Source organism: Populus alba, chromosome 3 (assembly GCF_005239225.2).
Source record: "Populus alba chromosome 3, ASM523922v2, whole genome shotgun sequence".
In the NCBI taxonomy this organism is placed as follows: domain Eukaryota; kingdom Viridiplantae; phylum Streptophyta; class Magnoliopsida; order Malpighiales; family Salicaceae; genus Populus; species Populus alba.
The window spans coordinates 17,435,817-17,507,471 of NC_133286.1; the positions used below are offsets into that span (position 1 = coordinate 17,435,817).

The 71,655-nt window shown below is 33.7% G+C and overlaps 6 protein-coding genes and 1 long non-coding RNA gene across 9 annotated transcripts in view; 3 read left to right on the forward strand and 4 right to left on the reverse strand.

The window, feature by feature from the left end:
- Positions 1–284: 284 nt before the first annotated feature.
- On the forward strand, positions 285–5,483 carry LOC118049122 (uncharacterized). Its single transcript, XM_035059018.2, has 7 exons — positions 285–587; positions 890–1,103; positions 1,186–1,352; positions 1,841–1,965; positions 2,887–2,947; positions 4,295–4,343; positions 5,042–5,483. The coding sequence occupies exons 1-7, from the start codon at positions 402–404 to the stop codon at positions 5,113–5,115; spliced, it is 876 nt and encodes a 291-aa protein (XP_034914909.1). The 5' UTR covers positions 285–401; the 3' UTR covers positions 5,116–5,483.
- A 3,381-nt stretch (positions 5,484–8,864) lies between these two features.
- Positions 8,865–13,162, forward strand: LOC118049123 (endoglucanase 25). The gene is made up of 6 exons (XM_035059019.2): positions 8,865–9,508; positions 9,963–10,273; positions 10,710–11,171; positions 11,919–12,054; positions 12,136–12,308; positions 12,403–13,162. Exons 1-6 carry the CDS (start codon positions 9,133–9,135, stop codon positions 12,802–12,804), a joined length of 1,860 nt encoding a protein of 619 aa, XP_034914910.1. The 5' UTR covers positions 8,865–9,132; the 3' UTR covers positions 12,805–13,162.
- A 3,125-nt stretch (positions 13,163–16,287) lies between these two features.
- On the reverse strand, positions 16,288–18,712 carry LOC118049124 (uncharacterized). Of its 2 annotated transcripts, XM_035059021.2 has the most exons (5): positions 18,368–18,712; positions 17,757–18,008; positions 17,244–17,480; positions 16,928–17,145; positions 16,288–16,802 (listed from the first exon to the last, which is right to left on the reverse strand). In XM_035059021.2, the coding sequence occupies exons 2-5, from the start codon at positions 18,006–18,008 to the stop codon at positions 16,538–16,540; spliced, it is 972 nt and encodes a 323-aa protein (XP_034914912.1). In that variant the 5' UTR covers positions 18,368–18,712; the 3' UTR covers positions 16,288–16,537. The 2 variants fall into 2 exon arrangements, with proteins under 2 accessions (XP_034914912.1, XP_034914911.1); XM_035059020.2 differs by lacking the exon at positions 18,368–18,712 and having other exon boundaries at positions 17,757–18,245.
- Positions 18,713–25,418: 6,706 nt separating this feature from the next.
- On the reverse strand, positions 25,419–26,488 carry LOC118049126 (uncharacterized). Its single transcript, XM_035059023.2, has 3 exons — positions 26,331–26,488; positions 25,904–26,187; positions 25,419–25,730 (listed from the first exon to the last, which is right to left on the reverse strand). The coding sequence occupies exons 1-3, from the start codon at positions 26,409–26,411 to the stop codon at positions 25,664–25,666; spliced, it is 432 nt and encodes a 143-aa protein (XP_034914914.1). The 5' UTR covers positions 26,412–26,488; the 3' UTR covers positions 25,419–25,663.
- A 17,048-nt stretch (positions 26,489–43,536) lies between these two features.
- On the reverse strand, positions 43,537–44,844 carry LOC118049128 (uncharacterized). Its single transcript, XR_004687615.2, has 3 exons — positions 44,529–44,844; positions 44,293–44,437; positions 43,537–43,586 (listed from the first exon to the last, which is right to left on the reverse strand). It is a non-coding gene; the product is annotated as an uncharacterized lncRNA (long non-coding RNA).
- Positions 44,845–55,713: 10,869 nt separating this feature from the next.
- LOC118049130 (uncharacterized) lies at positions 55,714–56,738 on the reverse strand. Of its 2 annotated transcripts, none has more exons than XM_035059026.2 (3): positions 56,604–56,738; positions 56,127–56,413; positions 55,714–55,939 (listed from the first exon to the last, which is right to left on the reverse strand). In XM_035059026.2, exons 1-3 carry the CDS (start codon positions 56,661–56,663, stop codon positions 55,870–55,872), a joined length of 417 nt encoding a protein of 138 aa, XP_034914917.1. In that variant the 5' UTR covers positions 56,664–56,738; the 3' UTR covers positions 55,714–55,869. The 2 variants fall into 2 exon arrangements, with proteins under 2 accessions (XP_034914917.1, XP_034914918.1); XM_035059027.2 differs by having other exon boundaries at positions 56,127–56,410; positions 56,604–56,733.
- An 11,183-nt stretch (positions 56,739–67,921) lies between these two features.
- Positions 67,922–71,655, forward strand: part of LOC118049136 (uncharacterized) — a 4,815-nt gene continuing 1,081 nt past the window's right edge. The window contains exons 1-3 of the mRNA XM_035059034.2: positions 67,922–68,289; positions 69,379–70,419; positions 70,747–71,655. The exon at positions 70,747–71,655 is cut by the window's right edge and continues 1,081 nt beyond it. Coding sequence (XP_034914925.2) covers positions 67,922–68,289; positions 69,379–70,419; positions 70,747–71,655 — 2,318 coding nt within the window. The remainder of the gene's footprint in view (positions 68,290–69,378; positions 70,420–70,746) is intronic.

Sequence of the window (71,655 nt, forward strand, 5' to 3'; positions counted from 1 at the left end):
TAAAGCGAGCAATAGTATAGTTTAACTCAAATGAGTTATAAACCGGTTTGACATAAAAAAAATTCTTTCATGCAATATCATTTTAATAAAACTAATAAAAAAAAACTTAAAATGATACCGTTTAGCCAGCGTTTCTTACTACTTCACGGACCGGATTAGTATAGTAAACTTTGCTTGTGACGGGGAAAATACCCATTTACAGCCCAAATACAACACGCTGCCGTTTACAACCATGGTAGCGTTGGGTCCACCTTTGATCGCTTATCTTGGAAGGGTTTTTGAATGAATTAGGCCGTTTAGTAACAGCGCTGAAGTCTGAACAAAAAGAAAAAAACAGATACTTGGAAAATTAACAAAAGAAAGAAAGTTAATTGGTTCATACAGAGGAAAGGAGCTAAAAAATGTTAGCAAGATGCAGCAGAGCAGCTTCTTCTCATTTCTTTCATCAACTCAGAAACAACAACAACAGTAAAGATGCTGCCTTTAAATTTATTTCACACCAAAGCTATTTCAAGGCTGCCACAGCGGCAGCAATGGCAGCTTCTCCAATTCTTTCGTCACAGAAGGTTTTTCCCAGCAATTCAGTGGTATGTATGAGATTCTAATGCTAACCCATTTTTGGGTTTCCTTTAATTTGTTGACCGTCTTAAGCTTTTTATGATTTTGTGATCATGGGTTTTTGTGTATTGTATTTGATTTGGGTGTGCGTTTCACTTGGTAAAATTTGCATCTTTGCTAATGTCAAGAAAATTTTTGATTTTGTTCACGATTGATTTCTATCCAGTTCAAATGATACAAGAATGAAAATGGGGCTGCGGGATTGAAGTTATTGTGAATGATAACAAGTTAGCGTATTGATGGGATTGATGTGCTTGTTTTTCTTTAACAGGTGAATTTGGATAAAATTTTTCGGTCTAAGCCTTGTTCTTTGGCTTTGGCTCCGGACTCTCCACTCAGAATCGAAGAGCCAGAGTATGAGGGAATTAGGCGTCTTGTGCTCAAGTTATTGCTGTTTTATAGTAAACAAAGTAAGTCTATTCGAGGAGCTAATGTGGTGTACCGACGAATTGTGTCACAAGTAGATAGACCTGCCATTTATGAAGGTGAGAAAATTCTCATGCTCTTGTTTACTGTAAGACATTTAGAATTCGGGCTATACATTTACTATCCTCTTTTTTCATGCAGTATTCAACTTGGAGAAGACATTTAAAATGACATTCTCATTGCTTGTGCTCCACATGTGGCTTTGCTTACGTCGATTGAAACAAGAGGGAAAAGAAGGTGTTGAATTCGGGCAATACATATACGAGATTTACAATCATGATGTGGAGTTGAGAGTATCTAAAGCAGGGGTACAGTGTCTATTTAATTTGCATTTCATATCATTGCATTGTTAATGTTATCCTGTTGCCTGGAAAGATTATCTTTTTACCTGGCTATCTTATGAAACTTTCAGAAATTTCATGTCGAAAACATGAGTAAATAAGCCTTTTGCTTTCTGTCATCTGATGGTTAAAGTAACCATCAGTCATCATATGCTGCTATATCCCTGATGTCATCTTCTCCTATGCAGTGAAAACCACACAAAATTGTTCTGAATTGTGCATGCTCTTGAAAGTGGAGACCATGTCACTACGTGTCCCATTGTTAGAATGCCACTCCAGTTCCTAAGTAAAACCCAAAGTTATTTACTGCTTTTCATTCATTGCCCTTCAACGTATAGGATGGGGAGCTCTGCCTATGGTTGTGGTTTTTGGGTTATGGGTGACTGTTAATGCGAATAACTCATGGAGTAATCAAAACCTTTCTGCTCGTTGTTTATGCCCATTTGTAATGGCAGGTTAACTTGCTTCTGACCAAATGGATGAAAGAATTGGAGAAAATATTATATGGAAATATTGTTGCTTATGATGCTGCCATGCTTCCCGAGGCTAAACCGGATGAGCTTCCAAAGGTGATATGGAGGTAAGACTGTCATCAGAACTTGGTGAAGGCTTTTCATTGAAAATTATCAGTAGTATTGTAGAATGAGACTTGATGCTCCTTGGGTATGTTCTGTGCTAGAATCCTTATGTTTCTATCTTCCAATGAAAATCTTGTAAATGGCCATTCGAGAGATCCTCAAATCACCTCAATATTATGCATTCCATTTGTTTATGATACTGCTTATGTTTGAGTCTAGACTGGGTTGATCTTTGGCCAGGGTGCTGTAACTTGTGCTGAGCTCAAGCTGTACTAAACAATGTCCCGACTACCTCCTTGTCCTTTGTGTTTGGTACTTGCACCTTCTGTTAATCAGCTTCATGGCCTTAGTTTTTTCTCACAAGTTTGATACTGGTGGTGATTGATGATAATTTGGGGAAAAGTATTCTTTATTTTGAAGTACTACTATCTGGTTAGGATACTGCTTATGTTTGAGGTCAGACTGGGACTAATTTTAATGGTAATTTGTGGAAAAGTATCCCTATATTTTGGAAGTTTTGTTTTCTTCTTCCTGTCAACAAATAATGACTTGTAGTGGTCAATAGTTTCAAAAATGAACTGGTCGCTTGGAAAAGATGTTACCTAAAGACGAGGAGCACTTTGTTATTATATTTTCATATTTGGGTCTTTAATTTTTGTAGTGCTTTGGTTAATTGTTATCAACTTTCCAAGATGGATAAGGTTTAACTCTTTTATAAAGAAGAGTAACGTCTAGTAATGCCACACACAAGATGACCTCTTTCGTCCCTCATGTGAGCAGAAAGCATCCATTCCTGCTTTTCAAGTTCAGAAAACTATTTGGCTTTATGTTTGAATATTTTCCTATATATATATGAAAGCATAAAAAAGACTCAAGATGAAGAAAGGTGATGATAATTAATGCATTTGAGCTGTGTCTTGCAGGAATGTCTTTTCAGATGATGGTACAACTGAGCCAGATGATACTGCATCACAGGCTATCCAGGCATATTCTCATCTCTGCTCTTTCATTGTGATAAGACTAGATGAATTGTGTGATTTTCTTGCCCTGGGTTTATCACTATGAGAATAGAAGTAATAATAAGAAATATAATTCAAAGTAATAATAAAAATAGAAGGCTACCATCAAAAGCATAAGTATTCCTTGAGAATAGAAGCCACCAAACCACCATAAGTAGTGATTTTCCATATTTGTGAGTGTCAAAGTTGTTTATCACTATGGGAATGAAGTATGGTGAAATAGAAGTAATAATAAGAAATAGAAGGCTACCATCAAAAGCATGGGAGCATGAGAAGAGATTACTTATTCTTTCTCTTTTCATCAAAACACCTTAGGGTAGCATAAACAAAGCCATAATATCTTGGTAGCTTTATCATAAATATTATTCTAAAACCATCTAAAGGCATCAATCAATAGTATAATTATGAGTTTTTCTCATTGTAAAATAGTTAATGTATTGAAGGCATATATTTAAATTTATTTTTTTTCTACGCAATACAATTTACACGCAATTTAACATTTATCTCCTTTTAAAAGTTTAGTATTAAACAGAGTGTTACTGTACTAATATTAAATGCTATTGATTTGTTTAAAAAAATAATCAAAGCATAAATCATCAATTATTTTTAATAAATAATTCTTCTTCACATGTGTAATTTACTCTTTATTATTAACAAATTTTTTAATAAAAATTAGCTTACTACGCATGATCATGTAATTTGAGAGCTAAATAATGGCATGCTAAGCAATGGATCGAAGTACTGTCATTCTTTTTAAAAATATATATATTTATGTCTTATTTTTATAAAAAATTTATTGAAAAGAAAGTATACTTTCAGATTTGAATTGCTAGAAATTACCAGATAAATTTAGAAAGAACTGAACATTGGTAAAATCAATACGAAATTTAAAGTACAAAAATTATATTTAGTAATTTACTAACAATATCAGTGTCTTTATACTCTTATTCTCCATGCATTAAGGTGTAATAAATTCTATTTTTTTCCTATTCCATCAAATAAAATTATCAAGATATTTTCCCCTCTTCACATTATTCATATATTGATTTGAACAACAATTTTATGCAATGCCTGGGTTAAAATCCAGTTTTTTCAGTTTATTGAATGATTTGTTGTCATCTATCCTGGACCATACTTTGCCCAGCATTTTGGAACACGTCCATCAGTATAAAATGATGGTTATGAAAGAGTTCATTTGTATGAGAAGCTCTATTTGTACAACAATTTCTTTTTAAAATCTTTATCTGAAGGTTTTTTTTTTTTTTTTTCAATGAATGCAAAGAGAAACTAATTAATTTGTTGATAACTGCAGGCAATGGCCAGGTATGTGCGCCATGAAGCTAGCTGTCTTTCCTTAACTGGTACTTTCGCTGATATGATTTGATTACTTATGTCATTTTGTTGGGGCGTATTATTGATCATAAAGTTAATTTATGTGCTTTGCTCTGTGGAAGAACATGTGTTGGCCAAATTAGATATTTGGTGAGAAACACACCTGGGAAGATGGGAAATTTTTCAGGAAAGAGGGATGGATTTCCATGCTAACTCTAGATTGCCAAAAAAGTTTACTTTTGTTTGCAAGTATCTTGTAACTGCTGATATACTCAGTGGTTCACTAAGTTGAGCATCAGCTTGGCATAGTTTGAACTCTTAAGAACCTCCAAATAATTTTGGTATCATAAGCATGCTCAACACACACACACACACTCACAGCTCTCATCAATCCATTTAGATACATTGGATTGGCGCTTTGTTCAAAAGCTGTGTTATCTTTATTGTCATACACCAGGTAACTAGCTTTGACTACAGAACCATAGGCCCCCCAACTTGCATGTTGTTTCAGCATTGTAGTTTGTGAACATTTGATTTATTTTAATTCTAATATAAATATAAATGCAAATGCATTTTCTTGTCACATCTTTTGTGGGGGGCTTGTACTTCCCAGTTTTTGAATGTGATCCTATTAAGATTCGTGGTAAACTAGTGGAATGGGTGTTTGTATTTGTAACATATTTTTCTTTCTATGCCTATTGACTAAGTTGTTAAATTGACTGCGCAGACAAAGAAGCAATGTTTTCTGGGAATTTCATGTTCACCTCCTTGGAGAACCTGTCATCTCATGCAAGAAGATAAAATGGAAGAGGTCAGGGAAGTCCTGTTGGAGATTCTGGTGTTACAAGATGTTTTTGTGGAAAGAAACAAAGGATATTTCTCGCGCATCTCAAGCATTACATGGTAGAAGCTATGAAGCCATGTTGAAGTTGATTATTTCATCGCCTTTATCACTAATTTTTGATACTTGTGATAAATTTTAGAACGAATGCATTTCATACATAAGATGGGATCTTAATCCTGCGTAGAAGCCACCAATTAGCTAAATATTCATGATGAAGTCTCTGTATTTCGATTTCTTTGAAATAAAAAGAACTAGAAGTGTGAGGTTACTAATGATGTGGAACGTGGATAGCAAAAGAAAAGAAGAATTTCTTTCCTTTTTTTTCTTTTTTCTTTTAATCTTTTTCACGTAAGATAGGAAAATAAATCTTTGGAGAGTTTTCTGAAAATAGCAGGTACCAAAAAAAAAAGTGCTGGAAAAACTTTTGGTAACAGTGCAGCTCAATAGATGGCGCTGTTGGTGGCGCACGCTCCAATTTTTTTAAAATTATTGAAATTGCCACTGAGTTTCATTCTATTATTTATTATTATTATTATTATTATTATTTACGGTGGATTACAAATTGAAAGAGGAACTTGAATTTTGCCTTTTCAGTTGAATATTTATGAGGTCTCTTGGCATAGCCTTACTGTCTGTTTTTATATTTTAAAAGTATTTTAAAAAAAATTTAATTTTTTTTTATTTTTTATTTTTTATTAGCTTCAAATTAATATAATTTTAGTATTTTAAAATTTAATGTGATAATGTTAAAAATAATTTTTAAAAAATAAAAAAATTATTAGCATGTATTTTGACATGAAAAGTTATTTGAAAAGCAACCACAACCATATTATCAAATAAACAGAGGTATCATATAAATTTTTTATCTTTTTATGGCCAAATTAAATCCCAATTACTTCAAATTTATTGACAAAAGGCAAGATTGAAAAATAATGATCAAGATGAGAAGAAAAATAGAGAAAATAGATGGTAATTTTAGAATTAGATAAAAAAATTTAACTCAGTCCTTTTATTTCTCAGATTATAAACTTTTAATTTTATAATATTTTAAAAATTTAATTTTAATCTAAAAATATATTTTTTTTATTTGTTAGTTTATAGTTTGAAAGATAAAAGGGAAAGGATCATAAATAATTTTCCAATGACCAAGGATTATAAAAAATTAGAATAATAAACGACGCGTCATGAACATATATATATAAAGGCTGGACAGTGCGTTGTTTTCACTTTAATTAAAGAAAACTAAATTTTATTAAGCTGTAATATGACTACAAATGAAAATGGTTTAAAGACATTAATACATTATTGTTTTTAAATAAAAAGAAATTTAAAAAATATTTAGGGATTAAGAATAGATTTTTTATTTTAGAATAGAAATTGAATAAATATGTTTTACAACTCTTCGTGTAACGTTTTTATTTTATTTTCTCCTTGGATAGTGTATATTGGCCAGGATTTATTTTATTTCATTCCTTTTTTTTTTTTCTTAAAAAGTTAATGTCATCGATGGAGTTAATATGTTAAACGATGCAAATAGATTGAATATGAAGATTCAGTGGTTGTGTGGACAGTACACAAAGTAGTAGCTGACAAGATTTTATTCTATTTTAAAAATCCCATATTTTATAAAAGAAAAACAAACAATCATTAACGAGTATGAGTGAACAATCAGCAGCCCAAGCATCTCCTCTGCTTGCCAAAAATTGTTCCTTTTTTAAAAGATATGTCTTTGTTCCAAAAACAATATCGTAGTATATTAATAATTAACCAAAATAATTAACGTTATATTCTCTCGGTGGGCCCCGGATTGGTTGTGAAACACGATGATTAGTGGGCCTATTCTCTTGACAGGATAACAATGATTTAGGATACCATGTGAGTAACAGTTATTTTTTATTTAAAAATAATTTAAAAATATATATATATATATTTTTTAAAATATTTTTAAAATATAAAAATAAATTTAATGTAAAAATGACACAATACAAAATTTTGTAAGTTTAATTATATAATCTAGTTTAATTTAAGTAAAATACTAAAATATAATATATATTATTTTATAATATATCTTTTTAAGTTGAAAGTATTCTAGACTTGAAACTTGTACAAGCAAATATTATTTTATATTTAATTTTTATCAAATAAATAAAAATAATAAAACTTAAAATTATGATCACTTAATTATTAAGATTCGATAATATAAAAAAAATTTATTTAATCTAATAATTTAAATTATTATAATAAAATTTTAAAATATAATTTATATTATTGTTTAATACACAACAAATTTTTTTTATTAATTTTATGGACGGAAGTCCAAATCAGTCAGTAATGCATACACTTTGTACGCCAGCAAAGCAACCAAACTACTAGAGAGAGGAAAGGAGGAGAGGGAAGTAGCGTGAAAAGGGGGGGAAGCATAGCTTAAAGTGTCGGCAAACGTTCTGGTTGAAACTTCTCGAAGAGAAAAGGAGAGGGTAACTGGTGGTTAGATAGACGAAGACGAGGATGCCCCCATCTAAAACTATACTCTCTCTCTTGCAGATTGCTCCTCCAAGAATTAAAACATGCTCAAAATCACCACCAGTTCTGTATACGTGTAGTTAATTATGCATCTTCTTGCACTTTATCAACAATTTACACAGCTTCAGGGGACAAAATTAACTTGTTGATGTGCATAATCGATAGTTTCTTCTGATCCATGTAAATCAAACGGGTTACAGTGATCCATGTACATTATTGTATGTACTAATGTACACAAGTATGGTTTCTTTGCTGTGAAGTATAGCTCAATTAATTAGGTTTTAGTTTTAATTTTTAAAAATTATTAATTTAAATATTATAAATCTCATAACCACTAAAAATTTACTTAATTATTAATTTTATAATATTAAAAAATTAATTAAAATACACAAAAATTAATCCAAATACTTGCAATTAAACATAAAAAAAATAATTTGTCCGCTTTGGGAAGGAAAAGGGATGAGGTTCCTTACCATCGTTAGTTGGGTGGCACCTTTTCATTCACCAACACTAAAAAATTATGATCAAAAACCAATCCCCACTTCACAAACAATTATGATGTCTCCTCTCTTCCCAATATTGGAGGTGATATAGACAATGGACAAATAATGATGGTGAAATATTTTTTAAAATGTTTTTAATATTGAAATTATATTAAAATAATATTTTTTTTTATTTTAATATTAATATATTAAAATAATAAAATTATTAATTTAAAAAATAAAAATTTAAAATCTTTTAAAATTAGGAGAATTCTAATCTCAATTAATGAGCCGGTTTGTTGTTATATTTAAAAAACATTTTTAAAAAATTATTATTTTTATTTTAAATTATTTTAACAGGTTAATGTTAAATTTTTTTACAATTAAAATATATAATTTTAATATTTTAAAAAATAATCAGATTAATAAACACCATGTGAACTGGTTGAAGTTCTTGGAAAGCAAATTCCATTACCAAACTCTACTTTTCTTCTTTTTTTTGTTTTTTTTGGGCCCACTGTCTAGAGTGAGAAAGAAAGAAATACACCGCAGATTTAGCTGTTAGAAACACAGCGTTGGACAGACAGGCTGTCCTTGTCTAGTAGCGGACTGGTCACCTTCACAACCACATTTAATAAATTCAATAAATATAATTCCGTACTTAAAAATGTTAGCAAAAACGTGGAATAAAAATAAAAATAAAACCCCAACCCAACCCAACTTTCTCACATGATATGATACTGCTTGACTCTCCACCGTCACCAGTCTCCGCTGTCCACCATTCATAATACCCTCCTCACACCTGAAAAGAGAGAGAGTAACACAGCCCGCATTTTCTTTTTGTCAATACAGTGTCGGTGGGGCTTCGAGTTCTCTGCCTCTTGTTTTTGTTTTCTTGAATTGAGGGAGAATCAAAAGTAAGGTAATTTACTAAATAAACACAAGAAGAAAGGGTGAAATCTTAAGAATATGTACGGAAGAGATCCATGGGGAGGACCCCTGGAGATAAATGCAGCAGATTCAGCAACAGATGATGACAGGAGCAGGAACTTGAATGACTTAGACAGGGCAGCTCTGTCAAGGCCATTGGACGAGACTCAGCAGAGTTGGTTGCTGGGTCCAGCTGAGCAAAAGAAGAAGAAGAAATATGTGGATCTGGGCTGTATCATTGTTAGTCGCAAGATCTTTGTGTGGACTGTTGGGAGTATCGTAGCTGCTGGTCTATTGGTTGGTCTTATTACTCTTATTGTTAAAACTGTGCCTCGCCATCATCACTCTCATGCTCCAGCTGATAACTACACTCTTGCTCTGCATAAGGCACTCATGTTCTTCAATGGTCAAAGATGTATGTTTCTTTTTCTTTTCCTTTTTTTCTTTATCCTGATCTGATCTGATTTCGGTTAGTTCATGTCTGCATGCCTCTTGAATTCATTTATTTGTTAAATCTGGAAGATAACATCATTTTGTAGCTAGGAGGAGAGGCTTTTTCAATGAGTCTAGGATTATACCTGCTTAAGGAACATTCATCATCAGTCTTAACAAACCCAGATCATGAATTTACTTAAATTTAACTATATTCAGATCATCCATATTCAGGAAAGTAGAGAATCTTTCTTTCTTTTTAGTTAGTTTGAATGTGATCCCGTAGATCATGAATTATTCAAGAAGGTCGTTAAGTTGCACGGATTCAGATCATTAATTTCGGTTACTGTTGCTGCTGTTATTGATAATGATCATAAATTCAAAGAAATAAAGAATCTTGATTTTGTTTATGTTTGTGTTTTGATGGAAAATTCCAGCGGGAAAGCTTCCAAAGCATAATAACGTGTCATGGAGGGGAAGCTCGTGTTTGAGCGATGGGAAAGGTAAACAAGGTAGTTTTTACAAAGATCTGGTGGGTGGATATTATGATGCTGGGGATGCGATAAAGTTCCACTTCCCTGCTTCTTTTTCCATGACAATGTTGAGCTGGAGTGTTATTGAATATAGTGCGAAATATGAAGCTGCTGGGGAGCTTAACCATGTCAAAGAACTTATAAAGTGGGGAGCTGACTACTTTCTTAAGACATTTAATAGTTCTGCTGATACCATCGACAGGATAGTTGCACAGGTGAATTGACTTCATTTATTTTATCTAAACATAGATATAATGTATCTGGACTGAATTTATTTCATGACTCCCATTCACTTTAATGTCGATGACGCTTGATTTTGCAAAGAAAACATTATCTTGCTTGGTGCACTTCATGGAGGGCAGGGCTTTTCTCAATCTTTCTAACTTACTGAGCAAGTTCTTGTCTGATGGTTTCTCCTTGAAAAATCAACTTCTGCTCATGCATAGAAAATTTCCCGCTTATCCTTGAATACTAAAGTGGAGATTGTTTAGAGCTACTGCATTAGCCATCATTGCATTATAATCTTGTTAGTTAGTTAGTTTAAGATGCTTAAAACAATGCGTGCCAGTCATCAAATTATTGTTGTTATCTTTGTTTGTGGATCTTCTGTAGGGTATATGGTCTGACATTTTGATTTCCACTCCCTTACAGGTTGGCTCGGGGGATACTTCTGGTGGGAGTACCACTCCAAACGATCATTATTGCTGGATGCGTCCTGAGGACATTGATTACGACAGACCTGTAACTGAATGCAGCACCTGCTCTGATCTTGCTGCAGAAATGGCTGCTGCCTTAGCTTCTGCATCTATTGTTTTCAAAGATAACAAGGCCTACTCTCAGAAACTTGTTCATGGTGCCAAAACTCTCTTTAAATTTGCAAGGGACCAGCGGGGTAGATACAGTGCAGGTGGTTCAGAAGCCGCCATTTTCTATAATTCAACTAGTTACTGGGATGAATTTATTTGGGGTGGAGCTTGGCTATATTATGCAACTGGAAATAATTCCTATCTTCAGCTTGCTACAATGCCTGGCTTAGCCAAGCATGCTGGTGCATTTTGGGGAGGGCCAGACTATGGTGTGCTTAGCTGGGACAACAAGCTTGCTGGTGCTCAGGTTAGTGAAGCTTCTTATCTATATTCTATCATGCTTTACCTAGCCATGCAATTAACTTTCCTTCAGAATGTTATTAATTTCACCATGCCTCTATTCTTGCTTTGAATTTATTAAAAGATCTTATATTGTTTCAGTATAATATACACACATGTTGAGTTTCTTTAGGAGTTGATGTATTCTAGATTTTGAAGGCTACTGAAATTTAAGGTAGCTATGCATATATATGGATTTTATTTGATACTTGTTAGAGAGTAATTTAAAACTATTTGTGGGGCCTTACTCAAAAGCTTATTCTCAAGATATAATTTATATTATTTTCAAACACCCTCTCAAGTGAGATCTTTTTGGACTTGAAACTTGCAAAGGTTCATGTTCCCATGTGCTATTAATAGAGGAAAGAATGGGGTCCTACGATTCGAACTTAGGATCTTTTGATCAGTTAGGCTGAACTATCTCAATCAAAAAGCTTATTTCATTGTACTTGTAAATTTATCTCTTGCCTTTTCTTAATTGTACTCTTTTCTACTTTCTTGATTATTTCATGATTCATTTGTTTGAAACCTAATGAATTGCCATTGACATTTTGCCCAAATGTTGAATTGTCAACAATGATCCCCCATTAGGGTCTTGTTGACATCTTTGTGCTTCTACTTTTACTGTTAAATCATATTGTGGCTAGCTCGCTATTAGTTAACTTTGAAATTTATGGTATCTTTCCCGATGATTAAATTTTGTTATGTGTGATAGCTACTTTTGAGCCGCCTAAGATTGTTCTTGAGCCCTGGTTATCCATATGAAGAAATTCTGAGGACATTTCACAACCAGACCAGTATAATCATGTGCTCATATCTGCCAATTTTCACAAAGTTTAATAGAACAAAAGGTAAACCATCTCTTGTATGACTAGCCTGATAGTGGATTAATTTTGGGATCCCAGTTTAACTTTGTTGATGATGTACTACAGGAGGCTTGATCGAGTTAAACCATGGAAGGCCTCAGCCCCTTCAGTATGTCGTCAATGCTGCCTTCCTAGCAACCCTATTTAGTGATTATCTTGAAGCTGCTGATACACCTGGATGGTATTGTGGACCAAATTTCTACTCTACTGATGTGTTGCGTGATTTCGCCAAGACTCAAGTATGTCAAGCCCTATTTAATTAGATGTTCTATAGTAGATATTTTCATAACTTTGGTGGTTTATAACTTCATTTTTGTTTTGTTATTGTGATAGATTGATTACATCCTGGGCAAAAATCCTCGTAAAATGAGCTATATTGTGGGTTTTGGTAATCATTACCCAAAACATCTCCACCATAGAGGTGCATCTATCCCTAAGAACAAGATCAGGTATAACTGTAAAGGAGGATGGAAATGGAGGGACACCTCGAAGCCAAACCCAAATACACTTGTTGGAGCCATGGTTGCTGGCCCTGACAGGCATGATGGTTTCCATGATGTTCGCACCAACTATAATTATACAGAGCCAACGATTGCTGGAAATGCAGGATTAGTTGCAGCACTTGTGGCCTTGTCTGGTGACAAAACTACTGGGATTGACAAGAACACCATATTCTCTGCAGTTCCCCCAATGTTTCCAACTCCTCCACCACCACCAGCACCTTGGAAACCATGAGATGCCACAGTTGACAGTTTTTAAGAGTTTATCTGTGTGGCTTTTGGTAAGATGATTTTGCTGCAATAGAGTTTGGACTTGGAACATCTTGGGAGGTAAAGATGATGCTACTTAAGGAAGGAGGATGGTCATAGGAAAGACTACAATGCATAAGTTTGTGAAGATGACTGGGGTATACGAGCTTGGGAACTTGGACGATCATTAAGAAATTGATATTTTGTACCCTAAGATGTCTGTCTGATTTTGTGATATACCTAGTATATGTGTATGATATGTAACGTTGTATTCTTTGGAAAAAAAATGTCAATTCAACAGTTCAAAGACCGATTAACAATAAATTCCATTTAATGTTGAAACAGATCTCATCTCATTACTGGATTTGCAATTCCCATATCTAATTGTTATCCGTGCATATGTGGATTCAGTTTTGTACATTCTGTGCATATTTTGGTTGGAACATTCACCACCAAGTGTTGCACACGTCATTTTGGTGATTTCCATTACCAATGCCCTGTGAATTTGTCTCTTATCCCCCCGTGTTTGCAACCAAATTTATGCCTCGAAGGAGACTATTTCATTAGATATGCGGCATCTGCCGGATGTAGCTTCTACTAAAAACGAGGTAATCAGGAGTTCATAGACATTGATCTGCTATTGAGTTAAAGAATCCTTTTGTAGTGTGCTCCAGCAAAATTGGAACCTTATTCGCGTGACAAACGTGAGAGGTGGACTCCAAGAGAATCCTTTTAGAACTTCTGTGGTTCTAATTAGTCCTTAGCCAATCTCAGAATGTACTTCTACTTTCCCATTCTCACAATCTTTTCATGTTCCAGGAAACTTTCAAATTCTTTTACCAGACTCTCAGGAAATACGGACTATGAAGGATGAGCCCAAATCTCCGCAGTACACACGGACATGGGTGGTTGCTGCTGTCTGCTTTGTTATTGCTCTCGCCACCATTTTTGCTGAGCGCGTTCTTCATAAACTGGGAAAGGTTTGTTACATTCGTATGTATCTTTTACACTTGAGCTAGGTAAATATTTTGGTTCAATATTTAATTTTTTTGGTTCCCAGATTGAACATCCTCAGCTATCTATATTTAAGCTATTCTTTTAAAAACTTCATATTTGGACCCAAAGCGAAACTGAAGTGAAGATAAATTTAAAGTTATGCACCGCCACTGATTGCAGAAATGAATGTGCGAGATGATGCAGGTATCGTACACTGCTCATAAAAAATGTTATTGCTTCTGAACCTGTCTTTTCTTCCTCTCCACTAAACATTCTCAGCTTTTTATATTTATATTTATGTTATTTAAATGTTGTTTCTGCATCAACTGAATTTTTAAGCAAATAGAAAGCGCTTTTAGACGAGTGCTTGGTAATGAAAAGACACTAAATTAATGTTTTCTTGAGTTTTTTCTTTTTTAAAGACAAAAAACTTTAAAAGGCACCTTAATCGCAACGTCAAATAGTCCCTTAAAGCTGAGAGGTGTTGTTTTTCACCATGTAAGAGGTTTTCTGATGCATATAGAAATCTCGAAGATCCCAAGGGTTTGGGTGGTTGACTTTTGTTTGGAAATTCAGTTCTTGAAGAGACAAGGTGAATTGTTTGAAGCCTTACAAAAATTAAAAGAAAGTTAGTCAATCTTTCTCTCCCCAATCTCTCCTGTACAATTGCACTTATAAATATTTCCAGAAAATATAGATACAGTGCGCAGGGTTGCAGTGGATTACTTTGAAACAACTCTATCACTGCTTGTGAGACATAATTGAGGGAGTTGCAGTACAACACAAAAACATGCTCTTTTCTAAATCAAGCATGTTACTATTCTTAGATTATCTAAAAAGTGTCCCCAAGAACAATGTTTTTTGGATGTTATTTCCTGAAAACAAATTTCTCATGAAGTCTGAGGTCGCAATAGGAGTCGTAAAGTTTCGTCTAGATCATACATCATGGAAAGAGCGGGCTACACCGTGCCAAGGCTTATTACGGAGTAATTCCAAAAGGGAGATCACTACATATTTGAGAATTTTCTATGATTCTATTTTTTCTGTTTCTTCCCTAATTATCCAAGAAAACGAGCCTTCTCATTGCTTTATTTGGTGGATGCAGTTTGATTTTTCAAGTTCTATGCAGTTACCCACCTTGCCTTTGGACGCTGTAGCATCCCAGGTTGGTGAACGTACACACCAAGTTTCACGTTGAGCTCTTTAATGATTGAAATGTTTCAGAAACTCATCTTCTTCCTTTTTGCTGATGGTATCTGAGTGAGTGGCGATGGGCACCAGGTTCAAGAAAAAATGCATGTTTGTTGACGGAGTGCAGTTAGCATTTGGTTGGGAAGCTCAGGATGGACCGCGAGGGACCCCAAACGTCCATCACGGAGCATATAGCCATAGAACCGGCTCACAGGGCGGGGCATGCTTTCTTCTGCAACCCAAGCGCCTGCATCTTGAAATTTGGTTGCTTGGCAAAAGAAAAGAAGGGACGCCCACTTACATCTCCTAAAGCCTTAAATATGAGCATATTCATCATTCAACCAAACCACTGTTCATAACTTCACCTTTTCTGTGAATATTATTCACTTTGTTTCAGGTGATTTGCCATTCATTGCTGCTCTTTTCATACCACCTAAAATCCCCCGCAACCTACTGAACCGAATGCATTTGTGGTAAATAAAAGAAAACCAAAGCCTCAATCAGATGCAGGTGATTTTGCAGCCTTATTTCTTCTTTCTTGTAACATATGTGAGACATTTAGTGGATACATCTATAGATCAGATCGCCAAAGTCAAGCTAAACAAGAAATCTTGACACATCAAACAAGCTTTATGACAAAACAAAAACATGTGTAACTTTTGATCTGATCATTAGATCGGACTGAAATTAATCTAATTCCGTATAGGATTGACCCACTAGCCCCAGGCTAGGAACAACTCCACATTAAACTCAGAAGATGTTTTAGATTTTACTTTATTTTCTTAGTTATTTTCATATTCCTTTCCTAGTTAAGTTTTAAAATTTTAATTTAATTTAGTTTTAATAGCTAGGTCGATTTGGCACTTATTTAAACAAATCAATATAACAATTATTGAATTTCAAAATATATCAAACAAAATTTTCTCGATAGTATAGGATTGTAATCTTAAAGCTTGAGCGACCCTATTTTTTGTTATACTCTGAATCACATACGGTACATAATGTCTATGTTTGCTTTCATGATCATTGTTGTTATTCTTTTTATTGTCACATAAATTTGCCAGTAGAAAACTGAATCTAATCTCTCACGCTACCGAATGGCAAGCTTTCTTAATAGTTTTGCAAGTATGCTCAAGCATCATTGAAGAATGACTCTAGAAGGTTAAAGCTCATAATCTCAACAATTTGAGGAAGAGAAGCTAATGGTTGCCTTATTCCATACCCAGGAGATGTTTATTTCCCTGTATTTACTAAAAATATAAGATTACTATCATTCAGAAGATAATAAACAAAAAAGTTGTTTCTTGAATGGTAAGAAAGAAAACAAGCACGGCAAAATATGCTAAGAAATTTCACCTTTAACGTCCCCTAATTTTCCTTCTGAATTCTATTTTATGTAGTTACAAACATAAACCCCCTCAAAAAAAAAAAAAAAAATTGAACAAGGAAGTTACAATGATCACCTAGCCTACAAATGCCATCTAACATATCAATTTCAACAGGTACATATATTTTCCTCCTACGTGTTCAGGCTACAATGAAAGAGATGACAAACCTGCACGCTTAGGTCTTTCAAGTGGAAGCTTTCCCATCTCATGACTTTCTTGGTGGGAGGGCGGAACTTCTTCAGTAGCCTCTGCCCTTTCAAGCTCCTTCAGAGCTCGTTTCGCATAAATAGTAAAGGCAACAGTAGTAACAATTGCAATGATGAAGGAGATGATGTTGTATGTTATTTCCACAGTAGTCAAGTGATAGTTCCCATACTTCACATCAGCAAATGTCCTTATTAACCTACCACTGCACCGAAGCACAAACATGAGGTTGAGATGGGCCAAAAATATTCCCAGATATCTATTTTCCTTGTATATTTCATTGGAATAAGAACCAATAGTGGCCAAAAATAGTATAACCAAGGAACAGACCTGTATATGTAGATAAAAGCTTCTGGTACCATTCCGGAAATTGAACCCCATAAGTAGGGCCAAAATCTCATACTTGTTACCACTATTGCATAGTTGAAAATTGTGTAAGGAAACGGTGAAACCCTAAAGATGGCAACCACTTTAAATTGATGGAACCAGCTTCCCTCCCCAGCAAGTCTAATCATAGAAGCTTTCTGGGGCCATCTCTTCAACCATTGCTACACATTCAACAGGAGATAATTCACACAGATGGAGATGCAGAAGTAAGTTCCAATATAAACACCAAGTTATATTAGTGAAAAATCATTTGCCTTACATGGATGCGATCACGGAAAACTAGCCCGATCAAATAGGGCAGGACCATCCCGATAGTGGTTCCAACCATGATTATCACGAAACCAATACCATATCCAAAGATCATTCCAGCCAACCACATGGAAGGACCGGAAGGAATTAGGAACACTGGGAACAAGGCAAGAGAAGCAGTAAGCACAAGGGAGAGGACCGGACGGCCAAAGGCAGTTGCTTCCCATTCCATCATTGGCAAGAGAACCTACAACAAAATTGATTAACCTTTGGCATAACCAAACTAAAATACCAAGTTGATCCTTAAGTTAGCCAAACTCGATCAAGCTTATCAGCCAGAATGCTGTATTCATTAATCTAATTTGATACCAAAGAAGAACCATCTCGAACAAATCAGCCGAAAAACAAAAAGTAACAGGACGCGGTTGATGCAATAGTTGTTGATTAAAGGTGCAGAGAAAGCACCAATGCAGGGAAGGCAAAGGGGTAAAAACAAGCGGAGAGGAGAGAAATGAGGAAGTACCTTGTCAAAAAGAAATGAAACACCCCATTTCAAGAAAACAAGAGCTAGTATGGCAATAACAAGGCACCAAATTAAAGCTTTGATCCACCGTATGAAAGCTTTAATCCTCGCTCTCGATTGAACTTGTGAAATGTCGAAGTCACCGACTCTGGGTTCGTCAGATATAACAAGCCTAACATATTCGCTATCTTCCCTAACATTGTGCTCCAATTTTCCACTGTCTTTTCGCGACTCCACCGCTGTATCTGCCATCTTCATTCATAATTTTGAAAAAACAAAACAAAAACCCATCAAATGTAAGGAGAGGTAAAAGGATTAAGCCGAGTTAGATTGTTTCTAGATTTAAGAATTCATCCATGGAATTGTTCAAGGGATGATAATAAGCTGCGCTGAAAATGGAATCGGAAGAATCTTCTTCTCTTCTTATTTTGATCAAGAGAAGAAAGTAAACAGATTTCCTTTTTTGCTAACAATGATATATATATATATATATAAAATATATATATATATATATATATATAGAGAGAGAGAGAGAGAGAGAGAGAGAGAGAGAGAAACAGAGCATAAATTCCTCCTGAGCTATGGAAAACAGTCATAAATGGATCACGCACCACCACCACAGGGACCAACGCCACCCTTTCTTAAAGTGACCACCACCTCGACGGCTCGACCCTCCCCTGCCCTGCCCCCCACCACGTCTGTGTCAAAACACACTAATTTTGCAAGAATTATTTGTGCGTACAGAATATGCTTCCCACTTACGCCAAAAAAGCACGCACCTAATCTTCTTTTTATCCCCTCGTTCTAACGTTTCAGGATCTTCCTTTCCAATTGGACAAACGGACTGGAGCTTTCAATTTCCATGATTGCCCACAACTAACAAATCTTAGTTAGAGCCACTGCCCTTCCGTTTGTCCTAAACAACAAAATTAAGCGGATTATTTGGGCAACTAAGTGCGCGCGCGTTTATATATTACCACAAAAAAAACCCTTCAAGCGAATGGAGAATTCATCGTGTATTTGGATATAAATTATAAGCCACCATAATAATTTAATTATCATTTTATTCTTTAAAAAAATCAATAATCTTAGTGGTGGGTTAGAATATTTGCACGTTTTCCTTCCTAGGTGAAGTTTGAGCACATTTATATTAGATTATTTTCTTTTTTTCCCTTTGCTATATATAAGGACTCTGAGTTTTATGAAAATATTCGTAAAAGAAGCAAAACAGGGAGTCCGCTCGCAGAACAACTGTTGATTTTGAGAATCATACAATCTTATCATCGTCGCTTGTTCTTAACACTGGAAAGAGGTCTCTGTTATGGCGAGCGACCATGCGCTCGTCATTCTCACTCAATGGTGGCATCATATTAGTCTACTCATTCAAATTATTACAATGGCGAGAGCTCTTGGAGATTTTTATACAGTCTTGATGTCCAAACCTGCATGTGGAAGTTCAAAAGGACACACATGCTAGATTCTCCCAAACTCCCAAAAATCATATACCTTCCAAGTGCCAACCCCGATACTAAATTTATGATTACACCACTTATAAAGATTATATATTACCTTTGAAAGAAAAAAAAGTATTAAACTTGTATAATAGAGTTTTTTTTAACTTGTTTTTTTTTTTATGATTACACATATGGTGTCGTTTCGGTTCTAAACATCGTCTTTTGAGATGGTGTTTGAAGTACGCTTAAAATAAAATATTAAACAAGGTCTGCTTGCGTGTTTTAGAAACATAAGTTTCATCCTTTCTTTTTTTCACCACACCAAACCGAACAGAACGAACTTAACCTTTTCCCTTCCCTTTTCCTTTTTATTTTTGTTTTCGTTTTTGTTTTCGTGCGTAGAGAGAAAGAGAGCATCAATTCCTCCTGAGCAATGGAAAACAGTCATCAATGGATGACGCACCACACCACACCACACCACCACAGGGACCAACGTCACCCTTTATTAAACTGACCACCACCTCGACCCTCCGCTGCCCTGCCACCACCACGTCTGTGTCAAAACACACTAATTTTGCAAGAATTATTTGTGCGTACAGAATATGCTTCCCACTGACGCCAAAAAAGAACGCACCGAATCTTCTTCTTATCCCCTCGTTCTAACGTTTCAGGATCTTCCTTTCCAATTGGACAAACGGACTGGAGCTTGCGATTTCGATGATTGCCCACAATTAACAAATCTAAGTAACATATACACTCACGAGAAGAAAGTAAATTGATTTCCTATTTTGCTAACAAAAGGACACACATGCTACATTCTCCCAAACTCCCAAAAATCATATACCTTCCCGACACCCCTGATAAAGATTACATATTACCATTAAAAGTAAAAAATATATTAAACTTGTATAACAGATTTTTTTTATCTTCTCATATTAATTTTTTTAATAGAGAAATAGATCTTTTGATTAATATAAATATTATTAAAAAAACATTATTAGTGATACTCGTACCCTTTAAGAAGAGACGCATACGGTATCATTATCATTCCACACAGAGAAGAAACTTACAAGTTCTAGCCCACGAAATCAATTTTTTCAAAAAAAAGTTATTGAGATCAATAAGGTAAACTTACAATTTTATTTTTTTTGGAACCTCATGATTTTTACAGTCCCCACGAATAAAAGCAGAAAAATATATACAACCATCAAGAAAAGAAAAATGGCAGGAAAAACAAAATCCTGGAACCTGTTCCAGTTTACATGTACCAATAACTGATTGAATTCAATTTAACATAGAAGCAAAACCGGAGTTGCAAATCACAACATAATGGAAAAGACAAATCCCAAAATACCCCACAAAGTGTCAAGGCTCTGACAAGTGGTGTGTGTATGCATGGGCAGATAAAAGCATCCATCTCTTCCCCAAACACAATCCAGCCAGTGGGCAAGCAAATCGATAAATATATTGTGCTCAGAATTTCGGGTTTACCGGTACATGCCATGATTTTACTACTGATTATGCAGCTCATAATCTGTTCAAAGATCCTTACGTTTCCAATGCTCTATTGACCATTACTTCAACCGTTCCAAAAGCTTCTTAACAGGTAGCAGCGGATAATGAATCTTCAGAGCCAATCTTCACCTGGACACAACATAAATTGATTGAATACCAATGCAGTTCACACAAAACAGCGGTTACAAAATCATATCCTAAACAGTAAGGAGTTTCTGCTAAATTTGGTTCTCTTTCTTTGATGATCAAAAGATTCACAAGTTTCTTTTTTACGAGGCAGTGCTCTGATATATGCCTGCACTTCTCTATCCGTATAAGGTTTTATTTGCCATCTTTGTCCTTGTTTAGGTAGCAACCATTTCACACCTCTCTGCTACCTTGACTTTCTACTAATAAGTAAATCATTTATTTAAAAGAGAAAAAGAAAGAAAGAAAGAAATATTGATTACCTGCTTGAGGTGGTTCTGCAAAGCTCCACGCAATATGGAAACCATGCTATATTGATCAACCATGTGATCCAAATTAATCAATTCCTCAAGCTGGCACCATACCGTTGCGTATGGAAACCATGCTGCAAATGGCTTTTTCTAAGTCGGATGGTCTCTGCACAATGCTGATGAAATTAGCATCTCAAGTGGACAGCCAGCCAGCAGATATCATTGGTAGACAGTTTTAACAACGACCATGGTGGCCAGTCTAGAAAGAAAAGAAAAAAATGGCAGCTAAACAATAGTGATGCCTTCAAACATCTTGCGGAAGTTGTATCATCCAACTCCCTCCCATGCAGACAATTTGAGGTCATGCCCACCATTAAGGAAGGTCACAGAATAGGACCATGAGAAACAAAACACATCAATGGTGTTATCGGGGGTTTGGGACATTTTAATAACAGTTACAGTTCCTAATATTAAGGCTGTGCACTGATTGGTTCGAACTGGAAAACCAAACTGAAACTCCATGATTCGTTTGCTGTTTGGTTCAATAATTCGATTTTCATTTTGGTACTAGTTCAAAAAAAGAAAGTGGCAGAGCGGATTCAATCACAGCTGAAGCTCAGATATTTCACCAGAGCATGAAGTGCTTAGAAAACACATTTCATAGGGTTGCCGGACCCTAGAAAGAGTGAGAAAATCAGTTGATTCCAATGAAGAAAGTGATCAACGGAGACTAGCACCTCATTTCCTTTCTTAAACCAAGCACCCGGGGCTGGTGGGCGTGGCTCTGTAGTTCCTCGGGCCTTTCTTCATGTCGTAGTCTTAGCTTATCGATGGGTCTTGCATTAGATAGAATCTTGATTGACTGACACTAGGAACCGATTCGGAGAAAGAGATTCCACAGAAAAAGATTCTCTAGAATCTTAAGATAAATCTATCGCAGCGTTGTCGAGATACCGAAGGAGAGCCCACTTCTCACGTGAGATGACGATGTCAAAAGATGGGGAGCTCCAACCACAGACCAGAAAACCTCCTTCCCAATTCATATGACTAAACAAAACACATGTTTCGGCTGGCCAACGAGAGTTTAAATTTAGGAGGAATCGATGAAAGACATTAATTCAAATCCTGAATTTTCGAATTGAGAGATCAAGAATTCTCACTATTTCACATATTCATGGACCCGGGTCCTTTAATTTAAAGAAAGAATCCTGGAAAGAAGCTCTTTTTCTACAGGGGAAATTCTCTCTAAGTCGAATCGATGGAATGCCCTGCTTCCGGCTGTGATGCGTCGGGCAATCACTTTTCCCTCTTAAGTGAGAGTTCAATCGTGCCAGTCACGCCTTTTCTCCGAGCGATTGCCTTCGCGGATCCAAACGCGCTCACCCTTTCTTTTCTGCAGCAGAGTGTGATGATTTTTAGGTCTTCTGAGTTTTCTATTCCTGTGGCCCCAGCATCTTTTTACTGTTGTCAACTAATCTCTTCAATCTTCGATTCTTTTTATCTTCATTTTGCTTTTTCTGACTAGTTTATGTTCCCTCTTTCGCTTTTTCATCTTGGACTGGATTGTCGCCGGTCTGACAACAGCCTTATCCACTTTTATCCGGCCGAAAAATCTCGCTCCTGCACTCTCCGGATCAATTATCCCATAGCCTGACATTTGAGGTTTTGGCCAGCAGTTGAAGGGATTTATTCTCTTTTTCTGTATCCTGGGTTCAAACCTCACCGTGCATGTCTGTCATCCCCGCGGTGCCTTACATGCTCACTGAGTTTGCAGGATATTCAGTGAGCCGTGGGATTAGTCGTGGTGCGCGCAAGCTGGCCCGGACACCCACATAAATAAATAAAAAAAATTATCCCAGAACCTGATTCCTATGTGCAAGGAGGAGCGGCTGGGACTGTATATAGAAAGATCATAAGCAGTTCTTTCTTTTCCAGAAGCTGGCTAGCAAGGTTGTCAAAAACGCTTTTTTGACACGACACGGAACATACAATAATAACTCGACTCGTAAACTCGAATCGTAAAATTGAAAGTAAAATTTTTTAACTTAAAATCGTAAAATCGCAAGTAAAATATTTTAACTAAAATCGTAAAATCGCAAAATAAACAGTCATTGGTTACTCTGCAAGAATACCACAAGCTCATTGGCTATCTAGCTATAAGCTCTCTTCACCCAAAACTGTTTCAAAGGAAACGAGTATCTTTCAATGTTTTACCTTCCTCACAAACGAAACGTAAATTATTATTAGATGATGACATAACAAGCAAAATGTTGTACCCTAACGAAACAATTTTATAGTTAATGCGCAACAAAACTAATTAACCAAGGTTATATTTCGACTGAACAGGGGTAGTTCCCTGTATTCTGCGAAGTGGAACTGTGGAAGATGGTATGTAACGATCTGAAACTGTGGAGTGCTTGAACAATTTACAGAGCAAAACAAAAAGGATGAGCAGTGGGAGAGGAGCATAATATATGAAAAATCTCTGATAAACTCTCCAACAATTTACACTGGTATGTAACGGGTGTTTCGAAAAGGAAAAACCACAACCTTCATTTGCATATCTAGAAACACTCCGTATTTTTTTTCACCGACTTGATATCTAAAAACTAAAACAACAGAGAGCTTCGCTGCTTCAGGATACCAAGTCGATGCTGATACTACTAATACGATCCACAGGCACAACCTAATTAAACTCTAAGCAAATAAATATTAAGTTCAGGACCTCCAGACCCATCAGGATTCATCATGTAAAATGCCTTCGTCGTCGGCGATTCTGGTTATTTCTGGAGTTGGAGTTGAGATTATAGATTACTGTATCAGTGGAAAGGGGCACGCTCCGGATTGGGGGAGTGCTTGGCGAGACAGGGGCGAGACAGCCTAATTAAAATTTTGGTTATCAATTCTTACCTTTGTCCTTGGCAAGACAGGGGAAAGGGGCACGCTCCGGATAGGGGAGTGCTTTTTTAATTTGCTGGGGAAAGCCGGAAAGGGGAAAGGGAAAGGGGATTAGGGGAGAAAGGAAGTCTAGGACTGGGAGAGTGTGAGATAGTGACAGTTAGACTCTAACTCACGGTGTGAAACAGTGGTGATTCGGTGAATGAAAATGAAAAAATTGGCTAACTCGTTAACACGATCCATTTTTTATGTTTTTTCCGAGTCAACCAGATTTTATGCGAGTTTGACCGAGTCAACTCGATTTTGCTGGTTTTCAAGTTTTAACCCCGATTCGAAACGTTTTTGGTGTTTTAACTCGTAAAATCAGACGATTTTACGAGTTAAAACGTATTTTTAACAACCATGCTGGCTAGTCTCCCCAACCTAAACTAAAAGAGTGAAGGGAGTACGAACCCATCAGCCCATCCTAAAAGGATGGATTATCTTATATCCACACAAGTCCTAAACTTTATAGCGACTTGAGCACTAACCTCACGAGTCTAACTTCCACTCTTGCTATGAAGAGAATGAGAAAGTCCTTTTTTGGGGATAGACAAGATATCTTAGTTTGATCTATCATATCTTCTAATTATTCCAGAGTAATTAAAAATAGATTTTTTAACTAGAAAAAATTCAGTTAAGATATAGGATATCTATCCAATTTCATCTAGACATAGCTAAACTTCAATTCCTTGGCCACTTAGATAGAACTATTTTTTTATTTATTTAAATAAGGACATAGATGCCATGCAGTAACAAGAAAAGAATCCAATTCCTCAGCCCATACTGGGAGTCAGAAAAGAGAGAGAGGATTAGATACTATACCCGTGAAGAAGGGAAAAGATCAATATCATCTAAATCAATAACTTTTTTTTGCTGAGTACATTTCATTTTTTTTTTTGCACTTAACCTCTACCTTGTCAATGAAGAAAACTTCGATGACATCATTGCTTACATTATTGTCATTGTTTATGTCATGATTAACATCATAATCATCCTTAAAATAAATATCATACATAATTATCCTCAAAATAAATATCGATGATTAATTCCAAAAACAAAAAAACTAAAATCATCAAAAATATCAATTTTAATAACATATTCATCTCTATTAAAGGTTACCTCATTTGCTCACACCTTTGAAACATATTCTTCAATCTGGCTAAACTAAATAATAGTTAATCAATCCTATTTATATTAATAAGCCTAAACTAAATAAGAAAAAAATAAATTTTCTACTAAATAGAAGAAATAAAATTATCAAGATTAAATAAGGAAAAAAAGCTATAAAGGAGATTTAAAAAAAAACTAAATAAAAATAAGTAAAGAAACAAATAATAATAAAATCCATAATCGTTTTTCATCAATTATACGGATCAACTGAGACATAAGAGAGATTTTATCTAAAAACTCCTTGCATGGTCGGCGACAAAAAATATAACTTATACATCACTCTAATCACAATAAAGTATAGAGTGCTTGAAAACAAAGCTATGATGATACCACGTACGTTCTAGAAAAACAAAACATAAGTGCAAGCGGCAGGAGCCAGGAAACAGGGTTGTTAAGGTGCTGAATCTTGTTCTTTTTTCTCGACGTCGGGGAGCTTGCTTTTGCTTGCCATTAGATCCCTGAAACATAATATTTAACAAACGAAGACGTTAGTAAATCAAATCATTCTGGAAAAAGAAGAAGAAGAAGAAGAAGCATAATACTACAGCTCAGGTCTTAGAAGTGATCACATCGTGATAACAGATTCTAAAAACTAAACGGAGGAGGGTGCAAAGATTTGGAGAATCACAACCGCAAAGTTTGCGTCAGCACGGCGTCCATGGCAGTATCGTTCTCCGATCTTGCTTTGACAATCTGAAACATAAGATCAAGCCTGACTTGATTCGCAGCGCTCTGCTTGGAGATTAGATTAGTTTCCTCCTTCAGCTTGGCAGCCTCTTTGCTTATTTCTTCAAATCTTTCCCTCACTTCCTCTTGCCCCTCTTTAATACGTTTATGCCCCTTGCTAATCTCCACCATGTCAGCTCTTATCCTTTTGATGCTCCTGGATAGTTTTCTGTCCCTTGATTTTCTTTCCTGCCGACAATAAAGTTGAGGAACAATACATATGTTAGAAATGCATTGATTATAACAGCACTGACAGCTAATTAATATAAGCCAATTACTATACAGTATCCATTTATCAAACAAGCACAGAAAACTTAGAACTGAAGAATGACCTTTCTTTGAGATGCACCGGCGCCATTCCCCATCGCAACCATCTTTGTTTCCGTCAGCTTTTGCTTGTCGCAGCTGTGCATGTAGCTTGCTTAGCTACCAATTCAGAATATATATATGTATCAAAAAGACGCCGACTTTAGAACAGTACCGACAATTGTTTTCGTTTTTTCTTGAGGATTTCAAATTGAAAATGTTATTATTATATTGTAGTGGTGGTAAAATTATAATTTTTAGTTTTCTTTATTTATATTTTATAAATACTAAAAGGAAATGGTGGTTTCATGTGGACATGATGTACTTGTAATTTTTTTATTTGTTATTTTTATTATTTTATATTTGGTTTATTTACCGCCATTTATTTCTTATCTTCATTTTTTAGTTTTTCTTTTTTTTCTTTACATATTTTTTTTGAAAAAAAAATTATTTCTTATTTTTTTACACTTTGAATATTTATCACTCTAGCGTTTGGTCTATTTATAGCATTTTTTGTTCTTATCTTTATTCTTTTGTAGTTTGTTTTTTTTAATTTTTTTTATTAATGCATACATACGCTCTTTACTATATTTTATTATATATATAAGTATCAATTTTTTTTATTCATGGTTATATTTTTTACTTGATGTAAAAAAACACGCTAATAACACCTATATATTAATTCTTTTGCGTTATAAAAAAATTATTCGACTTGCAATAAACAAGTTGAATAGATGTATTAACATTTTGTTTTTTATATTTATTGGCATAGATAGTTCTTGATGTATTTAATTAAATGTATGCATATGCTTTTAGAATTTTTTTAAAAACAAAACACACATTTATAAAGCTTGTGTAGTTATTTATTTTTTGCCAAAAAAATATATCTAATACATAGCCAAATGCATCAAATAAATAGTTTTAAACTGAAAAGGAAAACTAACAACTAGCTTGTTTGTGCACAATATAGTTATGGTTGCTCTTCAAATAACTTTTCGTGTCAAATTGAATGCCAATGATTTTTTTTATTTTTTAAAAATTATTTTTGACATTAGCACATCAAAATAATTTGAAAACACTGAAAACATATTAATTTGAAGTTAAAAAAATAAAATAAAATTTAAATTTTTTTAAAGCGCTTTTTAAAAACAGAAACAAAGAAGATCACTTCGGTGTCAATATATATTTCTTTGTTCCTTTTCTATGTAGTTATTTATTATATTATAAGAATTTATTAAATTAGTCAATAAAATAACTAATCGATCCATAATTTTAATAGTTACCGCTACAAAAAATATTGTCACCGTGAACAAAACGATCGGTTGATAACACAAGAAAAAAGATTTGCAAATTGAACCTTGCAAATATTTACCAACTGAAAAATTGATTGGTAACATTTCACCAACTGCCACTGTTTTATAAAAAATACTAAAAGACGTGGGAAAATACTGTAATCCAATACCACTGTTACTCTTCTCATATTTTACTATAGATTCAATAATGATTTTTTATATATATATATATTTTGGTTATTAAACTTTTTATTTGGACGATATCATCATAATTTGTGTCCAGATTAAAGGTTAATAATTTTAAATTTGTTAAGAAATGACAAGATTTAAAGAAAAATGACCAAAGTGAGAAAAACAATGAAAATAAAAGGTAATTTTGGAATTAAAGCAAAACATTCACTTTGATCCTTTCACTTTTTCAAATGATAAACTTTCAGTCCCTCAAGGTTTTTAAAAAGTCAATTTTAATCTATTTTTTATTTTTTTTTTCAATTCTTGATTCGAGAGATGGGAGAGAGAAGGATTTATAATCAAGTGGAAAAGAGAGAATGTCTCAATTAACACCAATTCCAGCCATTAAAAAAGGTTAATTTTAATATTAATAGGTTCCATTTGATGAGAAAAATTTCACCTAGGTGTTTTTTATCATTTTCCATTACTTGATGGTAAATCTAAACTTGAAAAGTTTTTTTTTTTTTTAAAAAAAAATTCAGGTTGCTTTCAAGTTTTTAGGCTTTTGTTTTTGGTTATTTGTTGTAATATATAGGTCTAGAAAGGTGTATATATTGTTTTCTATGTGTTTTGGATAAAAAAAGCTACAAATGTAGTTTTTAGACAAAAAAAAACTTATGGCCCAACTTTTTGACAACCCTCTAATTACCAAAAAATAGGTCAGTAAACAACGTGCTATCTATAATATTTTTTTTAAAAAATAAAAGGGTGAATGATTATAAAAAAAATTAAGAGGCCCGACATTCGGGTCAGGCCTCTTGGGATTGAGCAAGGCCTGTAGGTCCACATGCATGCTTGATCTATTTTGTTTTTTAGTTTTTCCTCCTATTTTCTCTATATTTTACACTTTAGTCCATTGAAATAGAGTGACTCAAAATTAATATAATTTTTTTCTAGGTACCATACAAATTTAAATAATTTTTTTTATGAAATTATACCTTTTTTTATATTAGCAAGCACTTATTTTGTATAAAAAACTAAGAGGCCAGGCATGAGTGCCCATGCTTTAGCATGACCTATTCTTTTTATATTTTATTTTTATTTTACCTTATATTTTACACTTTGTCTATTCAAATATGTTGAATAAAAAATAATTTTAATATTTTTTATTTTATACCATTGAAATTTTAATTTTCTTAATATGTTTTTCATGAAATTTTATCACATTATTTTATATAACTCTAGCCAACATTTTTTTACAGCCTTTCACAATGATTTTGACTCCTGATAAAATAAAAGCGACTTGCAAAAACAATCTTGTTACTACAAAAAATATGCTGGTAATAGCTATATTTTTTAAAAAATAAATATTTTAATTCACATTTATTTTTCAATTTTTTTAGTTTGGTTTTTAGTTATTATTAATGATTTTGTTTTTGTATTTATTAGCACCAACAAATCTCGTTTTATTTAATTAAATTCATACATGAGTTTTTTTATTCATGAATATAATATTTTTTTTTATGTTAAGAGACAAATTAAAAAAACCTACATATTTTTTTAAAAAAAACCCTACCTGACCAGTCAGATATATATAACTCATAATTTTGTTATTCAATTAATATTTTGGCTTTGGTTTTGTTAGCGTACTGCTGATTTTAAAAGCTTGCATGCATGGTGATTGGTGAAGACGCATGGGTGCTTTATATACGCTTCACTTTAGTGCTTTACAAACACTGCGTCTTTCGATTTAAGATATGAAGGAAATAAAGATATGGAGGAAATAAAGAGTTTATAAGTTGATGTGTTGGAAAGTTTAAAGACATGAGGAAATAAAGAAGGGTTGGCAAAAAAAGTTATGTGCACCACCGGCTTGTCGTTTTATTTATGTTTTCTTCCCTTTTTTTGTGATGTACTTTTATTTATGTTAAAGACAATATTGCTTTACTTTTAAAAATACAAGGACAATTTTGGTATTCAATGTATTAAATCAGGGAAGGTTGAGACAATAGATACATAAACTAGTTGCGCTATGACACATTATTTTTTTAATATAAAAAATTATTTATGAGATATTATTTATGCATTTTAATAGAAAGTGAACAATTTATTTTTATCAGAATATTTCGAAATTTTAAAAGTTTAAGAATTGAAAAAACTTTATTCAAATCCATGACGGTGACGCGGAGGAATTGATTGAATAAAAAAATAGAAAGAAAGCCGTTGAACTACCCGTAAACTTCCGAGGCAAGTTAAAATTAAATTTGACCCACTCCACCATGGTCTTTCGTGTGCACTTTCTTCGTCTTCGTCTTCTTCTTTCTTTCTTTCTTTCTTTATTTCCCTCCGCTTTAACTCGTAATTTCTGAATAAGACTATATTCCCCACCCAAGGGGTTCATTTCTGAACATTTACGAGGCAGAGCATTCTTCGAGTTTGGGTGCTTTCTTTAAGCAATAGATTCGATTAAAGTGGTTTCCTTTTGTGGTCACCAAGACGGAGAAGCGATGGTTTATTCCAGTACTGCTAACCGGGGCAGGGTCTCCGGTTCTTGAAATCTTCTTCCTTTTTTAATTATTTGAAAGTGTTGGTGGGCACATATGCTGCGTGCATTTTCATGGATGTGTTTGTCAGATCTTGACGCTTGCTGATCGATATCGCTCGAAGACAACACACGGGATCGAAAGACATCGTCCGACCATAGCGCGAAGTCGCTCGATTTGCTTTATCCAATTGACTTGTAAAGAAGGCTGAGCCTGCCGGCATTGGCACTTCAATAAGACGTGACACGCTAGTTCCGTGACTTTTTATTTTTTACTATCTTATTTTAAAACATAATAATTAAAAGTATAAAAACCGATTAAAGATATATCAGCCTTCACTTCGAGGAAGCTGTGCGAGGAGTACTGATGTTTTTTTAAAAAAAAATCGTCAAAGACTGTTTGTTCGTTTTTTTTTTTTTTGTTTTGTTTAATGGAACTTTAAGAAAAAAAATTATAATCAAAATAAAGTGTATATACACCAATAGAGATTTCTTGTCATTTAAATTATCAACTAAATCAAAGTCCGGATATTGAAAGCTCCAATTGTTTGATAATATAATGTGCCATCTGGAAGCAAATTAATCACCTGAAATTATAAAAAGCTTGGTAGCAAGTAGAGAAAAAAATAAAATAAAATAAAATAATTTAATTTTTTTTAAAAAAATATTTTTAAAATGTAAAATCAAACAGAATAACCTGGTCAATGGCAATATCATAATCACAGTTTGCACTATCATGGTTTTTTTTTCCTAGGCGTGTCGTAGAGACATGTACATTTTCTTGAGAAATTATTGTTTAGCTGGCATGTTTTCACTCATTGCCTCCAAGAACATACCAGAGAAATTATAGATGATGTTGAGAGGAGACATGCACAATTGCTTAGAGAAATCATTTGCTTACTTGAGCATGTTTCCACATGGCCTCCAGGAACTTTCAAGAGGAATTATGGATGACAATCACACGAGTTGGACCCTCCAAGGAGCGAAAGATCGAAGGAGATGGATGTGCAATTCTCTATTATTGTTGTCGGATATAAAAACAATACTCGGTTGGTCCCGAAAAGAAAAGGTAAAACAAAAAATCACCGAGACTTCCGTCGCGGTTCTAAATTTTAATTTTGTTCATCCGACGCTCCCATTACTTTGGAACGAGATGATGTCATAAAAGGGCACCTCATGGGGACCAGTTCCACAAGTTATGTGTCTTCCACGGTGACGTAAGGAAACCGTTTATTTATGTGACCGTTTGATGAAAATAAATTATTATTAGCTGTAGATCCTATCAGTTCAAATACAAAAGAAAATAAACAAATGTAGTTGACGTTAATTGTGTGTTTAACATTGTTTTGAATTTTCTTGGTTTGAAAAGGTAAATTTAAAAAAAAATTATAAATTATAGTTTTTTTTTTTATAGAGAGATTTAAAAAAAAAACATTCTATTAAGATTTATACACAATTGTGCTGTATATTAATTAATCAGATATTTTTAAATCAATAATTGAGACAAATGTAAACTACAACCACATCGCATTACAAAATCACAAAACCTAAATTATCTGCTTACAAATATATGTGTGTTGAGAATAAGGACTAAATATCTATGTTATATCAATTAAAACATGAAATTAAAAAAGTTTCATCTATAATTTTTTGATTTTTTTATTTATATAAAAAAAAATTTCTAATTAATTAAATACCAATTAAAATGATGGATCCAAAAATATCTCTTAATAGAATCATTTAATATTTCGTATTACCATTTTAAAAATAGATAATTTCATATATTTAATCCTCTTTTCAGGATTTTGATATTAAACTAATTAAGAAAGTAAGCAAAATATACAAAATTACAAGTAAAATAGTACTACTCTTAGTGATCATTTTCTTTTAATAATTGGCATTAATTATAAAATAATTATTTTCACCGCTGGATAGTCTCTGTTTGTTTGTATTCCTTTAACAGGTGCTACTATTATTCTTTAATTCATTATCAACAAAAGGAAAGGAAAAAAACCAACAAACTAAGATTAGTTTCATACATAATTATTCGAAAAAAGTTGATGTATATAATATTATTGATGGGTCAATTTATTTTTGATATTCTTGCTTAAAAGCCTATAATTAAAAGGGCTGAATGCAGGGTAATAACCCAACGTATTTAAATTGGAGTTATTTCAAAGTCTAATATTTTTTTTGTTTAGCTATATGCTAAGTCTAAGTACACGAGATCCTAGCGAGGTGTCAAATTTAATATCTTTGAATTCAACTATGTGCTAAGTCTAAATGCATATGGGTTTGGTAAAATATCATACCTAATATTTTTGAGTTTAACTATATGTTAAACTCAAATACATGTATATCTAACAAAATATAAAGCCTAATATCTTTGAGTTCAGCTAGGCGATGAAACCATGTTCATATAGATCTGCAAGGTACTAGATCTAACACTCTTGGGTTCAGCTATATATTAAGCTCAAGTGCATATGGGACTAGCAAAACATCATACTTAACATTTTTAAGTTTAGTTACTCGTTGAACCAAAGTACATGTAGTTTTGTTAAGGTGCCAGACCCAAATATTATTGGGTTCAGTTACGCATTAGGTCTAATTACACGTGGGTTTAACAATATATCAAACCCAATATCTTCGGGTTCAACTACACCCTGAGCCCAAATGCATGTGAGTTTGGAAATGTACCAAATCCATCACCCTTGAATTTGAATTCACTAAAGTATTTTATATTCTTTCAAAGCATTTATTATACCCAATTAAACACAAACACTCTTGTTCTTAAAATTTCTCTTATTTATTTTACCCTTTTAAAAGTTATTGACTTTGTCATTAGAGAATCTCCAAATCTCACTAAAAGGACTTTTTTATAGGTATCAGATTTTCTATCACCAACCATCAACTTTGTGAATTATAGAAAAGGAAATATTAAAATGAACTTGTGATTACCCATTATCCAAATACTAAATAAATCTCATTTCTAAAAATATAAATTTAAAAAACTTGTTAAAGCCAAAAAAAGATATAAAAAAAGCCTCAAGCGAACTCAACAACCAACCCAGGCTAACAAATCAAACACATGACCTAAGACATGAGACTGAGATGACACCATAAATAGAAAAGCTTAAAAAATACCAGTAAAAAATATTAAAAAACAAAAACAAAAATCAACCTAGATTAATCTTTTAGATTTATGACCTAGGTCATGAGATTAATATAACCTCATCAAAAACAAACCTGAAAAAACAAAGAAGTTACGTTCTTAATCAAACAAGCATCGATGAATGAAATTAAAAAAAAAAATCAATAGAAAAAAATAGCAATTAAAAATATTAGAACTAAATTCAACATAAATATAAATGAAATTAAATTGTAAAAAACCAATCCAGTAATAAAATGATTAAATATTGGCAATTAAAAGAGAGACAAAACCAAATTTGATACAAAAATTAAATGAAAATAGATTCCTAGGAGTGGAATTGTAAAAAACAATTTAATTAAGAAAATGATTAAAAATAAATAAATAAGAATTAAAAGAATAAGAATCAAATTTGAAAATAAATTTCAAAAATCAAATGACTAAGAATAAAATCACAAATAAAATCCAATTAGAAATAAACAATGTAAATAAAGAAATTTGCAAATAAAAGATGAGAGACTGAATTCAAAATAAAAATAAAAATTAAAGAGCTGGTATGATTTTTTGCATTGCCAAGCATAAGTTTTCCTAAAAAAATTGACCTGCACGTAAAAAAAGATAAAAACCAATTCAAACATTATAATAAGTTACGCAAATGTAAATGCACTCGAAGTTTAAAAGCACTCTGTCGTCCACGGAGCGACATGATTCAACAACAGAATGGAAAATTCATTATTTGGGATGTTATGTTTCATCACATGGATTGAATGAAGATAGAATCAGGGGAAAGACGGGAAAAAGATCGTCGATCCGGGCAGCAGACAGCCGCCTTCTTCATTCCGGAGGCCTCAGCGAATCTCCTGCATGATCATAAGCACCGTTATTAATTAGGAAACCCTTAAACAGATTTTAATTTCACAAGCAAAACGAAGTAAAGATGGAAGCATGAAAACAGATTTACGCTTTGACTCACGTTAGGTGATGTAGCATATCATTCACTAAAACTTGTTACAATAAAAGAAGTTTAGTTTTGATCTTCATGATCTATTAGTTTGGGTTATTTAAGTTTAAGGGCTTTTTAAAATAGCACAGGATATAACAAAATTAATTTACAAATTGATTTTAATACAAGGTAGGGATTTTAGTATAGATAGATAAAAAAAACAGCAGTTGGGATTGAACTCATAACAGTTTAGTTTTTAAAGTTTGATATCGTATCAAAAAATTATATCAAAAAATTATTTCAATTAAAAAATTTAAGATTGGAGACAAGATTTCAAGAATATTTTTATATTAAATTTCTAACAAAATTGGACTTGATGCATGGTAATTAATGTCAGATAAACATATAAAACCCATCATTATGTTCCCTGAAAATTTAGGATTAAGCTGTTTTGGTATAGTTAATTGCAATGAATGACAAGTGAAGAAATATATAACATGGACAAAAACCGTATAACTTCGAGTAACAGCACGAAAGCCTATTGTTTTCTAGAAAAAAATTATACATCTTGAAGGAATGACCAATGGAGGACAACTCTAATATGGAGGAGCATAATTCATACATCGGCGACACAGAAGAACTAGTCTAGGAGATAGGAACATTAGACATACTAAATTGATATGTTACAGAGTTAGTATGCAACCATTCTACCACCTCTCCTGACAAATTAAATATTTAAATTGAAATGATTTTGTAACATGATATTATAATTTTAATAACCAAATAACAAGTTCAAATCCTATTCTTATGATTATGATTATATTAAAAACATTCAGTGAATTCATACAAGTTTCAAGTTTTAAAGTTTTGGTTTATAAATATATATAAATTTCAAGTTAAAAAAAGTTTTATTCGAGAAAATATGTTATGAGTTAATATAAAATGTTATTTGATAACATGCAGCAAAGCATATCCATTTATCTGAACAGCAAATGATATCAACAAAGTGAAAATATACTTTTTTTAAGTATCTTTTTAAGCTCTTCTTAGCCATTCTCTCTCTTTCTGTACTTATCTATAATGTTGAATTGCAAGCATTTTATAGGCATACAGTCCTAGACAATTAAGGAATTAAACTAATATAAAAAAAATCCTAATCTGAAGAGGAAAAGTATTCTGCCAACTAAACTGGTCGACCGATTCAACGTATTCTAGCCAGTCGACCGGTTCTCAACTAGCAGACCGATTCCTCTGTTTTTTAGAATTAAAATTTGGTTTACTTTCAACATGATCAATTGTTAAAAACAAACATTTTGCTTTAATACCATATCAAAAATTAAGGATCTAGAATTAAAAAAAAAAAAAAAGAGAACAAAGAAGATATAACATGTTTATTAATCTAGATTTAGAATTCAAAATCAACAATTCAATAGTTAGGATACAAAACCAAACATATTAAAAATCAGTTACCTAGCATGAATATAAATTCTAACTGAAAATCAACATTTATATTCAAAGAACATGACCTGGGAGGATTTGAATCCAACTTGATAAACCAAGAGTGGACTAAGATTCGTTGGACAAAAATGAATTAGCTTGTCAAGATCAAGAATGAGAGACACGGAATGGGACCTGGAATGATGATCCAAAGTCACCAAGATACAAAATATGAGAGGAGGTTCTACAGATTTGGAAGGTCTACAATATATAGTTGGGAGATTGGTTCTGAGCATTAAATTCGTTTTTTATGATCTTCACAGATTGAAGACTACAATTTCTCTCACTCTGCAGTTTACTGCTAAACAATTTTGAACTTAAATCACCACGAAAAACATTTAAATACACTCGCATGCATGAATGACATCACACAAGTTCAACTTTTGGAATAAAATGCACGCACGATAATAGTTTTAAGCAAAAAAACAATGGATGGTACCTTTCAAGCTTGTCCTCCTGTGAAGATTTTGCATAAAACTTCAATCTGCTTATCCAACATCTTAGAACGATGTTTCAATTCAGCGATGCCATCCTCAGATGGAATCCTATCGTCAGAATTGGCATTTGGAGAAAACCCAACACATTGCTGACAAGATAATACAAGAGAAATTCTGGAAATGTTTTGTTCCCATTCACCAAGAGAGTTACAATATATATATACATCAAGAAGTATCAAATCCCTTAATTCTAGGAAAACATAATCATATCCTTTAATACTAGGCCTAGACAATAATTGAGAACTTTAGAGAGAATCAATGGATATACAGCTATAACAGAAATTAAACAAAGAAAGAAGAATATAGTGACAGCTATGAAAGAAATAGAATATACTGACAGCTATAAAGGAAAGACTGACAGCTATTAAAGAGATGAAATAAAAGAGAATATATTGACAATGCTAACATCCCCCCTCAAATTGATGCTGGAGGATTACTAAGCATCAATTTGCCAACCAAAAACTGATGTCGTGGTCGAGTCATGGATTTGGTGAACACGTCAGCAATCTGGAGATCAGTGGAGATATGTGGAAGAGAAATAACATGAGCATCGACGGCTTCGCGGATAGAGTGACAATCCACTTCAATATGTTTGGTGCGCTCATGGAAGACAGGATTCGTAGCAATCTGAATAGCACTCGTGTTGTCTGCATGGAGGAGAGTAGGAGTAGTATGCGGAAATCCCATCTCGGCAAGCAGGCCACGAAGCCAAACAATCTCTGAGCAGGCAGCGGACATGGCGCGATATTCAGATTCGGTCGAGGAATTGGAGACTCGAACTTGTTTCTTACTTTTCCAAGAGATCAAGGAATCACCAAGAAACATACACCAACCTGTAACAGAGCGTCTGGTATCAGGACAACCAGCCCAATCTGCATCACTGTATGCAACAAGACTAAGAGGAGATCCAGCTGGGTAGAATAGACCACGGTTAGAAGAACCAAGTAGATATCGAATGATGCGACGGACTGCTGCTAAGTGTAGATGACGAGGAGATTGCATAAATTGACTGACTTGCTGAACAACAAAGGAGATATCAGGTCGAGTAATAGTAAGATAATTCAAGCGGCCAACAAGTTGTCGATACAAAGATGGATTAGGAAGAAGATCCCCAACATCACTTTGAAACTTAACATTCACCTCTAAAGGAGTATCTACGGGAGAAGAAGCTTGAAGACCGGCCAAAGCAATCAAATCATGAGTGTATTTCTGTTGGTGCACATAAATACCAGAAGAGGAAGAATGAACCTCCAAACCCAAGAAGTAAGTGAGAGAACCAAGGTCCGTCATATGAAAGGAATCCCGAAGGTGTTGCTGAAGTCTGCTAATCAATGTCGAATTAGTGCCTGTAATGACAATGTCATCGACATAAACAAGTAGAAAAACATACCCAGTAGATGTTGTGCAAAGAAATAATGAAGAATCATATTTGCTTTGCACAAAAGAGAAGCGAAGCAAGGTAGTGCGAAACTTGTCAAACCATGCCCGGGGAGCTTGTTTCAAACCATACAAGGACCGCTTCAATTTACAAACAACCGATTTAGAAGATGAAACCAAACCCGGTGGAGGTGCCATATAAATATCCTCTTTGAGATCACCATGAAGAAACGCATTTTTGACGTCCATTTGATGAAGTGGCCAACCCTGTGAAGCAGCAATGGCAATAATAGTGCGCACAGTAGTCATTTTGGCTACAGGGGCAAAAGTCTCTTCATAATCCACCCCATATTCTTGTCGATTCCCCAGAGCAACCAACCGAGCTTTATAGCGGTCTAGAGTGCCATCAGAGCGAAGTTTTATGGAATATACCCATTTACACCCAATGGGTTTAACGGATAGAGGACATGAAACAAGATCCCGTGTATGATTATCCTGAAGCGCACAAAGTTCTTCCTGCATGGCGGTTTGCCAACACTCATGCTGGACCGCCTGTGAGTAACATGATGGAACAATAATATTGGATAGAGTAGCAGAGAAACCAAACCTATCAGGAGGATAAGAAACCCTCGGAGAACGACGAAGTGCAGGCTGCAGAGGGGAAGGTACCGAAGCAGTCTCAGTAGCAGGATCAGATGGTGGGTTAGTCTCCGGAAGAGCCAAAATTGGGCGCCGTCTTTCATACACAATTCCAGGTTTAAACCGCTCAAATGACGACACATCCTCAAAATGAGGAAGAATAGGAGCATGCAATGAAGATGCAGTAGGAGCAGCAGTAGGAAAAAAATATTGATTTTCAAAGAAGACCACATTGCGAGAGACACGAAATTTGCTACAACTTAGATCATAACAAACAAAACCCTTGTGAGAAATACTATAACCTAGAAAAGCACATTTAGCAGACTGAGCAGAAAGTTTGTGGCGTTCATTAGAAGGCAAATGAACAAAACAGACACAACCAAAAGTATGCAAATCAGAGTAGCTAGGAGCCTCATGATATAGACGATAATAAGGGGAGTCGAATTTTAACACCTGGGAGGGCAAACGGTTGATTAAATAAACAGCAGTAGACAATGCTTCAACCCAGAATTTAGAGGGAACAGACGAGTCAAGCAATAAGGTTCTAGTGACATCCAACAAATGTCGATTCTTACGCTCAGCAACCCCATTTTGTTGAGGTGTATATGGACAAGAACGATGTGAAATAATGCCCTTTTGTAGTAACAAATCATGAAAGTCACGTGACATATATTCCCCACCCGAATCAGATCTTAATACCTTAATACCAGTAGAAAATTGGGTTTCAACATAGGCAAGAAATGTCTTAAAGACGGAAAGAACCTCAGATTTGGAACGTAGGAAGTATACCCAAGTAAACCTACTATAATCATCAATAAAAGTTACAAAGTACTTGAAATGAGCATGAGAAAGTATCGGTGAAGGTCCCCAAACATCACTATGAATAATATCAAAACATTTTGTGGCACGACTACCATGAGAAGGAAAAGGAAGAGTTTTACGCTTACCTAACTTACATGTTGAACAATCAATCAAAGCATCGAAAGAAGAAAATTTATCTTGATTTCCCAACAAACCAGAATTCAACAATCGCGATAAAACAACAGAATTTGGATGGCCTAAACGTTTATGCCAGACTTCACTTTTATTTAGAACATTCGAGCATGCAAAAGAAAGACAACTAGGAATGGAAAAATGCAGCGGAAATAAGCGTCCAACTTTAGGCCCCTTCGCGATTACTTTCCCCGACACCTGATCCTGCACAAGACAACCATTACGAGAAAAATGCACATCACAGTTATCATCCACCAGTTGACCAATTGAAATAAGGCTAGTAGACAGTTCTGGTGATACAAAAATATTTGTGAAGGTGGGATCAATATCTCCAATTTTAGTGATGGGTATATGACCACCATTAGCAACCTGAATTTGTGATGAACCATGATACTCTCGCACATTCTTAAGCATACTTGATGAGTTGGTCATATGATTTGAAGCAGCGGAATCAGCAAGCCAAAGTTGTGAATTGGAAGTATTACCTTGTAGCCCTAGGGCCGAGAGGGCTGTAATGATCATTTGCTGCACCATTTCTGGAGTAAGAGAACTGGTAGCGACTGTCACAGATGAGTTTTCAGATACCACCGCTGGAAAGGCTTGTATTTTCCGGTTTTGAGGACGAGTGGGACACTCCTTGATAATGTGCCCTTGCTGTTTACAATAATTGCAGAACTTCTTTCTACAATTGTTAGCTATGTGGCCATATTCCTTGCAACTATAACACTGAACATTGCCCATATTCCGGCCTCTACCTCTTCCTTGGGCAGCAAAGGCAACTGCAGCTGGGTTGTCCTGCTTTAGAGTACTTTGTGTAAGGATTCGCTGTTCTTCCCGCAGTAATTCCCCAAAACAAACATCCAAGGAAGGCAAGGGAGCTCGGCTCATCAAATTTGAGCGAGTAATCTCAAATTCAGATCTCAATTTCATGAGAAATTGATCACGCTTGCTTTGCTCATGCACCTTCTGAATAACCGAGAGGGATTCTACTGGAATCTGGGCATAAATGATATCAGTATATTCTGCCCATAGATTCTGAAAACCAGAATAATACTCCTGAATAGAAAGATTGCTTTGAGAATAATTAGAGATGTCGTGTTCTAATTGAAAACGTCTAGCATTGTTATCTTGATAGTAAACCTTTTTCAGATATTCCCACATGGTTCTTGCTGTTTTGTATGGCCTCAGATTCAGAATAATGAGGGGGTCGACTGACCCTAGTATCCAGGACATTACCCGAGCGTCCTTGACCTTCCATAAAGACAGTTCTTTAGCATCAGTAGGGGCTGGATCACTCCCATCCACATGACCCCACAATTCTTTTCCTGTGACAAAGACTTGAAACTGAAATTCCCAAGCTGAATAATTCTTCCCAGTAAATCGGACACCAAACAGATCAGAATTGTTTGACATCTTTGTAGTGATACACACAAAAAAATCACAGAACCAGGAGAATACAGACCTCAGCTGACAACCAAGAACCAAATCAAAAGAACCAAGAAATTGAGAGTCCTCTGTATCTAGGACTGATCCAGAATAATCCAGAAACCGAAAACAACAAGAAAGAACCTGATTTTGGGATACAAATTCAAAGGTATAGCTCTGATACCATGACAAGATAATACAAGAGAAATTCTGGAAATGTTTTGTTCCCATTCACCAAGAGAGTTACAATATATATATACATCAAGAAGTATCAAATCCCTTAATTCTAGGAAAACATAATCATATCCTTTAATACTAGGCCTAGACAATAATTGAGAACTTTAGAGAGAATCAAGGGATATACAGCTATAACAGAAATTAAACAAAGAAAGAAGAATATAGTGACAGCTATGAAAGAAATAGAATATACTGACAGCTATAAAGGAAAGACTGACAGCTATTAAAGAGATGAAATAAAAGAGAATATATTGACAATGCTAACAATTGCGCAATTGCTAGCTGGTTAGATCCCGCCTGTAAGAGAGATCATAGCATTATCCACAAGTCCAAGAAATTAAAAGAAATAGGAACTAAATTCAATAATATACATATATCCTAACATAGATGGTAATAAACAATGAGTTTTGTCTAAATTCTCACTGACCAGTAAGTTCATTTTTTGAGATTTTGTTTTATTTCGTTTTCCTTTAAAGTTATTAAAATACCCTTTAAATAAGAAATTATCCCTTTATAATTGGTCAACTCTTTTTTTTTATAGGAAAACTCATTAGATTTGGCTCAGTTCTCCATCTCCTGCCTTTTTTTAAGCAGATTCTTTGACTCTCTTTGTACAGTTTTCCTCACTGTTAAAAAAAAATTAACTTGAGAAAATTAACATATAACTAAAAAATTGATGGGAATTTCCTGTTGAAAAGCTCTTATACCAATGGTTTAAAACACTAAACACCAAGTATTTAGGCTCTTACAGAAACCCACATCACCTTTTAGGCTTTTCTCATTTTCTTCCCAACTTTGATATGAATTGCTGAAAACATACCAATTATTAAAACATTAAGCATACAAATATTTAATCTCCCAATCTTTTATTAATTGGTTTAACACTTTTTAAATTCTGAATACAAAGACCTTTATATTTATAGAAAGATTACAATATTTAGCTATCATAATCTAATAAAAATTATAATAGACTAGTTCAATAAGGATTATAGACACAAATTCTTTTTGATCATTTTTTTTTCAAAAATTCCTACTGAGACTAAAATTTCAACTAATATCTAACATATTCATCACGCTTTGACAATTTGTTATATATATATTTTTATCGTAGCTCGAACTCTATGTGCTTCAATTTAGCACAAGGCTCTAAAAAATAAATTTAAAATGTTGTAATTTACAATTATAACAATGGAAGTAAAAAAAAAAAACCCAATAAAAATCGTTCATAAATCCTCAATTAACTAAATATCGCAAATCAATTACAAATCTTACAACATGATCATACAAGGAATTATCGAAAGTGATTTATTATGATTAATATAAAGGATTAAATACTTGGTCATGATATTAGTAAAAATCACCTTTTTTATAAGGTAATCATCCCACTTTCATCGAATTTGTAAAGAATCAATATTCCAAATCACTGATAGTACAACACCAATGTGAAAAGGCTCTTCTACATTATCAACTCAAGCTTTTTTTTCTAGCTTCTTAAAAGAAGCATGGAATGGGAGTGTGTTTTCACATGATAAATCATGGTTATTGAATTCAAATAAATGATTTATAATCCTAAAAATAATTAACTTGTCAATCACAATATGTTTTGAAAACAGCCGACTTTCTATTATGTGTCAAAAAAGCATCATAATCTAAAAACTTAAATTATTAAATGAGGTCCCAAGATATGATTTATATTGTTTTATAACATACTTTCTCAAATGAAAGCCTTTTGGGTTTAAAACTTACAGAAACCCACATCACCTTGTACTTAATTTTTATCAAATAGAATGGAGATGGTAAGATTCGAACTCGTGACTACTTGATCAACAAGACTTTGATACCATGTTAAAGAATCATTTCAATCTAAAAGCTTAAGCTATTAGATGAGATCTCAAAATATAATTTATATTATTTTCTAACACTATGCACCAACAAAAATCCTTCCACTTTACAAAAATAGTCCATTATATCTTCAAAACCAGTAGTCACGAGGAAGATAAAGCAAGTGCTAAAGCACATTTTCACCACAATTAAACTTCATCCGTCTAAAATTCCATTTACTCCACATATTCTAAAGCACATTGTTCTCTATTTAACAAAATAAGTAGAGAAATTAAAAGGAAGACGGAGAGAAACTCACCATGAGGTTTTGGACTAATGGCTCTTGCAACAATGCACCTACACAGTTTTCATGTGCAGTTATTATTTTGTTTTGCGAATCACAGAAGTCAGCTTCCTGCTGTTTGATCCCAAGCTCCTTTTTATGCAGCATCTGAAGCATGGAATCATTTTCAGGCTCGATCTCCTTAATTTCCTCACCAATAGCACGTAACGAATGCTGAATCGTCTTTGTTTTCTGTCCAATCAAAGACATTATCATGAAAGCAAGGAGAGAGAAAAAAAGGAGAAAAAATGAGGTGCTTTTGCTCCTCAATCAAGAGCTTTGATTAATATGAACATTTGTTGTTTACCTTTGCACATTTCGTACACTCTCTGTTTTTTCTCTTTTTCACTTTCTGATCTGGAAAACCATTTGAGTAAGAAACAGAGAAGAAGAACAAAGACACACAAATAATAATAACAGTAACAATAATAATAGATAGATGCATGAGGAACTTGAATAAAGAGAGTATCAAGACAATAGATGAGGAACTTGAATACCATAGACTTCAATAGCTACCATCAAAAAGCCACAGAGAAACAAAACTAATCTCAAAGCATAAAAGAGAGACGGGATTGAATCCCTTGAAAATTAACTAGAATATTAACAAAAATAAATAAATAACTAGCGTAAGACATTAAGCATAATAATGCAATTATCCACCTCTCAACCAATAGGCTTTTAGGTGGACTAATACCAACCTCCCCCCATCAAGGAGAAGGCTGGGGGTTCCAATCCCTTCAAGGGATCCAACCTCTATTTGCCCATAAAGAAGGAGGCCAAGTTAATTCTTCAATCTTACAATAGTGATCAGCTTAATCCATGTTGTAATTGTACAGACCCAACATCCTTTTTTTGTCAGCCAACTACTAACTTGTATTTCTATGGAAAGGGAAAGAAGAATTGAGTGATGTTTTATTACGTTAATCGTATTTCCATATTTGATCAATCGCCAAGTTTTATCTTCACATCAAACTCTTCAATTGTAATGAAAATTTAGGACCTTCTCCCGGAAAAAAAAAAGAAGAAGAAGAAGAAGAAGAAGAAGAATCTATTTATGACAAACCCTTCGATCCCTTTGCACTAAAAATATCACTTTGCTACGAAGAGACAGGCAAGAACTAGGGCATAAAGTTGGGAATAATCTCAATAAACCAGACTTAGTTTGAAATTGCAGGCGGAAGTTGAGCTTGAAATATCTCAGATCTGGACTGAACAAGAAACAACATATACCAACCGGTAAAAAAAAAAAAGAAAAAAATGGAGAAAATAAGCAACAGTATTAATCTTCAATATACTTACCATTAGCATCCTTCGAGGTCGCAGACAAAGTTGTACGGTCCATCGACGCTCAGTTGATGAAGAAACAAGGAGATTTGTAGCAGTAAAGAACAAGTATAGTGAAAGAAATATCATTTTCGAGAATCTGAAAATTATATAAAAGTAATGATGTCGGCAAACCGCGCGGAACGTTCGTTAACCTGCGCGATTGCTAGAGAGCGAAAGGAGCCAGATAGATACTTCTCTAGTCAAGTTTCCCTCTTTGGCCTTTACCGTTTGAGCACGACCATTGTTTCAGTTTTTGACTGATCAAAGTAAGCCACTCCTCATCGTTAAGTGGATAATTTGTACGGAGAAAGATAATTCTATTTATAGGTCGAAATTGCACTTTCCAAAAATATATGATGATACAGGATTTTCTGGAGAAAATATGTGTTTTTTTATTTGTAAAAAAAATTATGGTTTTTTTATTCTTTTTATTTAGTTTATAATTTTTATTTTTTTAATTAATTTAGGCCGAGAACTAGTATGAATTAGATTAGTTTAGTTTATATTTTAACATATAATTTGAAAAGAAAATATTTAATAATAAAACTTCAAACTAAAATTTTTATATATAGATATATTCAACAAAATTATATATTGCTTTTACTTGTTGTTTTTTTGTTGTTGTATCAAAACTCAATAATTTATGGTATTTTATGTTTGATTTTGTAATTTAAATGTGTTATAATTGAAAAAAATGATAGGGAATTTAATGATTATTAGTTATATTTTATTGATTTTATTGTTAAGTTGAAATTTTAAAAAAATATATTTTTTTTATGGAATTAATAATAATTAAAAGGTATTAATTGAGGTTTGATAGGTATAGGTTTGAATCGAATAGAATAGATAATGGATAATTGAGTTTTTTTTTTCTAAATAGAATTTTATTGTCGTGAAGCCATCCAAATTCGAGTCTGGTATATTTTTATCAATCTCGCTCGAGACTCTCTCTCTTAGCTTTTAGCTATTGCTGGACTCTATCTGCTTTTATTGGTCCACGTTGCAACTCTAGTCAATTAATCAGACCAGGCGTTGATAAAATGATAGCGTCGCGTCACTTCGTTGATAATTATTATAGGCTTATAGCACGCTTGAATGGACATGGTAACATGGCTGCGAAGTGATGGTCTTTTGCCCTTTAGGGTATTTACCTGATAAAGCCAAGACCCACCATAGATTCTGGTTGACAAAAAAATCTCTCCCAGACGACTTCTTCTTTTTCTTTTTCTATTGAGAATATTTATTTTCGTGTTTTTTATGAAAAAATCTAGAATTTTTTATTTTAAATTATTTTTTTATATTATAAAAAAATATAGAAGTTTTTTAGTTTTTTATTTTAAATCTAGAATTTTAACTCAATAGACGGGGTTAAATCGAATTAATTCCAGGTTGTTTTTATTTTAATATCAAGCTCGTTTCAACAAGTTTAATAGTTATGATTCATACCACTCCTACTCCTAACTTATTTATTGCTTTATTAATTTATTTGAATCCTTAAATTATATTTTTATTCAGTTGGATTTCTAATCTTTTAAAAGATCCTCAATAAAAGTACTTTCGTCTAAAATCATGGTAATTGTTTTAAAAAAAAACTTCAAGTTATCGTAAAAAATTATTGTTTTATTGCTTGAGGTAGGTGATTTCAATGTGAAACATTTATAAATTTAATGGGGGATCTAACAGAAGAGTAAAATTTGATCTGGGAATCGAATTCAGAAGTGGTTTCTAAATTAGTGATTAATCTGCTGTTAATCCCAATGATTTTTTTACTCAATATAATCCACATATTTGGCGTGTGTCTTATATAGTTTAGTGCAAGATAGGTGTCTCATGTTATGTCTAGGATAACTCAATTTTTTTTCTTGTATAAAATGAATGTTACGGTGACGTAAAATTTTTTTAAATATATAAAAATAAATATGAGATTCAGGTTATTGATTTAATTGAGCTTGATAAATCATTATAATTTTAATAATATAAAAATAAAACTAATTAAAAAAGTGAAAAAAAAAAGAAGATTTGAGTTAACATAGGTTATCTCGTTGACCCTATAATCATAAATATAAGATTGAGATAACTCTACAAAAAGAAAAGTGAAAAAAAAAAAATTAATTTCTAATAAATCAAATGTTAGAATGATAAAACTAAAAAATATCAAATTTAATAAAGACCCTTAAAAAAGACTGAAGTCAATTTATGTGAATATTCAAAACTCGTGACCCTGATCATGAGCCCAAGACTAACCCCACATAAGGCAAATTCTAAATAATAACTAAATAAAATTCTCAATCATAAAATAATAAGGGATGAAATTGAGGGGGGGGGGCAACAAAAACAAAATAAATAGTAATAAAAAGAAAGGGGACATTTGACATAAAATAAATCAAAATCAAATGTTGAGAGATTGAATTAAAATTAAAAAATTCAATGAGAAAAATTATAAAATAAATAAATAAATTATAATTTTAAAAAATAAGAACTAAACTTGATATAAAAATTAAAAAAAATCAAATTATGAGGGATAAATCGAAGAAAAAAAATAATTTACAAAAGATATATAAAAAAATAAAGACCAAATTTAATTAAAAAAAATAAAAAAATTAAACCACCAGGGATGACATCAAAAATAAAATCCAATTAGAAATAATCAATGTTAATAAAACAATTTCAATTAATAGAATAATGAATGAATCAAAAGAAAAAAGAAGTTGAAGGGCAGGTATAATATTTTACATGAAGGAAAAGAAAGAAAGAAAAAATTAAAAGTAAATTGACATCAAACTAGAGTACCCAACTACCATACACATGTTGCCCAGGAAAGGAGAGGACGTTGAGACGAATCAAAATGATGTGGTATTGTAACACCCCCCATTCCGGGATAAAATGACAATCTCATGTCAGTCAAAAAACATAATAATTTTTTATTTTTTTTTTACATATAAGTTCATGGCCTTCGTATTAAAATCTACCAAAATTTGATGGAGTTCCCCCATATATCGGAAGGTCCCAGGTTATTGACATGAATTTATTTTCACTTCTAATAGCTAACATCTCATAACTCAATTCTCGACCCAATCATCCTGGGTTTTTAATTTCCACACTTATACCCCACTTATCAACCACAATATTTACGATATGCATTATATAACAAAATATCATTATGGATAGATAAAAATAAATAAGGATAATCACATAGGCATGAAGTATGATTATATGGATTACATGGTTAAATTCATTCAATCAAGTTTAAACATTAATTATATAAATTAAGTTATACAAACATTTTCATATTTACAAAATACAAGGGTATACTCCTTAGAAACTAGATTACCAGAAGGGAACATAAGCTAGGATCTAATCCTGTCGTGCATGTGATGATCCTGAAACAAAATACATATTATTGAAAGGTGAATATTACAATAAATATGACAACACGAACATCTAACAATATTAACAAGGTAACATGTATTTATAGTTCATTTGCTTCTCCCTTCTAGTTTTTTTTTTTTTTTGAATCCCTTCCTTATCCAACTATTATTAATTGTTCCCTCTGTCATTTTCAACCTTCATTCTAGACTTTATGAGATCGAACATGATCATTTTTGCTTATCACATTACCTATACCAATTTCACCGGTACCATCATCATCACTCCATATGAGTCATTCCAAGGTGATCCCCTTATCCGGGATCCTACCATACACCAAATGTATGCCAACTGATACATGGTGATCCCCTTACCCGGAATCCTAACATACACTAAATGTATGCTAGTCTATACATGGTGATCCCTTTACCCGGGATCCTAACATACACTAAATGTATGCTAGTCCAATTATGGCAATCCCCTTACCCGGAATCCTTACATACACTAAATGTATCCTAGCCGATACATGGTGATCCCCTTACCTGGGATCCTAACATACACTAAATGTATGCTAGTTTACGCCTCAAATCGTACTTCTCATATTTCCTTTGTCAGTGATAATTTCATCATTTGGCAATTCACACAACTTTTCACCTTGAATACCCATACATTCAGAAATTCACATTTCACATTGGTAATATAAATAAATCATGGAAATTAACTAGGAAGTATAGGTGTGATTCACCTATCTACAATAGAAGCTCTACTCGTACTCCCATGCTGCTGTTGTTGCTGTTGCCCCACCACGTCAAAGTTTCGATCCCACTTTTTTTCTTTTTAATGGCAGTCGCCCCTCCCCTCTTCTCTTCTTGTTAATCCATTTCCCACCAGTGTTTATTTTACTTACAACCCTTAATCTTGGATGGGTTTTTTTTTTTTTGAAATTTTGGTGTTTCTATCTTGATTTGTAAAAATGAACATAAAAATCCCTTTTTTCTTTCTTTACGTTATCTGCCGATCTGTTTTTGGTGACAAGAGGAGTACTTATGCTCTATAATTATTCTTATTTGCATTTAGGCCCCATCTTCTTTAAGTGTATTTGTTTTGCCCCCACTTCTTTCTAGTTTAGTTTATTTTCTTTAATTTAATCAAGCCTTGATTTTTATTTTTATTTTTTTATCGGGATTTATAGGTATAATCACGATTAAAATGAAGGCGGCGGAGCGGTTGACTCGTGCGAGACACGCGTCGACAACTTTCTCTCTCTCTCTTTCTCATTTGTACAAAAACAAAAATGCCCCTAATACTAAACAATAATAACAAAAAAAACCATTATGAAATTACAACCAAACCCTTGAAACCAAGGCTAAAAAATCTAAATGTCAAGGGTAATGGAGTAATCACACTATTTATTGATTTGTGAAAAAACAAAGATGTCCCTAAGACTAAACAACAATAAAAAAAACTATTATGAAATTACAATCAAATTAACCCCTGAAGTAAGGCTAACAAATCTTAATGGTAAGGGTAATAGAATAATTCAACTATTAATTAAAAAACATGGAATTTACTATAAAACTCATGGACCAAAGGTTATTATTGTTAACTTTTTTAAAGCAATATAATAATTGTACTTGTATAAAAAATACAAAGATATTCTTGCCCCTGAACAAGTAAAGAATGAAAATTATAGACATGTAAAGACTATTTTACCCCTCAAGCAACGCTTATAAAAAAAAAAAATGAAGAGTAAAATGATAATTTATAATTTAAAACACATTTTAATATTTTAATATGAATTGAACTACAGTAAAACATTCACATAGTTTGGCTTTTTAGCTGATGGTTTTCTGGAAGGCTTTTTTTACCGCGTTGAAACGGCTTCGGCAGCCCAAGGCTTCGGTCAATATTCCCATCACTTACAACCATGCAGCCCACGACTCTATGTTCTACTTTTCTCTTAAAAGAATGACCAAGAGCGCGCGTCATGAACTACGTTAGTAAATAAATAAAGAACCGAAGAGAAGAAAAGGATAAACTCGCTATGACGTTGCAAATAATTAACTGTTATTTTTTTTTGGTAAAGTTCAAATTCGTAATTTGTTCATTATCAAATAAAAAAAGAAATTCTTAATTTCTTCTCATCACAAACAAAAAATCAATTTGTTTCTTGTAATAATTCCAATCACCGAAGCCTCATGTACTGTTTTTCTAAATGTTAATTTTTAGCCTCTTCATTTTTATTTTTATCTTCACATTTTCCTCCATGAAAGTTGATTGTAGGAATGCATGTGAACTAGCTAATATTATATACTAACACTTTATTAATTATTAACTTTTTAATTATGAATTAGTTTCTTTAACGCCTTCCATTTGGGTACATGAAGTTGGAGAAAGGTCCCGTGTAAGCCCTTGTACCTTTTTATTGCAAATTCTTTTGAGCTTGGGGATAGCACTTCACAACTTACATAGTATATAGAACAACATTTTTTTTGTTTTTTTGATAATCGGGATAGTATGTATTAATATAAAGACGAGAGTCATTGTGATAATTGCGATAATAAAACTCGAAAAATATTTCAGTACAAAGTAAACAAACAATAATGCAAATATCATTAAACAGTAGCATTAATATCGTTCTCATGGTTTGTACATATCACAACTACAACTCAAAAGAAACATAGGGATAGCACTTTATTAAACATGGTCTGGCATACAACTCAGTGTTCTTCTTGTTTCTCCTCGGAAGGATTGCTTTTGCTCAAGTTCCGTTTTCCCATCAAATCCCTAAAACAAAATATTGAAACAAATTAAGAGACCGTCAGTGAACCCTATCGTATGCATAAAACCACTAAGAAAAGAAAATTAACGTGCAGATAACTGCAGCGCCTGGAAGTCTTCTAATTTCTCTGTTTCTAATACGATATATTCCTCATCTCCTACATAATAGAACTTTATATTGCAGACCAGGAAAACAATTAAACACAAGACACAAAGATTTGGAGGATGACTAATTACCGTAAGGTTTGGGTGAGCAAGGCGTCTTTGGCATAATCATTCTCTGCTCTTGCTTTGACGATTTGAAACATTAGATCAAGCCTAAGTTGATTTTCAGAGCTCTGCTTGGAGATTACGTTAGTTTCCTCTCTCAGTTTGGCAGCCTCTTCGCTTATTTCTTGAAATCTTTTCCTGATTTCCTTCTGTCCCTCTCTTATGCGTTTTTGTCCCTCGCTGATCTCAACCATGTCAGCTCTTATCGTTTTGACGCTCCTGCTTAATTTCCTGTCATTATTTCCTCGTTTCTGTTTCAAGTAATCTTTAGATTGTTAGAGATTAAAAACAAAAAAGAAAAAGAAAATGACAGTCACGATTTGATACAATCTAATTCTAACACACACAAGTCCAAAAACAATAAAATGAAGAAGGGCATGCACTTCTAAGCTATACCTGCGGAAGTTTTCTTCGGGCTGCTCCTAGAGAAGTCCTCTCGCCAACTAATTTTGTATAAATGCAGCTCTTCATGATCAACCTACATATGCATGAGAGTTTTGCTACGGTGATGATGATAACTTCGCGCGCTAAGTATCTATTTTGCTACGTATTTATTTATATAGATCGCAAATAAATAAACCTGTGAAGGAAACGGAGGTCGGTTCGTGGATATCATCGAAAGCAAGTTGCCCACTCTTTTCCTCTGGGCCCCTCTCTCTATAAGTTGGCATTAAAAAAAGAAGACAATAGTATTGTGTCTTATCTTTGATCGTGCGATACCACGCGAAGGATGCTGCTCGATCTCAAGCTTTCGCACGATGATGGCCTTGTTACGAGCGAAACCGAACTTTGTTTTGACATCTGTGCTTGTGACGCAGTTAAGTCTGAATTAGTTGGGAACCATATAATTTAAGGATTTCGAAAATGCAAGTCATCTGTATCCGTTCTTCTCGGAAGCATTGTAATATATCCGCCAGTTAGATTTGCAAATATTAGGAGCTAACCCATGCATCCTCTTAAACATCGATCCCACCTGAGACAGAGGAGAGAGAGAAGTTGATATTCGAAAGGACAAGTTTTCATAAAAAAGAGAGAGAGAGGCGCCAGCCATTCGCAGCAATTAGACTTTTTTTGACTTGCAACCCCTCGAAACTGCCGTGACGCCGTCCCCCACCTCCTCTCTTTATATACTATTAATAATAATAATAAAAGACGCATTGATGCCAATTTTTTTACAATCGGATTTGAGCGGTTCCTGAGACTTCATTCTTCTAATGGGAACATGACGTTTTCCAAACTACCTGACATCGCACGATGTCGCTCTATGGCAGCAAGTCAAATAAATAAATCGAGAGAACACTTGAAAAAAAAAACACTGCGCTCACGCGCAACATCATACTGCCAGAAATCGTTCGACTAGGCCTGATTCCTCGCACGAATCAAAATTAGGTCGCGCGATTTTTCACGTTTATGAAATTAAATAGAACTAATTAATAATTTTGTTTAAAGATTGCCGCAAGGCATGGCTGATTCGTATATTACGTGCACGACGACCCACTTCTTCAATTTCTTCCACGCATTTGTTAAGCTTCGTCACCACGACGATGTTACAAGAAGATGAGAGAATGTTTTCGTATGGTGGTAATTTTTGTTGTTATAGTTAGAAAAAAAAAATGTTTTATAAAAAATATTTTAGGTTAAGATTAGTTTGATATTTATATATATTTAATTAAAATTAAAATTAAATTAAAAAAAATTTAATACGTTTAGTTAAAGATATTTTTTTTATTATTATTAAGAATAAAAAAATAGGTTAAGAATATTTTTCAGATTAAAGTTATAATATATATATATATATATATATATATATATTAATGGTTTTTAATATAAATATTATAAATTTAACTACTGCTATTATATTATGAAATAAATAATATTTTATAAAAAAATATATTTTATTATTTTATTAAACTATATACAATTACATCATATATGAAATCATTCTGACAAGTATTACAGTTTTTATGGTTTTCTAAGCGTGCAACAACATCAAATAAAATATCATTAGGAATAAAATTGAAATTGCAATCAAATTCTGCAAATGCTACGTCATTATATGATCTCCTTCTAATTTATGCAGTGTCATTGAATAATATTAAAAACTAATTTTTTCAATAAAACATAATTAAAAATATAAAAAAATAATTGAATTTGTTTTACTAGATTAGACCTGGTCTAATACATTTAGGTTTCACTAGCCATGAACAGTTGATATGTTCTCCACTATTTACTTTTGCAAAAGTAAAAAGTGATGAGTGAATTAATTCACTCTTCATTGTTCGCTTTGTAAGAGTAAATAGTGGACAATGAAACTCTCCATAAGGAAAAGTAGCTTGAAGCTACTTTCGATAAACATGCGTTTTGAACGTAAATTATACTGGGTTCTATAAATAGTAAATTATGTTTAGCAATTAAGCAAATAATTTTTTTTGTGGTCTGCTTGAAACGTAGAAGCTGCCACAAAAACAAATATAAAAATCACAAAACACAACACAAACTTATACCAAAACTAGTTAAGTACTAAATTTGTTCTATGAAGGTTACTAATTTAAGTTTTATAAATTTCAGGGTCATTGACAGCTTACATGGTCGTTAACTTCAAGGCTCATGAGATTAGTCGAGGTCTAGCAAGCTAACCCAAACACCCACGTTAAAAAAAAAAAAAAACACTAACCATGAACTTAGTTATTTATTAGGGGTGAGCAAAAAAACTAAAAAGCTGATTAAACCGAGAAAACCAGAAAAAATAAACCGAAAAAACTGAACCACGAAAAAAACCGACTGGTTCGGTTTTGTTTTTATAAGTTTGAAACCAAAAAAACCAAATCGAAACTAAAAAAACCAGAAAAAAAGAGCCAAACCAGGAAACCGAGCTAAACAGGAAAAATTGAGCCAAACCAGTTTGAACAGGTTTCAGTTTTTTAAAAAATTTTGGTTTGGTTGTTTTTTTTTATAAACACCAAAACCGAACTGAAAATGATCATTTTTATTATTTATTATTGGTGTGTTTGAGAGTATGGTTGTGGTTGCTTTTTAAAGTATTTTTTTACTTAAAAATACATCAAAATAATATTTTTTTTATCTTTAAAAAATTATTTTTGATATCACCTCATCAAAATAATTTAAAAATACAAAAAAAATATTAATTTTAAATAAAAAAATTGAAAATATTTGAAAAAATGGATTGGAACACGTTCCCAACTAGATATTCTATCCCGTTAACGTACATTATCTTCAACAACATTAGCTTTAATATTTTTGTTATCGCTGCAATTTCGACCACGGATATTTTAACCGAACGTTGCTCTCCGGATCTATCACTTGCTACAAGCGTATCTTCTCAATCCCCATCAGAGTTGCCTTTCAAGCTAGCGTTTTTTCTTATTATCTATGAAAAACAAGAAAATCTTAACTTTTCTAAAACGATAATTTCTACTAAATATAAAAGTTTTTTCTAAGGTTATAACATACAAGAGACAATAGAAGGCCTAATCCTCACCATTAATTTTGATAATAATAAAATTACACTCATCAATTTATCGTTATATCTTCTCTCCTATATATAAAGTGCTCGTTCATGCACGAGAATTCCAGCTTTCCCACGTCCTTTTTAGCCATCACCCCCCCAAAACTCTATTGAACAAATCAACTTGAATTAATCGTCTTCATGCTCCACCAAAGACGTCTTCATGCTCCACCAAACACGTCTTCATGCTCCAACGTCTTGCTCCACCAAACACGTCTTCCCATCCAAGACGATTTTTTTCCTCGACATTCGAAAAATTTCGCTGACCACGTATTTGAAAAAAAAAAAACCCTGCTATTTTCATAACCTCTTGTGTGTTAAAACTTAAAACTATTGAATCTCTTTGATCTTCCATGCAGAGCTTATTTATTGACTTGATCATGCATTAGAATTCCAGCCTTTTTTTTCTTTACTTTCGAAATTAAACTTTATTTAACCACATTTAGAAAAGAAAAAAAAACTGCTCTTAATTTAACCTCTTATATGTTAAAACCATTGAGCCGACGAAACTTTTTGATATGGAATTATTGTATTTGAAAACAAGGAGATTTTATATCAACCGTAAATAATAAACTTGAGTTTTATTACTAGTTTGCTAAGATCATATAAACTAATACAAAGAATGATCACAGCATAATGGAAAAGAACACCACACGTATAGGCTACAGCTATCCCCATGTTTACGGGAAAATAAAAGAAATAAAGTTTCACTTAGAGAAATGACTAGCTTAATCTCAAGTATAACCAGTTCTCACGAGACACTTTAAATAAATACTCTGTTAGTAAAAGTAATGGAAGATCAAATATATAGCATAGCTCCATTAATGCATGCTTGGTCAGATCACGTCAAAAGGAGAGTAAATTAATCCCTATGTTCTTGGATCTAAAAACAAGTCATACTCGACGATATTAATATCTGAAACAATAAAAATTTAATTTGATCTTAAATCTCTCCCTCACTCTCTCTCTCTCTCGATGCTAGCTTTAAGCATATATCTTTTTTCCAATAGCTTCGAAGATTTTTCTTTATTCCAATATCCGACCATCCATATTTTAGGATTTGTTTGACATGTAAAAGCAATTTTTAGATTTTTAGCTGAATATGTCTTTTCTTTTCTTTCTCAAAAATTCTTATCGTGATTCTTAAGAATTATAACATAGAAGACCATGCATGGTAATCCGTTAATTACTTAAACATGCAAACATATATGATGATACCTTTAAAATCTGGCTTTAAAATCAAATTACAGCTTCAATATAGGATACCATCGGTAGGGCCCCTAGAAAGCCTTTAAGCTATTATTGATGGCGAATACTCTTTATAGCATGGGTGTATTACATTAAAAAAAAAAAAAAAAAAAAAAGAGTTCGTCATTTATCTTGGCCTTGCTTCTGTTCACAAACCCTGGTTTTGCCCATGTCCTGCTTTGCCATTAGCTCCCTGAAACATAACATGTAAACAAAAGATAGCGTTAGCAAATCATATTGATCTCTGAAGATTCCATTAACATGCATATATCTGCAGTTCCATGTCTTCTACTGCTATATACACTATTCAAGTTGGTCGTGACGACCGGTAATCAAATTAAAGTGAAGGTACAAATTAAGATGTGGATAGGATCACAAACCGCAAGGCTTGTGTGAGAAAGGCATCCTTGGCAGAATCATTCTCTGCTCTTGCTCTGAGGATTTGAAACATAAGATCAATCCTGAGTTGATTTGCAGCGCTCTGCTTGGTGATTAGATCAGTTTCCTCTTTTAGTTTGGCAGCCTCTTTATTTATCTCCTGAAATTGTTCCCTCACTTCCTTTTGCCCCTCCCGTATGCGCTTTTGCCCCTCACTAATCTCAACCATATCAGCCCTTATCTTTTTTATGCTTCTTCTTATTTGTTTCTCACTTTTTTTCCTTTTCTGCTTGGATTGTTAACAAATTATATACGTTAGGATTTCAATAAAGAAAAAAGAAAAAGTATGGACGACTGATAATGTATATATGAACAAGGAACTGATGAGAAGGGAGCCAAGAAAACAATTAACAACGATCAAAGGAATCATGACCAAAGTATACATATGAGGTGGCAGCATGGTTTATATATATGCATACCAGACTCTTCCTTTGAGTTGTTCCGAGAGAGGGCCTTTCCGCTACATGTTTTGCATCCATGTTGTTCCTCGTCTTAGTAATTTTGCTAGGAAACACGATGCTTGTTTTTTCTGTCGTTTTTGTCTTGGCAATTCTTCCATTTATAGGGAGGAAATTTCCTTCGTGCAAGAATAGTCAGTAAGACGTCTTCTTAAGGCATAAAATCGCACGACATCGTGGAGAAAGCGGTTCGATACTCGACCTTTTCGCGCGATTGCTTTACATGAATCGATGAGCAACTTCCTTTTAAAATCTGTATAATTTTATTCCTGGCTGCCGCAAGTGCTGCAGTCGTTATTATATTTTAAAGTATTTTTTATTTAAAAATATATTAAATTATTAAATTATTAAATAAAAGATGTTAAAAATTTATTAAATTATTCCATGATACCTCAGATAAAATATTAGAAATGTTATATATATACAGACACATACAGTATTGGAGGGTCTTCTAGACACTGCGAGAAGTTCTTTAGTTTTTTACGTTTATTAAGAAAATAAAAATCTTCGGAGTAATAAATAGAATGTTATTTTAGATATTTTATATTTTTTTTAATAATATTTTTTATTTTAAAAATCACATTTAAAGTGTAGTAGCGGTTGTTTTTTAAATAATAAAATATATATTAATAATATATTTTTATTTTTTTTAAAATTATTTTAACATTAACAAGTTAAAACGATCCAAAACATACATATTGTATTAAATTTTAATAAAAAAAAAACAAAATTTAAATTTTATGAAAACATAATTTCAACCGCGCTCTCAAATAATTCCTTAAAAATATATCAAAATAATATTTTTTTATTTTTCATATTAATATATCAAAACTATAAAAAAAACACTTAAAATTATCATTTAATACTTTAAAAATAAAATAAAAAATATCACAACATCAAACCATCATTAATAATTTCTTCTTTTTTTTATCACTTTTTTCAAGCTAGATGTCACTCATGGTTCAACCCTGTAAAAACACCGATTCACGCAACACTCATCTCTAGATCGGATCCAAGGTGTCCACGTAACCCCACAAGCAAAACCTCAAAAAGAAGGCTAGCTATGATAGAGAACCGACAAAAACATGTTGACACCATGTGCTTTCCACTTGAGAGTCAAATCTAACTATTCATCACCGATCACGGAGATAGAAAGTATATATATTATCATCATCTTCGACAACGCACTACCCATGAAACCTAGAATTTCGACAGCTTTTGCAGAAAACACGTTTTAAATCTAAATTTATGTCTCCATTTAACATCGATCACTTATCTCTCGTGTGGACATATTCACATGGGTTCATGATTATATATGAACCCAGGGCAAATTGGCTCTATTTTTATTTTTATTTTATCGTTGTACCGGATATATCTCTCTCTACATTCATCTTCTTTAAACTCTGCAAAATAAATGAAGACTTGAAGGTTGTAGAAGGCTATTTGGGTCAGACGGGGATGAAAATGGCAAAGCTAATCAATCCGCCATACACGTGGGCTAGGCATGAAACTCATTGTTTTGACAGGTTAGGCGGAAAAAAGAAATGAAAAACTCGATCTATTACTGAGACAAGAACAAGGGCGCCGGCGACCGTGAGATCGACCGCCCTCGGCGCTCTCTCGGCTTAGCTAAAATATTCTATTTCTTCCCCGTGATCCTCTAGAAGCCAACTAAGAAAAACATGAAGAATCAAGATGAGCGGTGCGAGCTAATTAAATTTGCTAGTAGCAGAAGGTAATCTATCTTAACCATAGATCATACCTCAGATTGATGAGCTTGGATTTGAGAAGGGACACAGAAATCTCGAAGAGGACTTCCTCTCAAATGGGCCTCTGGTTTCAAACATCTCAAGCAAACAAAATATAAATAAATAAATAAATAAATAAAATCGAGTGAAAGCTCCCCACCTTTGTACGGTAGATTAATTCAAGGCTTTTAATTTTTTTGTTTTATAAACGAGGAAGGCGGTGGGAATTGTTTGTCGTCTTTGTGATGCTAGTTTTTGTCGTCTTTGTTTTTTAAAATTGAAAAAGCTTCCTGCGATGGTTAGGTATTGGTTTAAAGTATTTTTTATTTAAAAATATATTAAAATAAAATATTTTATATTTTAAAAATTATTTTTAAAATTACTGTCATTCAAAATTCAACATAACTCTGATTTTCTTTATTTAAAAAGAGAAAAATTACAAGAGAGTGTTTTTGATACAATGCATTTATAAACATAAAAATTCAGCATAATAAAATTATATAAAAACATAAAATAATGTGGTTGAAACATGTCGTGATATGGTCAAATTTTAAATTTTTTATTTTAATTGGTCAACCAATTAGACCGACCTGAAATTATATTTATAAAGTTTTTAATTTTATGAGATAAAATTATTTTTTTAATCTATAAATAAAAAAAAATAGATTTTAATTAAAATTTTAAAAGGTTATTATTCATATAATAGTAGGTGATTCTGATAAATTAGGTGTGGATTTATAATAATTAAAAAAATTCCGCCTTAAATAAATTATGTAGAAAACTTAACAAATATATTTATAAACAGTAAAATAAATATATACCTGATCCAGTCATACCAAAGTAAAATATTAACACTAAAATATTATAAATTTTGTATTTGATGGTTAGATTACACTTAAATGTTTAGAAGAGGTCATTTTTTCTATAATAGTCATTGCTTCAGTTACGGTTCCATTTTCCTCAGCTTGAGTGATTTGCTTCGGATACAATCACCAGTTCTTTAATTTATTGCATTGCCGATCTTTTAATTTATTCGGCTGTGACGTCTCCCACAAGGCTCATGTGGTCTGCATCGCGAAAATACGACCAGTAACCTACAGACATCGCGCGATCGCCCAGCGAATCGCACGAATTTGCCTATTCCCTTCAAAAAAGGCTGTCCTCGCTCCGAAAATATCGTGTGTTTGGTATTGAATTTAAAAAATATTTTAAAAAAATATTAATTTTTTTAAACTTTTTTTTAAAATTATTTTAATATGATAATATTAAAAATATTTTTTAAAAAATAAAAAAAATATTATTTTAATATATTTATAATAAAAAATATTTTATAAAATAATCGCTATTATACTTTTAAATATAGAACTCACACAATCAGCACTACTGCTTAGCTTCCAACCCACCCAAACATTTTTCTTTCGTAACGTTCAAATTATTGTAAAATCAGTTTTTATGCACGTTGTATACGAAAAAAATCCTTGAAAAACCTTTTCAGCTTACGGCTTGTTTCGAAAACGATTGAGATTTTTATTTATTTTTTTTGTTAGAAATTATATTAAATAATATATTTTTTAAAAAATTATTTTTAATATTAACATATTAAAATAATTCAAAAATATTAAAAATAAAATTAATTTAAAAGTTAAAAAATATCAAAATTTTTAAAAACACAATTAAACCATAACCCTGAATAAAACTTTAAAAGTTGCACAATATTTACATGATACCTTCAAGTTTAAAAAAACTGTTCATGTATAATTTGCGTGTCATAACCAAATGTTTGCAATTATACTAATTTGAATATTTTTGTAGCGACCATAATATTTAAAAAGAAAAACTCTATTGTTTTGGTACATTTACTTCTATTCTTAGAAGTTTTTGATGTTGGGATAATAGTTATTTTTTAAAATGTTTTAAATTTTGAAATATATTAAAATAATATTTTTTTATTTTTATTTTTTTTACATGACACATTAAAACTATTTAAAAATATAAAAAAATTAATTTAAATTTTTTTAAAGTTTTTGATGTGGGTACATCAAAACCATGCTGGAAGAATCCTCAACATGAAATTATGAAGGCGGGCGTTGGATATTAGCTCTTCTACTCACGAGTACGCTCTAATCAGGTGGAGTGTGTGTCGGCCAAATAGGAGCACTTGTGGAGTCATGGAAAGTAGAAACAGACTCCACAAGTGCTCCTATTTGGCCGACACACACCCCAACGGTTTATGGGCTGTCTTGCTTACACCTCTATCACGATGCTTGCCGTTTTCTTGGTCTTGCATGTTTTGTTTTTTGGGCAAACTCTTTGGCAACCTACTTTCTTTCTTCATGATCAGCCTTTTTTTTTTTTTGCCTCTTGGATTAGTTTTCAAGGTGTGTGAGTATAAAGCTAAAACAAAAGGAAGAAACACATTATTGGTAGAGACATATTTTACTATTCACCATGATAATATAAATAAAGAGTTAACTTTAATTGACTTTAGTTATGAGTTGATAGGGTTAATTTTGATTGATATGAGTTAATATATATATAAAAATAGTTATTATTGTATTTTTAAAACTCGACTTGAAATTCAATTCAAGACAAGATCCGAGTTACAGGTAAGGAGAGTTAACTTGGGTTGATCTAATTTAAAAAAAAAAAAAAAGCAACCTCATTTTGATCATTTTTTTTTTTAAATTAACGAGTTTTTAACTTGCGTTTTATCTCGGTTTGGGTCAACTTGAATTTTTAGTTGGTTCAGGTCAGATTAATTCTTTCTCTTTTTTTCTAGACTAAGATCGGTTTGGATCCTAAGTCGACCCATCAGGCAAGTCTACGTTGACTCATCAGGTCAGTCCAAGTTTTATAACCAAAATTATTATATATTATTAATTTTAATATTCAATATAAACTAGAGTGAAAAAAAAAATCTAATCATTATTTTTAAAATATGTAAGTGTGATAGTAATACATATTAAAAGTAAAATAATTTTTTTTATATTTTATTCATCACAATCAAATATAATATAAAAAAAATTATTTTATCTTGTAAACTATTACTACATATAATAATGTCTTCATACCATGCCCATTTATCTTTTTAAAATGATTTCTTGAAATTCCATCTATCAATCTAGTCCATGCGCCAATCAATTAGATGTCCCGTGTTAGCGATATTGGACATTAATATATCTCACACTTTTATTAAATTCTGCAAGTTTAGGGATTATTGTCAACATAAATTTTATTGCTTTACGTCAAAGTTGTTGCAATGTTTTGTGAGAAATTATTGTATGATAAGGAGGTGGTGACAATATTATAACTACCAACCTAGCTTGCTACCGGTAGTTTTTCGTTGTGCTATACTTTTTTATTTAAGATATTACATGATTTTGAAGGTTGAAATGTTTGTTTGAAATTATAGAAATTTTTTGCTTTTTAAATTGTAAATAAAATTAAATTTAAATTTTTTTTATATTTGTTTTTTATAATTTTGATGTGTTCATATAAAAAAATTATAAAAAAAAATTATAAAAAAACTTTAATTTAATATATTTTCAATTAAAAATTATTTTAAAAAAAAATTATATATTATATTACCGATTACACACTAACTTGATGGCATTTGGTCCGGTGATACTTTCAAATTTGGTTATCCTATTGCTTTTGCTATCATAGCTTAATTTTAATTTGTTTAGCTATTTTTTTTTTAATTTGAAATATTGTCAAAATTCTTAGATAAGAGTTTACATGCCTCCGCACCATTGCATATCAGATCAAAAGTTTTTTTGAATGTAACAAAAGAATACCAAGATTGTAAAAAATATTTAATATTGTTATTAAACTCAACTCAATATATCAACATTAAAATCTCATGATTTAATTCTTTATTTATGTTGTTACCCAATTTCGGACCCCCACGTGCTGGAGAGGGTATATACCTCTCTTGAACAGAGTATAGGAGTTTAGCTCATGCTCGCTAAAATTTTTTTGACGTACACCTTTAATAGAAAAGCGTGGAGTTTTCTAAGAATTTTAAAAGGGGCCGGTTACCTGATATTGAAATCGTTTCTTAGAAAAGCGTGGAGTTTTCTAAGAATTTTCAGATGGGCCAGTCACTCGTTTTTGAGACCGTTCTTAGAAAAGCGTGGAGTTTTCTAAGAATTTTAAAAGGGGCCGGTTACCTGATATTGAAACTGTTTCTTAGAAAAGCGTGGAGTTTTCTAAGAATTTTAAGATGGGCCGGTCACCCTATTTTGAGACCATTTTTAGAAAAGCGTGGAGTTTTCTAAGATTTTTTTAAGAGGGGCCGATGACCTGATATTGAAACTGTTTCTTAGAAAAGCGTGGAGTTTTCTAAGAATTTTAAGATGGGCCGGTCACTCGTTTTTAGACCATTTCTTAGAAAAGCGTGGAGTTTTCTAAGAATTTTAAAAGGGGCTGGTTACCTGATATTGAAACCGTTTCTTAGAAAAGCGTGGAGTTTTTTACGAATTTTAAGATAGGCCGGTCACCCAATATTGAGACCATTTTTTTTAGAAAAGCACGGAGTTTTCTAAGAATTTTAAGATGGGTAGATCACCCATTATTGAGATCATTTCTTAGCAAAAGCATGGAGTGTTTTTCTAGAAATTTTAAGATAGGCAGATCACCTCATAGGGAGAACATTGTTTAAGAAAAGCACTGAGTTTTAGCTTGATCAGGCAATTTATCTTTTCAAAACTTACTACGCAAAGCACTTGACAAGTTTTGCTTCGTAAGCATTGTAAAGAGGGGGCATCTGTTGTTACCCAATTTCGGACCCCCACGTGCTGGAGAGGGTATATACCTCTCTTGAACAGAGTATAGGAGTTTAGCTCATGTTCGCTAAAAACATTTTGACGTACACCTTTAATAGGTCCTAGGGATCATTGTTCTTAGTTCAAACTCTCAGTCATATCAGGATTCTCGGCATTCGTCGGTTTTTGAGTTAGACCTGGAGATCCACATTACTGTCAGTTCCTGTTCTGTAAAAAGATTTTATCTGACTTCGACTCCTTCATCAAAGTTGTAGTCCTAGATGCATAGAATAATTTGAGCTTTTGAATCACTTGATTCCGATATCAGAGGCTCAAGATGTTCCCGTTTGAATATCTAACGTGAAGGTAGAGAATTCTGCCGTGGGAAGGATATTGACCCAAGTATGCACTAAAAAAAAAAAAACTCTATTGTTGGCCTAGTTTTTGTGATTTTTGTTCTTAGTTCATACTCTCAGTCATATCAGGATTCTTGGTATTCGTCAGTTTTGAGTTTAGACCTGGAGATCCCTTTTGACCAACCACATTACTGCTAGATTCTGTTATGTAAAAAGATTTTATCTGACTTCGACTCCTTCATCAAAGTTGTAGTCCTAGATGCATAGAATAATTTTGGGTTTTGAATCACTTGATTCCGATATCAGACGCTCAAGATGTTCCCGTTTGAATATCTAGCGTGAAGGTAGAGAATTCTGCCGCGAGAAGGATATTGACCCGAGTCTGCACTAACAAAACTCTATTTTTGGCCTAGTTTTTGTGATTTTTGTTCTTAGTTCAAACTCTCAGTCATATCAGGATTCTCGGCATTCGTCAGTTTTTGAGTTAGACCTGGAGATCCCTTTTGACCAACCACATTACTGTCAGTTCCTGTTCTGTAAAAAGATTTTATCTGACTTCGACTCCTTCATCAAAGTTGTAGTCCTAGATGCATAGAATAATTTTGGGTTTTGAATCACTTGATTCCGATATCAGAAGCTCAAGATATTCCCATTTGAATATCTAACGTGAAGGCAGAAAATTCTGCCGCGGGAAGGATAGAGCCCAAGTTCGCGGGGCTGATTCGAAGGATTTTTTTGGACCAAGGACTGAATCAAAAATTGTTAAAATGAGGGATTTAATTGAAGAGGGATATTGAAAGCTGGAGAGGGGGCTGGATCATCATAAATGACATGATTTTTCCCACATCGAAATAAGGAAAATGAGACTTTGCAGCTGCACCCTCCATCTGATTTCTTTCCTTTTTTCGCTGTCATCATGCCTGAATTTCGGAGCTACAACCACGTTTTTTTCTTGCCTCATTTCAAATGGAGCAGCTGGTCCTATGGAAGGAAAGAAAACAGCCACACCCTCCTCTAAAACTAGAAAGAAATCAAACGTAAAGAACCAACATAAAGTCAGAATATTGCAGCTTCCTTTTGCGTTTTTTTACTGCAAATCAGTAGGGATTTACGTCCTAGGATTAATGCATTGAATCCTTCTTATTTGGAGACATTTTAGACTATATATAAGCCCCTCTAATGACCTAATGGGGAAAAGCAAAGAGAGAGCAAAAACATAGCCGAAAGAGGGCAGAAACATAAAAGAAAAAAACGCAAGAGAGGCAGAGTAAAAAAACGCAGAATAAAGGGAGTTTCTTGTTTTGCGTTCTGGTAGCATCGTGAGGGAAGAAAAGAAGAAAAGACAAGACGGAGAGGGAGCTTTGCTGCTAAAGCTGGACAACAACGTTTTGCTTGGTTTTATTTCATCCTCTGCAGAAAAGAAAACAGTGAGACCTGCAGGTAAGTCTTAACTTTCTTCTCCTTTGCTGCCTTTAAATCTGTTTGCACCTTTTTCTTTTCTCTTTGCTTTGCTTTGCACATTCGGTTTTTTTTTTTTACTATGTACACAATGAACACTTGCCTTGTTTTGTTCCTGCCGTGGCTTTGAGTTTTTGATGAGTGACTATGTTAAGAGGGCTGGCTTTTGGTGTTCCGTTTTTTTTTCTTTCTTTAGCTGTTTCAGATTTAAGGAACCGGGGAAGGGGGCTGTTGTTTCTTCATCATCAGCTCCTTTCTCTGTTCGGTTTTTTTTCCTGCTTCTTGAGAGATTAGCCGGTCATGGTTTTGTTTTTTTCCTATATACGAATAAAGCATGCTTTCCCAGTTTCTGTTTTGTTTCTCTCTGTTGGCGTGGTGAAATGAATAAGGCAGTTCGTTTTTTAGGTGAGGAAATAATGGGGTTTGTGAGGCACGGACATAGGGGTTAGATTTCAAAATTTCAGTTCTAAAACCATGGCTCCCTCATACATACGGGTTTATTCCTTTCCAATTACAAAAATTTAAGTTGATTTGGCTTTGATTGGGTTTTTGTTACGAATTGTTTCAAGCTTCTTGTAATGCTTATAATATGTATGATGGCTTGCTATTTTTCCATTTTGATGTTTACGTCTAATTGTGATGTTTGCGTTTCGACAAAAATATAAAAAATGTTTTTCTTGTGTGTTGCATACGGCCAATACCCTAACATGTTTTGAATTCTTTTTTTATGTATGTATAAAAAAAAATATTTGAAGTTTCAACAAAGGTGTTTTCGCATGGATTTCGTAAACACAACAAAAAAATTATTTTCTTGCATTTCTGGATTTTACAACATGTTTGTAAAACTCCAAAGGGTATTGGCCAATATTTCAAAAAAATATAAAAATCCTATTTTGGGGGGGGAATTAATCTATTATTCACCGCTAATGTTTGGATAAAGAAATCCTTAAAGGACGAATATCCAAAATATTATTGGGAGTAATAAATCTGCACACATTCGTGAAAGAAGCCTTGATTATAATCGAAAACATTTCAAAAATTTTCTTACTCCACGGTTTACGAGCCGTGAGAGTATAAAATATAAAAAAATATAGGTTTTGTTTCTCATTTCCTTGCGATTTACGAGTCGCAAACTCTTGAAATACTAAAGGGAAAAATAAGCTTTCAAAGCACATGGAATCTCCTTGGATTTCTATCCAAATAAATTTTATTTGAATCAAACCTAGGAAAATTGATGGGATTAGAAAAACACCAACACCATAGCAATTATAGAGCAAACCAAACATCAAGCAGCTTACCTTAGGTAGGGCGTACTAGGGGTGCTAATACCTTCCCTTTACGCAACCAGTCCCTTGCTTTGGAATCTCTGAAAGACCAGTTAGGGTTCCTAGTGACCAAAATACTAGGTGGCGTCTCCTTCACAAAAATACAAAAGACCCTGAAATCAATCGAAAGTCGCCACGACGCCGCGCTCCGCCGCGAGGGTGCGACAGGATGGCGACTCCACTTGGGACTTAGGACTAAGCTTGATAATTTGTTTGTTTATTGCTATGTGTTATTGGTTTTTGTTTTCTTATATGAATGATACTTTGTTTAAAAGCTTTAGCATGCATCTTTACATTCTATCATACATGGTACAGTCATGCATCACTTTATTATTATTATTATTATGTTTTTGAGGGCACACACATATAACTTTAAGTTAAGTGGGGAACTAGCAGCTTGCCTTATGACTTGAGTCAAGGTTTAAGTTTGTGTAAACCCCAACTCTTTGCTGAGTGTTTAGACTGATTGTAATTGGTACACGTGCCATCCCACTATCTGTTGGACCCCCATATTGCCTTTACGAGGGTGATCACTGGAACAGTAAGAGACCCTCTTTTTAGAGACCAAGTAGTAAACCTACCCTATGTCTCACATAAAGGAATTAGAACCTATCCTTAGGGTGTATGCTCCATAATATCTTTTGCATTAAAACAAGTCTAACCCCCAATGCATTTTGAATTGCAGGACTTGTGAACGAAATGGCCATCATCACTAAATCTTCCATCATAGAGTATGGGAAAAATTCTGAATTATCACAATTGACTGAAGGAGACTACCTTAGAAGCGATGCTAAGAAGATGTCACCAATCAAGAACTTGAATTGCATTATGAATGAGGTGAACAAGTTAACGACTCATTTTCAGAATGTAGATAAAGATGCATTTTTTAAGAAATACGGACGTTTGGTGGAAATTGCCAGGGTAGAAGTTTTAATCCCAGCTGTGCGAGCTTTAGTTCATTTTTGGGATCCAGACTACCGATGTTTTTCTTTTGGAAGCATAGACCTATGTCCCACGGTTGAGGAATATGGATTGTTGACTGAGTTTCCAAACAACCTGTATCGGATTTATTTGCCTTTGAGATCTGACAAGATCATCCCTGAACTATCAAAATTGCTCAGAATCTCCAACTTGGAAAAGTTTTTGGAAAAAAATGGTACCGGGTTGAAATGGAGGATGCTAGAAATTGAATTGGAAAAGAAGTCAGGATTTGAAAAAGAGAGATTGATTGCTTTGGGTATATTTGGCCTTGTGTTGTTCCCAAGCCAGACTGGTTTAGTGAGTTTGGAGGCCGCTGCTGCTTATGTAGAGTATGAGAATACACAAATCAATCCAGTGGCTGCTATTTTAGCTGAAACGATTTTGACACTTAACCACTGCAGGAGGACTGGAAAAGGAGCAATGAGATGTTGCACGCAATTGTTGTATATTTGGATGGTTAGCCATATCGAAACAAAAAAACCTGTCTTCAATAATTTTTGGTGGTTCACCCAAAGACCCCTGAAGTTAGTAGAAGAAGAAGAATGGGGAGATCTAGACAACCAAGGTTGGGTTGACAAATTAGAAGGTTTGCCTAATAGTGATTTTAAGTGGAGAGCCCCATGGGTAACAACAGTGAAGGTCCTAATGAGTTGTGGACAAAGACGTTGGGTACCATTAGTAGGGCTTACAGGTTATGTGAGTTATGCTCCTGCCTTAGTGGTAAGGCAACTTGGGGGCATGCAGTTTGTTCCCAGGACTATGGGAATTGCTCAATTCTTTGGTTTGTTCAAAGATCCCATTGCAAAAGAGGTTTTGGAGATCATTAAACAAGATTGGAAGCATCTGGTTTTGGTTGAGATAGAAGGTTTAAAAGATCCAAGTGCAAGCGAAGGATATGCAAAATGGAGAGACTTAGCTGCTTCAGCCGTGCCTTGTGTAGGAGCCAAATCTCCTCAAGCTGTAGAAGAGCCTATTAAGAGAAAAAGGGTTAACAATGAAGATGAGTTGAGAAGGCAAGTGGAAAAACTTCGAATAGAGTTGAGCAAAAGCAGAAAAGACAAGGCAATGTTGGAAGAAATGATGCTAGAAGAGGATAAAAGGAGAGCATTTCTAGATGAGCAAATACAGTCTAGAGATGCGAAAATAATAAAGCTTGAGTTAAAGCTAGGTGAGGAGAAGATTGCTAGGAAAGAAAGTGAGAAGGAGCTAGTCGAAATGAGTTTGGATTGGATGCAAAATTGCTCTGAACTTGAAGCAATGGAGATGGACTTTAACGATTGCCAAGGAAGTGCAGAATATTACCAAGAAAAATTTACACAAGTGCAGTTCGAACTAATGGATAGGATTGGGAAGTGTGAGGATTTGAATAAGAAATATATGGAGTTGGAAAGCCGTTCTACGGGGATTGTAAAAGAAGAAATAAAAGGAGAGGTTTCGAGGATGTTGAAGTAGAGTTAGCGGTTAAGAGGAATGAGATAAAAGTTATGAGGATAAAACTTGACAAAGAACGTGAAAAGGTGAAGTATTTAGACGAGAAGCTAGTAACAATGGAAAAACACAAGGATCAAATCGACGCCAACAACACTGCTTTGAATAGAACCAACATGTTGCTCATAGAAAAAATGACCAAGACAGATGAGCAAATGGACGAAGCTGCTGCACATGCTCGAATTATTAGAATCAATGCGCGGAACGTGGGAGGAGACATCATTCGCTATCGCTGAAGCCTAGCTGAAACCGATGCCTTTCTAGGGAAGATTCAGAACCGCGGCTTTGCCTTCTTACCTTTGGTTAAAGAGTTTATGGAGGAAAGGGATTAACATGTTGTATTTCTTTTTATTTCTAAATGTAATGAATTTATCAAGAATTAATGAAAAGGGCGTTGACTCATCTTCTTATGCAAAATCCGTCTCTTGGTGAACATGATTCAAGCAAACGACTCGAAAGGCAGAACTCCTATCAAAGCAATGTGGCAAAAGAAACTATGTTTATAATGTGGTGGCTATTATTCATTCACAAGAAGGCTGCATCCATACCTAATGAACAAAGCATTCTTATAACTATCATGCATTTTTCTCATACATCTATGCACGCATCTGCAGATTAAGAAACATAGGTCCCCCTTCTAAAATCCACAACACTCGACAAAGAAAAAGAATGGAAAACGAAGAAAGGTCACAACCGGAAGCTCAGTACCAAAGAGAGCTTGAAGGAGTTCGGAATGATGTGGCGCACCTAACCAGTATGTTAGAGAAAATTTTGAGAGCTAAAGATGGAGAGGGAACGTCTACTCAACCTAATGAAGCACCAGCAGCTGCTCAAATTCCTGTCACACCTATAAACGTGGGGGAAAATACACCAAATAAGCAGCATCCTAATCCCACTCGGCCCATCCAAATCCCTGTTACAATGGATTTAACAAACGAGGATCCACATGACGTCAAATTCTCTAATCATGAAGGGTATGATAAGTGGATTGCACTAGAAGAAAGGCTAAGGGCAGTTGAAGGAAATGATTTATTTGATCCAATTAGGGCCGCTGAAATATGTTTGGTGCCTAACATCGTAATTCCAAAGAAGTTCAGAGTGCCGGAGTTTATTAAGTATACCGGAATGGAATGTCCAAAGACTCATCTTCGTTCCTACTATAACAAGATGGCAGAAGTTATCCATGATGATAAATTGTTAATTTACTTCTTCCAGGATAGCCTGACAGGATCGGCCCTCAGCTGGTATATGAGGTTGGACAATGCTAGGATAAGGAAATGGACGGACATGGCAGATGCTTTCTTAAAGCAATACAAGTTCAATCTTGAGATTGCTCCTGATAGGACAAGTTTGATTGCCATGGAAAAAGGAAATCAAGAGTCGGTGAGGGCTTATGCTCAAAGGTGGCGAGACCAAGCTATCAATGTACAACCTCCACTAATAGAGACGGAGATGGTGACATTGTTTGCCAATACTTTTAGGGCCCCATATTACGAACACCTTATGGGTAGCTCAGCCCAGCATTTCTATGATGCTGTGCGAATTGCTGAAAGGATTGAGCAAGGAATTCGAAGTGGGAGAATTGCAGAACCTATAGAGAAGAAGGGTTTTTTTGGGAAGAAAAAGGAAATTGAGGTGAATAACTTAGAAGGCAGGTACCAAGGGAAAGAAAAAACTACCAAAACTACCAAAACACCTACCTCCCAAATCACCAGCATTAACTTTTCCAAACCCTCCATCCCAAAACAACCCCATCAAATAAAATTCCCGACCAATAACCAAAACATTTACCAAAGAAGAGACAACCGACAACCAGAAGAACCATTGCCACCTTTGCCAATGACCCTAAAAGAGTTATATGCCAAATTGCTAAGTATTGGACATATAGCTCCCCTACCACTACCACCTATGCAACCACCTTTCCCTACCTGGTACAACCCGAGTTGACTTTGTGAATACCATGCTGGTAATACGGGCCATAGCATCGAAAACTGTGTAGCTTTTAAGAAGAGGGTATCACAGCTTATCAAAATCGGATGGGTCACTTTTGAAGATTCGCCTAATGTGAATTCAAACCCTCTACCCAAACATGCTACAAGTGGTAGTGGAGTGAATACTATGGAAGTTGGTAGCAAAGAGAAGGTGCTAAAAGTGACCATGGCGAGGCTGTACGAGATGTTGGTACAATCTGGACATTTGGAGAAACCATCTGAACATTACGTGAGGGAAAATGATTTTTGCCCATTTCATAAAAAGAAAGGGCATCACATTGATGAATGCATTGAGTTTCATCAAAAGGTTGCGAGAATGTTGACTTTAGGAGAGCTAAGGATTGAGGCTGCAAGAGATAATGAAGAGATCGAGATGATAGAGAATCAAGGGAAATGTAGAGTCCAATCAACAGCTAATGGGCTCTCAAAATTGGTATTAACTAAGCCCTCATATGCAAACAAAGTAGACTATGGGATGATGCTTGGAGATTATGGTTATACCTCGAATATTGAAACTCATTTGCCGCTGTTTCGAACTGAGATAAGTGGGCTAACTAGGAGTGGTCGTTGTTTCACACCTGAAGAACTAGAGAAACAAAGAAAGGCTAAAGGCAAGGAGGTGTTGGACCTCGATAAAGAGTTTGAGGTGAATAAACCTGTGACTGAGGAAGAAACAAATGAGTTCTTGAAATTGATGAAGCATAGTGAGTACTGTATAGTGGATCAGTTGAAGAAGACCCCTGCCAAGATCTCCATCATGTCATTAATACTCAGCTCCGAGCCGCATCGTAATGCTTTGCAAAAAGTACTGAATGAGGCCTACGTACCCCAAGATATTGAACAAAAGACTATGGAGCATCTAGTAGGGAGGATCCATGCTGCCAATTACTTATATTTCAC

Bases quoted from the DNA above. Each gene is read 5' to 3' on its own strand.
- LOC118049122 (XM_035059018.2), top strand. From the start codon at position 402: ATGTTAGCAAGATGCAGCAGAGCAGCTTCTTCTCATTTCTTTCATCAA. The intron at 1,104-1,185 runs GTGAGAAAATTC...TTTTTCATGCAG, and splicing joins TAGACCTGCCATTTATGAAG to TATTCAACTTGGAGAAGACA. The intron at 2,948-4,294 runs GCATATTCTCAT...TGATAACTGCAG, and splicing joins CTGCATCACAGGCTATCCAG to GCAATGGCCAGGTATGTGCG.
- LOC118049124 (XM_035059020.2), bottom strand. From the start codon at position 18,014: ATGAAGATGGCAGATACAGCGGTGGAGTCGCGAAAAGACAGTGGAAAA. The intron at 17,146-17,243 runs GTAAGGCAAATG...TTGAATGTGTAG, and splicing joins TTTTCCGTGATCGCATCCAT to CAATGGTTGAAGAGATGGCC. The intron at 16,803-16,927 runs GTCTGTTCCTTG...GCTTCGGTGCAG, and splicing joins GCTTTTATCTACATATACAG to TGGTAGGTTAATAAGGACAT.
- LOC118049126 (XM_035059023.2), bottom strand. From the start codon at position 26,411: ATGCACAGCTGCGACAAGCAAAAGCTGACGGAAACAAAGATGGTTGCG. The intron at 26,188-26,330 runs GTCATTCTTCAG...TATTGTCGGCAG, and splicing joins CCGGTGCATCTCAAAGAAAG to GAAAGAAAATCAAGGGACAG. The intron at 25,731-25,903 runs GTTGTGATTCTC...ATTATGTTTCAG, and splicing joins GTGCTGACGCAAACTTTGCG to GGATCTAATGGCAAGCAAAA.
- LOC118049130 (XM_035059026.2), bottom strand. From the start codon at position 56,663: ATGGATGCAAAACATGTAGCGGAAAGGCCCTCTCTCGGAACAACTCAA. The intron at 56,414-56,603 runs GTATGCATATAT...TAACAATCCAAG, and splicing joins CAACTCAAAGGAAGAGTCTG to CAGAAAAGGAAAAAAAGTGA. The intron at 55,940-56,126 runs GTTTGTGATCCT...GTTATGTTTCAG, and splicing joins TTTCTCACACAAGCCTTGCG to GGAGCTAATGGCAAAGCAGG.
- LOC118049123 (XM_035059019.2), top strand. From the start codon at position 9,133: ATGTACGGAAGAGATCCATGGGGAGGACCCCTGGAGATAAATGCAGCA. The intron at 11,172-11,918 runs GTTAGTGAAGCT...TATGTGTGATAG, and splicing joins ACAAGCTTGCTGGTGCTCAG to CTACTTTTGAGCCGCCTAAG. The intron at 12,309-12,402 runs GTATGTCAAGCC...TTATTGTGATAG, and splicing joins GTGATTTCGCCAAGACTCAA to ATTGATTACATCCTGGGCAA.